This window comes from Anabrus simplex, chromosome 5, assembly GCF_040414725.1.
Source record: "Anabrus simplex isolate iqAnaSimp1 chromosome 5, ASM4041472v1, whole genome shotgun sequence".
Taxonomy (NCBI): domain Eukaryota; kingdom Metazoa; phylum Arthropoda; class Insecta; order Orthoptera; family Tettigoniidae; genus Anabrus; species Anabrus simplex.
The window spans coordinates 314,274,504-314,346,592 of record NC_090269.1 but is presented as its reverse complement, the minus strand read 5'-3'; the positions used below and the strand labels follow the sequence as shown (position 1 = coordinate 314,346,592).

Here is a 72,089-nt window from a genome sequence, read left to right as displayed (position 1 = left end):
ATTCTTACATTTTTAACAAACTTGGATAGGGTATTTGTTTTAAGAGGAAGTACAGCTAGGCAATCATCGTCTATTAACACTAATCAGATAGAAAAATGGAAGGGGTCTGACACTTCGAAAAATGAAGATTCGGCCAAAGAAAGACAAGGACCACGAAGGGAGTGTAAATGAGACACTTCCTAGGCCTCCACACGTAATACTGTTGGGGTTGGAAAAGAACAAGAGTTGACCAAGAAAGATAGGAGAGATGAAAGTGAGGGGCCTGGCACAATTAAGTGGAAGCAATATCAGGATTCAGCTAAGGGGTCTATGGTCACCAAACTACGCTTCCAGATTGAGAGCCCCTGGGGCAGGCAGGGGATACTGTGGGCGTTATTCCACCTCCCCCACTCACAGGGGGAGGGGATTCCTGGGATCAAAACAAAAAGTCCCTATAAACATATATCCTTCAATGCATAGTTACCAAGTAACTGTCAACAGCCTCTACATGGACTGAAAAACCTGCTCAAAAATATCTCGGTCCTGTCAAACAGCTAAACAGGCATTACTGATTCGCTGTTCCAGAACGTTGATGTGGTTAACCAGAGGAACATGCACCACACTTTTCATGTGTCCCACACAAATAAAAAGTCCACTGGTTTAAGGTCAGGTCACCTGGCATACCAGTGCACTGGACCTCAACAACACCCAATCCACCATCGTGGGAAAATGTTGTGCAAAATCCAATGTATATCCAAACTGAAGTGTACTGTGGCCCCATCATACATGAACGACACGCATCTATAAACTTGACCATATTCATGGCCTGTCGTGGTCCATATTGACTACTTACAGTGACAATCTCACTGCAATAAAAAAGTAGGAGATAATATGAGTCCACCTTGTCAATATTATACAAAAAAACTGTTTAATAAATATTATCTAATTGTACATGATTCGAGAAAACATCATTCTCTTCCTCATTGAAATAATAATTTCGAAAATCCAATGACTGATAAGAATGAGAAATATTAAATGTTTAACTATTATCAAAACATCGAAATCTTCTAATCAAGTCACTGGATTTTCGAATATATTATTTCGCTGAAGAAGAGAATTATGTTTTCTCGAAACGTACTATTAGATCATATGTATTAAACTTTTTTTTTTAATAGTACGGTATTGACAAGGTGGACTCGTATTATCTCCTATTTTTCATGGTAGTGAGATTGTCACTGAACCACATGGTGTAGCAAACTGCTAGGGGTAATTGTTCCATTAGTATAAGCAGAGCGTTCCTCAAGAAGATCATATAAACTGGTCCATTCAGTCGTCGAGGTTGCATGTATGGGCCAATCATGAATAATATCACACCACACATTGTGTCCAAAGTACTAGCCTATTATGATTAGCAACACGAGTGCCATGGGTATTTTCAACGGCCAAGTATGTGCTTTAAGCAAGTTTATGATGCCATCTTTTCCGGATGTGGCTGAATGCAACGCCTGTACCTCAATACCAACGCTTAGAGGATCATGTGTTCATAGGGACATTCTTCCTTGTTTTGATCCCAGGAATCACTCCGCCGACCATTGTTACAAATACCGTATTTCTCCAAATTCAAGACTTTTTTTTTTCTCAGAATCTCATATGTAAAATCAAGGGTCGTATTGCATTCGCGATCTAACGGTAAAAACACCACGGCTGCTTCCCTTCTTCACCCGCGCGCGCATAAAACTCGGTCCTCAATGTCCGCATCTTTATTAGGCCTATAGGCTATATCGCTATATTTATAGCCGCGGCAACTGGCTGTATAGTGCCTCTGTGTAAACGCCACTAATTCTCGGCAAATAGTGAAGAGAAAATTATATTCTACTTGGCGGCGGACAGACTCGCAGCGCGGGCGACCGGGCGAACGACAATACCCTGAATAGGTTTAAAAATAAAAGTCTCTGTATTAGCCTCTACAAAAAACGTTCCTCAAATCCACAGAATGCCATCAAAATATACGAGACTTCGAATTCTTAGACAGGCCATGGCTATTCAGTGGCAGAGTTAGTGTAAGGGCACACAGGAAGCGGCGCGGTGGAGGGCCGGGGCGGTATGAACAACTACGCACTAAGCTTTGGTTTGGGACTGCAAAAACAAATAGCGACTTGAAGCGAGCCGGAGCGGGGCGACGCGACGCGGGCTAACTTGGAACAGTCGAGTTTGTTTTCTTGAGGCGGGTAGACACGGGCTGCACGTTGTACCATGGACGGCGAACTACTTATTAACGAGGAATTTGCTAGACCGCCTATTTGGCAATCGAGGCACAAGCATTATCGCAACAGAGGTGCGATTGAGAAGCTTTGGGAAGCAAGGGCGCCCATACCCGGGGGCAAGGGGGTGCCGGGCCCCCCCTCTAGCTCTCAGGGAAAGGCAAAAATCTAATGTAGTCAGGTGTTTTTCTTTCAAAAAATGATTTAAAAGTCGGTATTACATAGAAGTGGTAGTACCGCCCCCACCAACAGGCAGGGGATACCCTGGGTGTTATTCCACCACAGAATACAAGTCGCCATTCATCTTCCAAAATATTAAAAATACTATTGTATGCGCACTTTTTAGTGATAGATGGACACTAGTGCTGAATTGGTCGACTTCGGTTATCTTCGAGATTCGTATTGGCAACCTTTGAAACACAAACTAAGAATCGCGTATGATCGCTGTGCAACATCTGGCGTACACTTGATGTACTCGTATTGTTGTTTACACGGCAAAGCCCAACTATAGAATTCATGCTAGGAACACGTTTCGCATCGAGAAACGTTATATAGTATTATTTATATATTGTGAGTGTGACACAGTTGTTGGCGTAAGATAATAAAGGTTTAGAAAATTCATATCGATCGATCATATTATCGATTCAATTCAGATTTCATATCCATTCAGTTGGCAGTATTACCGGAACCGGCAGTGCTCCCTCCTTACTCCTCACTCTTCTTCCTTTTGCCTCATGACTGAGGCGTCGTGACTATCATAATATTCAGCCCTCTAGCCGATGAACCATACTCCGCCATTCTTCCCTATCCAAAGCTTTCAATGTGGCTGCTCTGAGAGAACACTGTAGGGCGCCGTTCACCATGTCAATCCATCGCGTTGGTACTTGTCCTCGTTGTCTGGTTCCCTGGACTTTGCCTTCAACAATCAGCTTTTGAAGACTAACATCTCGGCACATTATATGTCCAAAGTAGCATACAATCCACTGAGAGACCTTACACAATAGACAAACTTTTATCTGAAGTTGGTTCAGGATTGATGTGTTCGTGCGATGAGCTGTCCAAGGAATCCTTAACATTTTCCTCCAGCACCACATTTCAAAGCTTCCTATCCGTTCACGATCACGTTTGAGGATGGTCCACGTCTCTGCGCCATACAAGAAGACTGAGAAGACTAGAGATTCAACGAGCTTCTTTTTTGTCTTAATGGTGATGTTGTTATCTTTCCAGATCTTCCGCAGACGGATCATTGCTACCCTTGCTATTTCAATTCTTCGCTTTATTTCATCTTTGGAACCACCAGAATTGGATAGTAAGGAGCCTAGATATACTGTGCCCTTTTCACGGCAAAAACTGCGGTGAACTCTTCCTTCTTCTGTGCGCCGACTGCTCCTGTAATAAATGACATGTAAATGATACTCACCGCTGCATGTAGATTCTTCTTCCTCAGTCGTGACCGTCCGCTATCCCCGAAGAGAGGCCACCCGTCGATCAAGGAGTGAGGAAATGAAAAGTAGGGGTAAACTAACTATAAATGACGGTACCCAAAGACTGAATTAAAATTTAAATAAAAGACTGATTTATTGAATAAAATGCAAAGTGCCAAAAGAACGTAAACTGAACTGGTGAAAAATGTAACAAAATGAAATAAATGAGACTTAGAACAATTAAAGATTGAGGATCTGCCTTACAATAACACCATTATCTGCCTTATAAACTGACTGAAGGTCCATCACATTAATTAAATTATTCCAGACTATGTTGACACTGTCTTCAAGTTGATAACGTGAATCAATTTAAAACTCTGGTCAGAAAGACCACCTTCTTGAAATACAGAATTATATTACGTGGAAAAATATCTCTCAAAAATAAATTAAAAGTAGTTGAAACACAATAAAGTAAGGAGTTATCAAATATTAAACACATGTGGCTCATTTGGGAAAACACCCAACTTTAAAATAATCATGGACTGCACTAACCAAGTGTATTACATAAGGAATAATTCGAAGAAAACAGCCATGAACATCACACTTCATTTACCACATAACCACTGTCTTATTCAAACACCTCATGATTAAACAAAATAAATTATTGAAACATAAATCTGAGTGTCATAACCACTCATCTAATTTTTTAAACTTCACTTGCATGTCTGTGATAGACTGGACTTCTTAAAAAATAATCCAAAAGATTAGGCCAAGTGCCTTACGTTAACATTTCAAAATGACAGCGATCCTTGTACATTAAAATTTCTATTGAATTTGCCGCTGACTGCATTTCATTATCAACTCATTATTTGTGGTACCACCACTAGATGGAGGCAGATGCCATCTTGTTCACCTCATTCATTGCGGCAGTTTTTATACAATTGGTTTATTAAAGATCGCTTCATTTTCTAAATAAAATGTAGTGGATTTTAAAAGGTTTGGTAATTACTAAATCTGGTATGAGCATACCCCTACTATGGTTTCGACTGTGACTTAACCGATGATCCATTAACCTAACATCTGAAATCTTATTTACATCATTAAATCTGTTAACGGAGAAACACAGCTCCGACAAAGAAAATACAGAAATCAAAACTAGCCTATCTACACCTATCTATTTACATCAAATCAAATATAAATAATTCACATACGCTTACGTCCTACAAACAAACGGTAATAAAGTACACTCAGAAAGAAAAACAAATAAGCAAAACTAGATCCCACCATCGCGGCCTACTGGAAATTAATAAGGATGGAATGCGCAAAATAAAATCAGAGTCTCCAGAAAATATACCCCGCTGCAAGTAGCAAAATATTGCGAATTTGACGGCAATCTCTAACCTCAGACGATAAATGTCTGGACATCATACTATTTAAACTTTATGGACAATAATTACAGTTATTTCATGTCATCCATGACTATCAAAAAAAAAAACACATTGACTCGTCGCTCTGCTCACATTGTACAATGGCTAGCATATTTGCTGAGCATCTACTTTCCCTGGAATTATTTAAACAAATACAGGCTTCTGCCTACAATCATAACCCATGCCGTAACACATTTAACACTCTTGGTTAAATTATTCATTTCACAATTCTATTTACTCATTAATTCTCGACGTCATCATTATTCATTATTCTCACAATACTGCCTCGCTCGTATCCGGCGGGCGAAATATCTGTCGTGCATATTACGATTTCTTACGACAGTTCATGACATGGTCCAAATATCATATTTCCATTATCAACGTAGATCATCAGGGATATTATTCATCTAGCTCGATCTCTCGATCATTCTCTGCTTCACATATCACAAAATATCAGAGCTGACTCATCAATGGCTTCCTGGCACTCACTGTTTCTTAAAGAAAAATGACGAGATTGCCTCTCAAAACACAGATGTTGAAACATGTGTAACCGCAACTACACAGAAATAAATACTCGCGTCTACCAAAAACCGTCGCAAAAATACACGGGATTGGTACTACCAGAAACGGTCACCTGAAAGATGATCCCCAACATAAACAAACTGAATGCGCATAAAAAGCAAAAATAAACATTAAAAAAAAAAACAACGAGGCGGCGTCTACAAGATCAAAACTCCAACGATCTAATAACATGATGAAAATAATTATATATAAGTCGGCATTACACTCATAGATCAAATAACATAGCTTCCTAAACTGTCAAAGTGACATACTACAAAATAATCCATGACAACACGCAAACAACATCTACCTAAACGAAATGCACAAATAACCCTAGATGAAAGTGCGACATTATTATTATTATTATTCTGGTTATTATTATTATTATTATTATTATTATTATTATTATTATTTTAAAAAAATGTGAACTATTTACAATCCTACCTAATACTCTAAGCTACATTTGATCATCGATTAGTCACGGTCCTACATATTTATTTACATTATTTATTGATGCTCATACCTGGTGATGGAGGCATGCTGGCTCACCCTCCGGACTCGGTCATGGTGAATTAGAATACCATCTTGAAGCTGCTGCGGTATTCCAAATTTCCACACACGCAAATTTGACACATTTTCGTCATGCCGTAACACACGCTTACATAAACATAAAACACTCGCATTTCTCGCACTCCAGTGAAGGTTAGACGATGCCACTGCAGACTCCTGTCGTGAAGTTGGCCGGTCGTCTCCGCTATCTACCTGAAAATCACCTGTTGGTCTGCACTCTGGTCTCTCAGCTTTTGTTTACATAGAGCTTATCGAACATTAACCCCAACGGGACATAGCTGTTTGCTCAAGGTCTACCACTGCGGCCTTCATTAAAGAAAAGTCATTCTCCTCCCTGTCTGCCTTTACTAGTCTCTCCCCGTAAACATCTCGCTTGCCAAACAGTTTATTAAGTGGTAAAAGCAAGCTAAAATAAAGTTTCAAATGTTGTGGAGAAGTTTATGTTGATAACAAATGTGAAACTACCCGTGGGTTAGAGAGGCTTTATGTAATTGTGCTGAAAACACGGACTTGTTCCTCTCGACTCGTGATGTGAGTTCATTTAAGCCAAGTGTTGAAAGTGTAGCTCTTGCCTGCATAAATAGTAAAAGTTCGTTAAAGTGTTCATTTCTGAAAAGTTACTCTCCCAAGTAAAATAATACAAGGCTTTCTAAAAATGCCTACAAGTGTCTCTAATCGCTTTCTTACCAGCCAAAAGTAAAGCTGACTAACTGAATTAGCTGTCGCACTCTGTCACACTGTCGCTCTAATTCACACTGTCAAACTGAAGTTTCGCTGAGAATACTCAAGAATCACTGCGACTACTAAAGAATCACTGAGAATCTGAAGAAACACTGAGAATTCTGAAGAATCACTGAGAATTCAACCCCCTGGTCGCTGGGTTTTGTAAAGAGTTCTCCCCCCACCTTGAAAATAGTTCTGTGGAAGGGATGTGGCGTAGTGATCTAGCCCTCGGGAGCGCTTTATCGTACATCCGTAGGTTAAAGTTTTCAAAATGTATGTGCAAAACTTCCTAATTTTTGTCTGACTTACATGTAATATTGCGCCGTGGGAAATGATCACAGGATAATCCACACGACGGCGCGCGTCACTGGTGTTATTTTCTTCCGGTGAATGGCTCCATCCCGCCATGACACTTCATTCTTCTGGGCACTATTACCCCTCCGTGTGGAGTTAAATTCTATTAATTAGGCACTTATTAACCACAGATTCGCACTGATAAATTTCCAAATATAATAAAGAAATCAGGACACTGTTTTTCACCACCACACCAGGCTTCAGATAGCGAAATACTGACTGTGGATTCCCGCTATGACAGTTTATTCAAATTTAGAATTTTGTGATTGGCTGAGACTTTCGCGCTCTTCGTAGCGTGGATGCTTCCATTTCCTCCCAAGAGTTGGCGGGTATTGTCGTTGTCCCTTTGTCCTAGCTAAGTAGGCCAGGCCTCAACGCGTGATTTTCTCGTGAAAACCAAACAGAAAGTCGCCACTCCTAGGCGGTATCATAAAATTTATTGGAAGGAGTACTCAGGGTGGTTTACAAGTTGGTCGTGCTCTAAGAAGAGTTTCGAGGATTCTACTCGCCGTCACACTGGCGCCAGAAAGTTCCTTTGTGACTGCTAGTTCACAGCCAACTGTAGTATCCCATATGCGAAATATTCAACTTTTAATTTGTAAATTAATTAGGTAAATTCGCTTATGGGTGCAATACATACTGATATACAACTTCACACCCTCCAATCTGTTTGATATGTGGACTGTTGTTGTTCTTACGATCAATAATCATGACTGTGATTTTCTGTCGATTTAGGCATAATCCAGTTTCTAGGCTTACTTCCTCTACTCTCTTGATCAGCTCTGTCAACTCCTCTTCAGATGATGCTATTAAGGCGGTGTCATCAGCAAATCTCAAGTACAAAAATCTATCACTAAAAAGTGCACGTACAATACATACCTCCAGGTCTATCCCTCCCCCCACAAACTGTCATATGGGCGCCCATAGTAGGACGAAATATGAAGAGCAATGAATACAACAAGTAAGTACCTAGCTATATTTCGTAAAACAACACAGAATACTGGTATAGTTATACATGTTGATGTTAAACTATTTTTAAAGAAATTCTTTTCACTTGAATTCAGTTCAATTCTATTCTGACTACTATATTTATGAAATAATAAAGTTAACCACACTTTTAGACACTATAGTCTCCTTTCAAAAGTCCTTGTGTTTTTAAATAGTTGGCAAATTTATCTCTGATCTCCTGTGCTCGAGATTTGTATCTGTTATTTCTCCTATGTTTGTATAGAGTTGTGGCTGGAAGTGCATTAAAACAAACTTCTCTGAACACGGGTCCTTTTCACCATCTTTGTCCCTCACAACATTGTGGAGAACACAAGCACACTTTATTATTGTTATAGCGTGGGGTACTGTTGTTTCAATGTCTTTCTGAAAAATGCACCATTTTAAGTAGAGTATGCCGAAAGCACATTCAATACACCTCCGAGCTCGTGACAATCGATAATTGAAGGTTGTTTTTGCAGGAGTCAGATCTTTACGCGCATACGGCTTCAGCAGGTACGGTACGTTTTCAATGGATATGCTTCATCTGCAATGAGAACGTTTGGTAATATTTCGGAAGTAGGAAGTCCGCAGTCTGGGGACATGTTGAAAGCGTTGTTTTCGAGGCTTGCCTATAGTGAAGAAGCAGCAAACGTACCGCCGTCAATCTGGCTACCTTTTGCGCCTACATCAATGGCTAAAAATTTGTATTCCGGATCAGACACACCTTGCAGGACTATCGTACTGAGAAAAACTTTTTGTAGTTATAGAATTTCGATCCATTCTGCAGTGCTTTCCATCAAGTGCTCCTACACAATTTGGAAAGTTCCATAAGTCCCGAAACCCCGCTCTTGATTGCTTCAATTGTTTAGTAATAGGCACGGGCATATGATCTTCCACTAGGTTTATCTATCACAATAGTAAATATGTTGGAAGATGGTCCGCCTAATCAATACTATTCATTTATTTACCTTTCACCTTAACATCTAGTACATGTTTCGAGAATATTATGCATTCTCTTCCTCAGCTAGTGGATTAAAATTCAGTATACAATAAGACCTGACTAAAATAGGGGGGCCCCCCATTAAAAATTCAAAACAATGAGTATGACAATGTAACACTTAAAAATTTGGATAGTACAAACATAGAATTAAAATCCCATTTTGTCAAGTACAAATTAAAAACACAATACAGTAATGTCTAATTAAATACAACGTCTTGTGATGATATGAATTCACAGTGTCCTTGAAGTTGCCTTGCGTAGTTCAAAAAAGTTGAGTTAGGAATGAATGAAATTGCATTAAAACTTGAAGTCCTGCCGATATCTACCGTTAATGGGTGTTAAAATGTCTATTTAAATTAAAATATTGGACACAGCGTCGTATAATGATGTGAATTTACGGTGTCCTAGGAATTGTAATACTATCTTGCGTAATTCAATTGGATTTGTACAAGAACAAATGAAGTTGCAGGTACCTGGCATGGTATGTTGCCATACAACATCAGGTGCCTTCACATCTATCTAACACATGCATGCCACACGTAATATTTACATCATCACACTGACCATTTTAACCTATTTTCAACCTGGCTGCATAATACATCTATCAACCGAAGATAATGGCAGGACTCCAAGTTTTAATGCAACTTCATTTGTTCTTGTACAAATCCAATTGAATTACGCAATATAGTATTACAATTCCTAGGACACCATAAATTCACATCATTATACGACGCTGTGTCCAATATTTTAATTTAAATAGACATCATTTTAACACCCATTAACGGTAGATATCGGCAGGACTTCAAGTTTTAATGCAATTTCATTCATTCCTAACTCAACTTTTTTGAACTATGCAAGGCAACTTCAAGGACACTGTGAATTCATATCATCACAAGACGTTGTATTTAATTAGACATTACTATATTGTGTTTTTAATTTGTACTTGACAAAATGGGATTTTAATTCTATGTTTGTACTATCCAAATTTTTAAGTGTTACATTGTCATACTCATTGTTTTGAATTTTTAATGGGGGGGCCCCCCCTATTTTAGTCAGGTCTTATTGTATACTGAATTTTAATCCACTAGCTGAGGAAGAGAATGCATAATATTCTCGAAACATGTACTAGATGTTAAGGTGAAAGGTAAATAAATGAATAGTATTGACTAGGCGGACCATCTTCCAACATATTTACTGTTACTAAGTCAATACGGATCCAATCCCGACCATCATGGTCAAGATTATTAATAATCTATCACAATAGACTTCACGGTTGAATATCCCATTCGGAAAGAATAGCCAGCGTTTTAAACGAAGCACCTGTGGCTGAATGCCTAAAACAAAATCAAATTAATGTATTAACAGCAATAGCTGTAATTTGTTATCAAAATATATGTAAAAATAATTTGGTAGATTTTACAGTAACAGGGTGGTAGCAATTGCCGTTTCCCTTAAAAATAAAATAAGTTATGAAATTAAATAAAACACTAAGTAATAAGGACCACCAATGCTGCCAGTTCTAAAGATAACATTTATACATCTCTACAACATAGTATAAAAATGGGGGTAGTGTCTGTTACTCTTTAACTGAAATCCGGGTTGACCTACTATTTTGGGTCTCCTCCCTTAACATATTACACGCTACTTTCCAAATGCATCCCCCGCGACACTCATACCAAGCTACCCCATCAGCTCTGAAAACGAGTTTGTTGCATAAATGTTTTTACTTTTTTCAGAGGATGAAGCTCGAAGTAAATGGAAGAACATGAGAGATCATTATAGAAAGGAATTGAAAAAGACGATGAAATACAAATCTGGTGATGCCGGCGATAAAACGCAACTTTCAACCTGCCCACTTTGAGTTGCTCTACTTTTTGATAGATGAGATGAATCCAAGTACAACTTCTGGAAACCTGAACCCGTCCCCTACGATTTCATCCCCGTCTGCCAGCGACATGAAATTCTATGAACTTGATGATAGCGGCGATGGCACGCAGTCACAAAAACAGGACGGTTTGGAGGAGGTAGGAGGCGAGTGTTCGACTGTTTCATCACGTTCTGAAACTCCCTCAAGTATGCCCCACCCAAGCTCAAGTTTCGGTTCTCAAAATCCCCGTAAGCGAAAAGTACGTGTGCAAGACGTCTCCAGAAAATGTTACTGGTAGAAGAGCAAAAGGTCGAACTCCTTAAAAAGGTAGTGGACAGTGTGAAGATCACTTTTTAATGAGCTTGCTTCCTCATTTTAAAGATATGTCAGCTTTAGAAAAGTTAACAATAAATAAAATTACGCAGCTTTTCATTGATGCGAAAATGGTTAAATCAGATCATGGTGGTGCTTTTGAAACATTTCATTACATCGACGAAGGACGCATACCTTCTAACTATGAGACTCCACAACAGCAGTGTTAAAATATAAAGTTGAATATCTACATGAAAACAGTTTGTGTTGTTTTACATAGGTAGTCATTTACAAATGTTTCCTGAGAGGATCTTTAATTCTGATTTCATTTGTGTTATAAAATGACGTAGCTCCAATACATTTAGTATACTTTAAAATGGATGTACTCTAACCTTTATTTACCATCTCTACCGGCTCATTTATTTCCAAATACATAAGTAATGCCAATATAATCTATATGAAACTGACTTACCTCAGACAAACTAGTCTCTCCTCTGGACCAATAGGTTTTCTCCAGTTGGTTATTTGTTTTGCCATATCGTCTTTAACTTTGCTAAGGATGTTAAAATTGACATTCTTGTGTAACGTACAAAGTGTTCCTCGTGCCTTCTTAAAACTGGAAATAAGTGATGATACTCTCCATAAACAGCTCTCCTCAAACACATTTAATTCACCCACTCCCTCCTCTGCCGACATTCCAAATTGTAAATTTTAAAAAGTTATTTGACAGAGGATACTTATACGTGCAGCTTTATACAGCGACATGTCGTCGACTACCGCCTGTACGATATCGCGTCCTGTGTGTGCAATAACCGCGCAGACGACGTGCAAGTCCCGTGCCGCGCCGCTTCCTGTGTACCATTACACTTATAAGGCGTCTACTGCAACTGACACTTAATAAAATTAACAGTTTACAGACAGCAGCCTTCATTTCGTGGTGGATCGACGTATTGTAATGACACGTGAAACAGGTATTACAGGCAAATTTTCAACAGGTTCTCGTCGATATTACATGCTAATTTTAAGTTAATGATTATTAAAAATGCGAAAATGAAGAACAATTGTGCAGCTGCAAGAAAATACGGTATAACTAAAGCCAATGTTCCGCGTTAGCGTGAAGACAAAGATACCGATAACTTAAAAATGCATAATGCACAAAAATTGTATTCAATGGTACCGGGGATGCTTTAAAGAAGTCAAAGATGAAATAGTGAGGTATGTGCGTGAAAAGCGCAAGAGTGAAACTGAGGTAAGTCAGTTTCATATAGATTATATTGGCATTACTTATGTATTTGGAAATAAATGAGCCGGTAGAGATGGTAAATAAAGGTTAGAGTACATCCATTTTAAAGTATACTAAATGTATTGGAGCTACGTCATTTTATAACACAAGTTGATCTTCAACGTCCGCGTCTTCATTATATATCGCTAAACGCTGAAGTCGACCGAAGTCGGCAAGCGAGACGTGCGTCTAGCGGCAGCCGGTTGTACCTGACTCTTAATAAAAGTATCTAACATTTTTATAGAATTGTGAACACCAGCGTAATGTTTTGGTGTAGTTTTTCCTATTCACAAAGAAAGAAAAACGACGGAACAGGAGTTTCAATACACCGGTAGGTGGCTCAAAGGTGCTCGTGTATACTTGCTGTCTAGTTATTAATGCTATTACATTTACTATTGAAGATGCCTAAGTATGTGGGAAACAGAGATAACTTCCTTCCGATGTGTATTTGTTGGCATCAGACCCCTTGTGGTGGAGCAACACCTCCTGGATAATAAGGCCTCACAACAGCGCTGTGACATCATGCTACGGAGGCGATCACAATCCAAAGAAACGCAAAGCATGGTCACACACAAACATGATTTTAATATGTTTAGCTTGTGGAATAACTTATTTACCAACAAATAAAATTTAAATTTTAAAGGACATTGAATTATATTGCTGTTATTACTGTATCTTAGAGACTCTGTCATTATAAACAACACACTGTTTTATATCACGGCAGTATTTTACAACATTAACTTACTCCAGGCTGACTTGCTAACACACAGAACTGAAATTCACAAACATATTTCAATTTAAATAGGCACTGAATAGACAGTAAATGATTTTAAAATAAAAAGAGAACGTATAAAATTAGTTTAGGCCTAACATGTAGACTGTACTACAAAAATGAGATACACTAACTTAACACTTATTTACAGACTTCCATTTTGCGAAAATAACAAATTTCTTAACTTGTATCGTCTTTTGTGCATATAATGACTATTTTTATTTTGAATTAAAGTAAGTTTATAATAGTAGTAAATTTAGAAAGACACTGAGTTAATAATATTAAGGAAGAGGAGCATAACATTCACCTGGTCTGTAGATAGGCCTAGGTCCAAATTATAACACATTGGCATTAAAGTTAATAAGATATACATCATCATATATCAAGCATGCTAGTAATGCAAAAAGACTTCAATACTTCTGCCTATTACATGAGTACTGTACATACCTATTTTGAGAAAATTACAGACTTTCTTGAAGGTAAGGTAAGGGTGTATTCTGCCCGAAGGCAGGTCCGAACCTCCGCAGAGGTGTTCCTGAGCCGGAGTTTACGTGCGGTAGGGTGGCCAGTTCCTTTCCGCTCCTCCATTCCCTTACCCCCCACCAACAGTGCATGGCAACCCATCCAACTCCTGACCACGCCCAATGTTGCTTAACTTCGGAGATCTCATGGGATCCGGTGTTTCAACACGGCTACGGCCGTTGGCACTTTCTTGAATTTGTGCAATATTTTATGGATTCATTAGTTTTGTTCCTGCAGTAGTTATTTATTAGAATAGTTGTACACTTCAAAATAATGTTGTAATACAAATATTCTGAAGTGTGCTCCCTACATTCATTCCTGTCGTCTATACATTCATCAGCTGAGAGAACAATTTGCAGGGTCACATCACTTACATAGCTCTTATGGTTATTTAAGCTAAGAAATTTTCTCTCACTTTCTGGCCTCAACATCTTTTTTTATGATGACATATGTGTGTCACTAAGTGTACAGCTGTTTCTGCAGGATATTTCAAATTGCCCCTATTGAGGCTGTCAATAACATTATGATGACTATTTCTAACAGTAACATCTTTCAAAACGAAATCTGCACAGTAATTACAATTTAATTTCTTGAGAAGAGAATGACAACAATAACCTGCTATGTATGTTAAAACACTTGCAACACCAGATGTGCTGTCAATATCTGAGTCTGTTACATTCAGCTCACCTGTAAATGTTTGAAATGAGGAAACTGCACAATAATCATGATCTAACAGTATATCTTCATCAACAATATCATTTACAACAATTTTCCTACCATTAGAAATGGGCAGTTCAATTGAATTCAAGATTCTGATTTTTTTCTCAATTTCAAACAGCTGTCTAACAGAAACATGGTATTGGCCACCTGCAAGTTGCCTGTATTCACCAAATCGTGCCTCCAATGCATCTGTCTGAAACTTTCCAGGAAGAAAATATGACCATTTCAATACTTCAGAACAAAACTCTGTTAGCTGTATAAGACAGCAAGTTGTTCGAGTAAGAGCCCTATGCGTTTGACTAGACAATTTGACACATTTCAAACCTAGATTATCCCAATGATCTAACCACTGAACAAACTTCATTAAAAAACCCTTCCGTTCATCACCAGGTTTGTTGGTGAGAGGCTGTTGAAATTTATCTTTTGAAAGGGATCTTTACATTAACAATATGCCACCAGGTAGTGACTACTTTTACAAATTCAGCTGTGCCCTCATATGATGTTAAATTGTGCTTTTCTCCTACAACTAGTAAAGCATTTACTATATGGTCATTAAACAACTGACACACATATTTCACATTTTGTCTTTCAAAACTTGAAGGCCATAGAGCTTTGACAGTCAAACCATACCCATGCTTTACAAGGTCATTCCCTTCAGCCTCAAACAAGTCCCTTATAGCTTTGAAAGATGCAATTTTAACTTTAACTTGTTAGGATTTCCAGGATTACAATACTCAGTTTTAACGATCCAGAGTACGCCCGGATTCGACAGGCAGCCCAATCTTTTTCATGGGACAACAACCTACTCTATAAGTATGTTAACGCAACCAGGACCACTAAACGGATTTATGCCCCGGCTAAATTTCGAGAAGCCATCATCTGGCATTGCCACTTTATCACAGGACATGCTGGAGTGGATAAAGTGGCCAGTGTAATTAAGGAAAAGTTCATCTGGGAGTATCTCTGGAATGATTAGAAGGACTATAAGAACTTGCGACTTATGCCAACGGATTAAACCGAACAATTATCTTATGAGGGAATATCCAAGGCCTATCATCCCAGAGAAGCCACAGGAAGTGATGGCGCTCGACCTGTACAGCCCACTTCCGAAGGCGACCAGAGGTAACGAGCACGTCTTAGTCATTGTCGACGTCTTCTCGAAATTCACCATGTTGTTGCCTATCCAGAAGGCAAACACCGAAATATTTTCAGGAGACTCTGCAGGAATGTCTTTGCTGATATGGGAAAACCTGCATTCCTGCTGACAGATCATGGAAGCCAGTTCACATCCGCAGAATTCCAGGCGGCTATAGAAGGGTTAGAAATTCGTCATATAATGAACTCCATTCGTCATCCAGAAGCCAACCCTGCTGAGCGACTGATGAGGGAAATCGCCCGATTCTGTCGGGTGTACTGCCAGGAAGAACACTGGAAATGGATTGATGTGCTTCCAGTTATGCAGAAGATAGTCAACTCCACTATCCACGAATCTACTGGAGATATTCCAATGTTGGTGCATCATGGGCATATTCCTCATCGTCCGTGGGATGGTTTTCTCCCTGCTTCGCCAGATGCAGCAATTGATCAAGAAGCAAGAATCGCTAAAGCCTTACGGAAATTGAGGCATGCTGCCGACATCAGACAATGAAGGAATAGGAACCGTAAGTTTAGACAACCCTTGCAAGTGGGAGACAAGGTGTTAATTCGGAAACCTGCGATGTCTCGTCCGGAATTAAGGGTCTATGCAAAATTTTGTCCCTTGTATTTTGGCCCTGACAGGATTGCTGAGTCTTTGGATAACGGTGCCTATAAGATTACGAGACTAGATGGCAGCCTTGAAGGCATCTACAATGCTTCCAATCTCAAAAAATACTTTGAGTTGGATGAAATCAAAAGAAAATCCTCATAGTATTTTCTTTTCCCTGAGAGGGAGGGATATGTACCGGTTACGACCTGCACATGCGTATTTTTTGATAATTAATTTCATTCAATCATCACGCAAGATATTCAGACCGAACTTGGTTTGTTTACGTTCGGAGGAATGAGCAGGCGAGCCGAGGACAGTTGTGTGTGTGACGTAGCTGCAGGGGCAAGATAGACTGCCCGCCTGACACGCCACGTGTAGCTGGCCTGACCTGGTATGTTCTGGATATGAATGTCACACCTTCGCGAACATTCGATTGAAAAAATTTCAAAACTTCTCTAATAATTATCGCAGCGACTTGAGCGATACGTCATTTTGAAGAGAATAACATAAAAATCTCAAATTGTGAATCTCAAAGAAATCTGTTGAGGGATTCGTGAGATAACCAGCCTCAAGGGATCACGTTATATGATGACGTGGGAGCCCCCAAATCAAATATAAGGAGAGCTCACTTTACCCAGATCAGACAGTCATAGCTGAGTGTTCAGCCAGACTCTCCACACTGCAGTGTTCGTCGAAGTGCTGACAGAGGCTATCTTCAAATATTTAAAGTCTTCATGTGGGACTTAAACTCTGACAGTCGTGTTGAACTTATCAATTGTGCGCATGTGAACTCTAATGTTATTCAAAGTCTTTATAATGGACATTGAGTCTATCAGTCAAGTTGAACTTATAATTTTGCGAGTGATGAAGAACAAATTATTCCGAGTCTTTATTTGAAATTTTGGTGTGTGGTAACTCTGATTATGACAAGTCATGTATTGGACTTAAGTGACAACAGTTCAGTTGAACTTATGTTCTGTGCGCTTATAGAAACTTCTCGATAACTTACTTTCGTTCTTGTAGAACTGAGTTATTACCACATTGCTTGTGTGAAACTTAATCTCCGAACCAATATTAATTTAAAGGTGACACTACTGCAATATTCTAGGAACTGTGATATTTTTTTTTTCTTTACATTTCAGTCAGCATAATTTCTTTAATAGACACGAGTATTTATGAAAGTGTTCGAACTTTCCCATGAATATTACTGCTAATGATTGCTATGATAAAAGTATAATCGTGTGCTGTGACACAAGTGTTTCACTGTGAATTCAAACTGTGTTTTTTTTTATCCAATTCAAATAGAACTGTGTATTATTCTTCTGAACAGTGTGGAAATTATTTGTGTGTGACTGACAGCAGTATCTTTGATAAGCTCTCGAACAGTCACCTATTTTATTCAATGTCAAGTGCGCCTAACAACGGACTGTGCTTTTCATTTCAACCTTATTTCTTCGTCCAAGTGTTTAGTATTATTGCATGACTGACAGCAGTGTCTGATAAACTCTAGAGCAGTCATACATTTCTTTTAATTTAGTTAGTGGAAAATCACCACGAACTGTGCCAAGTGCGTAAACAATTTTCAGTTTCATTATTTGTATTCATGAACTGTGCTTTATTTTCTTCCAATTTTGATGCTAATCGCATCTACATCTTTAGTGAACTTTGAAATTCTATCTACAAGATTAAGAGTGAATTCGACGGCATATCCCAACCATATTAAATGAAACAGTGCTGTTAAACCAAACTGTCGGGGGACTGTGTAATTCTGGACACTCGTATAAGTTATATGACGAGTAATTACCCCGCAACATCATCGGAGATCGTCCAGAACATCGAAAGTTCGAGACTCACTCATATCAAACCAACCTGGGTGTTCCGGCCTCATCTCAACGAAGTATTGGCAACTTCCAGAACGTGTTCCAGCCCCGTTCAGCCTGGTGAACTGGGAGCACGGATCATTAAAAGGCGATGTTGAAGACAGTGACTATCAACAGTAAGGTGATGTGCACTTTGATATGCATTTCCTGAATAAAAAACTATTATTCAATCTGATTAAAATTTTTCTTGTAGATAGGACCCTGCCTCCTGTACCAAGCCCTAGCTAGTAACCACCCAGTATTGCCCTGAGGACTACTTCATGCTAACATTAAAGTTAAATCATAAAGTCGGGCTCTTTTACTGGTACAGTATGTATGTATGTATGTATGTATGTATGTAGTGCTGCCTCTTTCAAGTCTTTCTCTGAGAATTTTACTTAACATTCTTCAAATATGGCTATGTTAATGATAACTTCTACAAGAAACTCTAAAACACTTGTAGAACATAGATAATATAGTGATAGACTCATAAAGCATAAATAACTTATCAAGCTTTGATACAGAGCATATAAAAAGGTATTATGAATCTTTGGTAGAAACACAGAGAAACAAAAAATATGGTACATGTTCATCAAAAATGTAATATCTTCTTGCTCTCTGCAGTGAAGACATCAAAATATGTTACCATTATCTCCTGCTGTTAATAAGAATGTATCAAATCCCACATCTGGGCAGTCTTTCTTCCTATCATTTACACATATATTTCTCTATACAAAAATGTTACCTTTTTAATCAACAAAACCTATTTTCAGTTTAAGATCCTTTATCTTAGAATCAATTCTAACATAATATTTCATTTTGATGAGTGCTTCAGTGACTGCTTTTAAATCACCTGCTCTGAAAGCATCAGCTACAGTCCTGCAACAAAAAAAAAAAAAATGTTATTGCACAACAATGCAAGTCCCCATTATGACAGCTTAATAGACTGCCAAAATTTTGGGAGTTTTAAGTCTGAAAGAGCTCAGTAAAACAATTGGCAGAATATACAGTGGGAGAGAATATTTGTAAAATCCTACATAATATTGTAAGATATGAATTAGTTTCACAATGGGAAAGCATGAAGACATTGTCACGATCGACAAGAAGAGGAACACTATAAATCCTGTTTTAAGTACACTAAAGAAAAGAATCACACATACCCACTAGTTGCTAGGAGATGATTGGGTTGCTCTTTGGTGCATGAGGATCTGGCACAAAATTTTTAGTTAATTTCTTCCTTGGTTTTAGTATTCTTGTTTTGCTTTCAAAAGATCATCAATCACCGCTGATCTGCATTTAGAGCAGTCGCCTAGGAGGCATATTCTCTACCTGCTTTTTTACCTTGTGTTTCTTATAATTGCAAAGAATTTGGAAATTTACTGAACATCATCTTTGGTAAATTATTCCAATCCCTATGCACAGACGCTAGAGTGGAGAGGAAACAGGACCTCATTAAGAAAAGTTCCAGATTTTCAAGTCCATAAATATTTAAACAGAAATAAACATATGTGCTTATAACTCTCTGAATATCTGAGTATGATTTAATAGAATCTGATGTTCTTTTAAAGAACAAAACATGTCATTCTAGTTTAATTAAGTTGTTTCTTTTTCAGGTGTAATACTGTTACCATACGTTTTCTTGCAGGTAGTTTAAACATTTATTACTCAAAATTAGTTTCAGTAGACTGAAGAACCTAATAGTTATTCTATAACTGAGTCGAAACTGAAAAGAAATGGCTTCAGATATTACCAGAAAAAAGATGTCCATTACACAACACTGTTGAGGTCTTTTTGCAGTTGCTAACATCATCCGAAAAAATCCTTATCTCCAATTCCAGTTCTTTACTCGTATCACTTATGTATGCTTTTTGTCAAACTCATTCTATTGCACTAACCAGTATTAGCAGTTAGACTGTGAAGAAAAATATTAGAACGCACCTAACTTTTATGTCTATCTTTTGAGATGGCATGCCTGGAGAATGAAGAGAGATAAGGAAACTAAATGTACTGCTTCATAAACATCATCGCATTCTGTGGAATCATTTCTAAAGTATGTTTACATTGTCACCTATCAAAATAACAGGTAATTGTGTCCAGGTTACACCTAGTTGATACAATTCTGAATTGTATTGACCAGGTGGAACCTGGACACAATTAACTTAACTGTTATAATTAAGTCAATACGGACCATTAGTGGCCATCATGGTCATGAATTTTTATTTGGATGCAAAGAAAAACCAATCAAGTATTGTACAATATTTCTTTGGAATTCAGTTTTGTGAAACCTCAATGCAATTTTGGTGAACTTCATTGCTGAGCTTCAGAAGCCATTCACTATAGTTTGGCTTCACAGCATTTATAATCCTGTTTGGTTTAAAAATCGTAATTTTGGGCCACAGAGAAAAGTAACTCAAAATCAACTCAAGAGGGGTTGGGAAAAATGGAGACATACAATCCTGGCACTGACATTTGAAGTCTTTAGAAGTGGTTCAAACATTCTGCAGCTAATTTGACTGTCACTTTCAATTTGCTGCCATTTATATGCAGGTCTCCGATTTCTTCCCTAGGTCCGTGCAGCTCTTTTTGTTGTAACTCTTTTAGACATCTCAATAAACTCAAATACTACTGAATCCTTGTATTTACTTTAAGCAAAGTAACTTGATCAATAACAGAAGCAACCAGTCTATAATGTTGTAGCCCAACAACATGGTGGACACGCGTGTCTGGTGGCTTCAATACTGGCTGCACATCTGTGAGATGTTCTATCATATATTACTCTATGCTTGTTAACTGGCATAGAAATAGAAATATATTTATTTAAAGTTAATTACAAGTAGGACCAGAGGTCCCTTTGGCTGTAACTAACTGCCACTTTAACTTAAATGTATCACCTAACATACAAAATCTAATAAAAGAATACATAAAGAGCGTAAGATACATTTTCCTACTGAGGATATAAGAATAAGATTAAAAACTAAACATGTAGGAGATTACAATAATACTCTTAACATTTCATAAACATACACTATACTAACAAAGAAGAGAAGACAAAAGAGAAACCTAAGAATTTTAAAGCCGAGGATGAATTAAGAGTAAAACTGAGCATCTAAAATGTGTCTAGTGGGTTATAGTATTTTGTACTATTTAATTAATTTGGTGAAAATTCATTTACATGGCTTAATAAGTGGAAAGGTAGCGGTATTTAAGAAATTTTTTCTGAGTTCCCACACTACTTTGCTGAATTTCATATAGTTTAAGATCGTTGTATAATTGAGAGGCTGTGACAATGAACGACTTACTGCACTTTACCGTACGATGCTGTGGAACCTGAAGGGTGTTAGCTGTAAACCTATTGTCCCGATCATGCACTTGACTCATCTAAACAAAGGACTTGGTCAAATATGATTTTAATTCTATGTTTGTACTATCCAAATTTTTAAGTGTTACATTGTCATACTCATTGTTTTGAATTTTTAATGGGGGGCCCCCCCTATTTTAGTCAGGTCTTATTGTATACTGAATTTTAATCCACTAGCTGAGGAAGAGAATGCATAATATTCTCGAAACATGTACTAGATGTTAAGGTGAAAGGTAAATAAATGAATAGTATTGACTAGGCGGACCATCTTCCAACATATTTACTATTGTGATAGAGACGTGCAAATTACTGTCGATAAACCTAGTGGAAGATCATATGCCCGTGCCTATTACTGAACAATTGAAGCAATCAAGAGCGGGGTTTCGGGACTTATGGAACTTTCCAAATTGTGTAGGAGCACTTGATGGAAAGCACTGCAGAATGGATCGAAATTCTATAACTACAAAAAGTTTTTCTCAGTACGATAGTCCTGCAAGGTGTGTCTGATCCGGAATACAAATTCTTAGCCATTGACGTAGGCGCAAAAGGTAGCCAGATTGACGGCGTAATTTCACCATCATTTTCCTCCTCCACAAGAGCTCAGTTGTTCACGACGTCACCTGGGATCTATTATGAGTTCACCTGAATTACCCAAAACACTATTCATTTCCTTCTTTCCTTCTCTTCCTAAGATTCTTTATTAATGTCCAGAAAGGTTTCCCTGCTGCTTGACCTAGCCTTTCCAGGTTATTACCAAAATCTTCCCAAGACTTCTAATTGGATTCAATAACTATTCCTTTCACTCTCTTTATTTCATCAACGTACAGTTCTCCGTCTGCATCAGCCCCCCCTTTTTTTTTTCTTCTTTACGTCGCACCGACACAGATAGGTCTTATGGCAACGAAGGGACAGGAAAAGGCTAGGAGTGGGAAGGTAGTGGCCGTGGACTTAATTAAGGTACAGCCCCAGCATTTGTCTGGTGTGAAAATGGGAAACCATGGAAAACCATTTTCAGGGCTGTCGACAGTGGGGTTCGAACCTACTATCTCCCGAATACTGGATACTGACCGCACTTAAGCGACTGCAGCTATCGAGCTCGGTGCATCAGCCCTTGTTTGAAGCCATTTCTGATACATATTTTAAAGCTGCTCTCACTTGATCATTCCACCAAGATGTTTGCTTTTTCCCATCTTTACACACAGTTGACCGAGGGCATTCCCTTGCTGTTATAATGGATGCAGAAATTTTCTCACAGAACTGGAGGGTGTATCATAGAGATAGGATAGGAATGGTAGGAGGGGGAGTATTCATTGTGGTGAAAGAAGAATTTGCAAGCTACGAAAAAGTTAAAGATGAGACACATGAAATACTAGGTGTAAGGCTCATTTCTAAAGATAACAGGCAACTTAATGTCTTTGGAGTGTACAGACCGGGAAAGGGTAGCGCAGACGCTGATTCAGAATTATTTGATAAGTTAATCAGCTATGTGGGAAACGATAAGGAAAGGAACGTGATCATAGCGAGTGATCTCAATTTACCAAATGTCAATTGGGATGGTAATGCGAATAACAGGAAGCATGACCAACAAATGGCAAATAAGTTAATACGGGAAGGGCACCTGTTTCAGAAAGTGATGGAACCAACTAGAGAGAAGAATATTCTGGATGTGGTGCTGGTAAAACCAGATGAGCTCTATAGAGAAACCGAAGTAATAGATGGTATTAGTAATCACGAAGCTGTTTTTGTGGTATTAAAAATAAATATGAAAGAAAGGAAGAGATTAAAATTAGGACTGTTAGGCAGTACCATATGGCTGATAAAACAACAGGCATGAGGGAGTTTTTAATAAGTAACTATGATCAGTGGAAAACAGTAAATAAAAAGGTAAACAGACTCTGGGATGGGTTTAAAGCAATTGTTGAGGAATGTGAAAAACGGTTTGTACCTTTAAAGGTGGTAAGGAATGGTAAAGATCCACTATATTATAACAGGGAAGTAAAGAGACTAAGAAGGAGGTGCAAGTTGGAAAGAAATAGAGTTAGAAATGGCCGTGGAAGTAAGGAGAAATTGAAGGAACTTGCTAGGAAATTGAATCTAGCAAAGAAGTCAGCTAAGGATAACATGATGGCAAGCATAATTGGTGGCCACACTAATTTTAGTGAAAAATGGAAGAGTATGTATAGGTACTTTAAGGCAGAAACAGGTTCCAAGGAGGACATTCCAGGAATCATTAATGAACAAGGGGAGTGTGTATGCGAGGATCTTCAAAAGGCAGACGTATTCAGTCAGCAGTATGTAAAGATTGTTGGTTACAAGGATAATGTCCAGATAGAGTAGGTGACTAATACTAAAGAAGTATTAAAATTTACCTATGACAGCAATGACATTTACAGTAAGATACAAAATTTGAAAACTAGAAAAGCAGCTGGAATTGATAAGGTTTTGGGGGATATACTAAAGACAATGGTTTGGGATATAGTACCATATCTGAAGTACTTGTTTGATTATTGTTTGCATGAAGGAACTTTATCAAATGAATGGAGAGTTGCTATAGTAGCCCCTGTATATAAAGGAGAGGGTGATAGACACAGCTGAAAATTACAGGCCAGTCAGTTTGACATGCATTGCATCTAAGCTTTGGGAAAGCATTCTTTCTTATTATATAAGACATGTTTGCAAAATTAATAACTGGTTTGATAGAAGGCAGTTTGAGTTCAGGAAAGGTTGTTCCACTGAAGCCCAACTTGTAGGATTCCAGCAAGATATCGCAGATATCCTGGATTCAGGAGATCAATTGGACTGTATCGCGATTGACCTGTCTAAGGCATTTGATAGGGTAGATCATGGGAGACTACTGGCAAAAATGAGTGCAATTGGACTTGACAAAGAGTGACTGAATGGGTGGCTCTGTTTCTAGAAAATAGAACTCAGAGAATTAGAGTAGGTGAAGCTTTATCTGTCCCTGTAAAAATTAAGAGGGGAATTCCTCAAGGCAGTATTATTGGACCTTTATGTTTTCTTATATATATATATCAATGATATGTGTAAAGAAGTGGAATCAGAGATAAGACTTTTTGCTGATGATATTATTCTGTACAGAGTAATAAATAAGTTACAAGATTGTGAGCAACTGCAAAATGACCTCGATAATGTTGTGAGATTGACAGTAGGCAATGGTATGTTGATAAACGAGGATAAAAGTCAGGTTGTGAGTTTTACAAATAGGAAAAGTCCTCTCAGTTTTAATTACTGCGTTGATGGGGTTAAAGTTCCCTTTGAGGATCATTGTAAATACCTAGGTATTAATATAAGGAAAGATCTTCATTGGGGTAATCACATAAATATATTGTAAATAAAGGGTACAGATCTCTGCACATGGTTATGAGGGTATTTAGGGGTTGTAGTAAGGATGTTAAGGAGAGGGTAAATAAGTCTCTGGTAAGACCCCAACTAGAGTATGGTTCCAGTGTATGGGACCCTCACCAGGATTACTTGATTCAAGAACTGGAAAAAATCCAAAGAAAAGCAGTTTGATTTGTTCTGGGCGATTTCCGACAAAAGAGTGGCGTTACAAAAATGTTGCAAAGTTTGGGCTGAGAAGAATTGGGAGAAAGAAAACGAGCTGCTCGACTAAACGTTGCCAGCGTTTCGCCCCCGTGTGCTAGCAGGAATGAGTTCGCTGGATAATTTATAATGTCCAATAACGGACCATTTATATTGCTATGTTCTGAGCTGTCAGTGGAGAGATGGCGTGGGATGACATCAGTAGACGAATAAGTTTGAGTGGTGTCTTTAAAAGTAGGAAAGATCACAATATGAAGATAAAGTTGGAATTCAAGGGGACAAATTTGGGCAAATAATCATTTATAGGAAGGGGAGTTAGGGATTGGAATAACTTACCAAGGGAGATGTTCAATAAATTTCTAATTTCTTTGCAATCATTTAAGAAAAGGCTAGGAAAACAACAGGTAGGGAATATGCCACCAGGGCGACTGCCCTAAATGCAAATCAGTAGTGACTGATTGATACACCCCACTAACACTGATGGCTCCCCGTAGAAATCCATTTCATTCGCCAAGTTGTTTCCAAGGAGTCCCTTGCCTGTCAAATGGGGGTGGGACTCCGTTACTCCCATAGGTCCATGGCTAGCTTAAAATGTTCTGAGCTCGGTTTATTCTGTGAAGCAGGATGCTACTCTTACTTACACATAGCCCAAGTGAGGATCTCTCCTCTAACGGGTTAGGGACCACCAGTGGGTAGTTTAGTCCTAGCTGCCCAAGCACAAGGAGGGCCATGATTCAGAATATGTCTGAGATGTCCACTCCCTTTCCATAGCAACTGGTATCCCGACATGGTCACTTACTAGGCCACTCAGCTGTTGCCCATGGTTCACAAACTTGGATATGACTACAGTAATCCCCCACACCATGAACTATGGATGTAGTAGTTAAATAAGAATTAAAAGGTTAGCATTGGGAAGGATAGAATGGACGGCTGCATCAAATCAGTCCATGGAATGATGACTCAAACAACAGTTCTACTGTATGTTGGGTATTCAGCCCGAAGGCTGGTGTGATCCTCCATACCTCCGCCAACAGCTGCCATAAACAGCCTACGCGTCACTGAAGAGGCACACTAGGGAAATTAGGAGTGAGGTAGTTTCCCATTGCTTTCCTCGCCGAGCCAGAAGTTGCCGTTGCATATCAGTCTGCCAAGCCCACTGAAATGCATGCATCAACTGGCTCTATGAGCGATATTTTCACAGCATTCATAACAGGGTCTGGCTGCATAAGGAATGGTATTACTAGCATCACTCATACCTCAGTCACTTTCATATTGTCAAAGCCAAGGATGAGACTGAGACAGGGGAATGGAGGTAACAAATTTATTCTAGCCCACAGCAGAAGACATAGTGCACTGTAAACACTACACCTCGCCAGCAAAGGTATGTATGTTACATAGTACACTCAATTGTAGACTACCACTAGCGGCAAACAACTGGCATGTACCTATGACAGAACTGTCAGGAATTTATAACAGAACAGCAGTCCGGCTCCATGGCTAAATGGTTAGCGTGGTCACAGGGGTCCCGGATTCGATTCCCGGCAGGGTCAGGAATTTTAACCACAATTGGTTAATTTTGCTGGCACGGGGGCTGCAAGATATATTTTGAAGACCAAATGCAAAAAATAAATGGTATAAGACATTTGCTGAAGAGGCAGTCTAGTTACACTTCATACTTCACTACCGGGTATGGACTTTTAGGAAAGAGAAAAATGTGCAAAAACGAAGTAAAACAATAACCAAAGTACCCAAGAGGTGATTCTTCTTTTAGGCTTTGCTAGGGACCCACCAACTAGCTCCTAGACATAATCACACTTACACCGACATAGAAAAATGAAAACTGACACTATGTAATTCTCCGAAATGCAACCAATTCCTGTGTTCCTATTGACTGGAGGACAGTTTCTATTGTCTCTGATACAGCCTGCATCATGTGTGGTCCACTGTTGCCACATTCCACAAAAATAACAAAAACAAATTATGAAAGTGACATGTCATGACGTGTCAGATGTAACTGCAGTATCTGCAATATGACTACGGTATATTAAGTACCCAAGGCATATTCTCTCATGTTCTTGTCACCAGTCAACACTGTCACAGGGATACTGGAGGCTATGCGTCACATGTTAGAATGAATCCTCTAATTTTGCAGTCCCTTAGTAAGTTATTCAAGTGCGAGTTAAAGGTGAAAAGAGAGTATTTTAAAAGAATTACCAGCTTGCCTGTTTCCTTCTCTGGAAACAAATTATCCAATTATCAGAACAGTTCCAGAATAATTAAAGGCTAAAAAATTGACAAGCAATGTTTAGGGCAATCTGGAGAGAAAACTTTCATTAAACTAATTCCAATAGCATATAAATGTGGCCTTTAATCAGCAAAGTGTAGATAAAACTCTGCATATTAATGAGCCAAGAATTTTTGATAATATGCACCTTCCCCTTGGTCGTGCCTGTACTCTAAAATTTTGAAACTTTCAACCTATCACTTTGTCTATCTATTAACGTCACTCGCTCAATGTGGACAGTCAATCCAATTTTTAGGTTAACTGGTTGTTTTACATAACTGGTCTTCTCTAGATAAAATCTTATATTCTATTGCGGCTAGACAGTCTGGGACAAGTTGTACACAACTGAATTACAAAGCTTCTTGTTCTCACAGTAAGATGACATTTTAAACAGGACTTCCTAACACTTCAAAACACAACAGGCCATAAAGTCTTTATAATGTAAACAACAAACCTAGTCAACTCTTCGAGTACAGCCTTATTTTCTGCATCCAAGGAAGCAATTTCAGAATATGTCTTTGCCTGGTCAACTTCTTCATTTTTTTCCATAATCTCCATCAGGAATTTCGGATCTGACTGCACATTTCCCTCATCCAAATGAATGCCTTCCAGTTTTAGCATATATAATCCCCTACTTAGAGGGTGCAAAAGTGTTGTGTATGCTTTGTTTACCAGTGCAGAGTAGTCTGCTGAATACTGTCTTTCCTCCTAAAATCAGAAAATAGTAGGTTGTTGATTAATAAGCACAGGAAGAATAAGGTACTAAGGGAAGTAAGATCTGGTAAGCACAGGTCATACTAGCCTCCATACTGTTAGCAAATCGATCAGGATGGAGAATATTTTGCAGCTTATGATAATGAGTGGTAAGATCCCTTTGCTCCAGTTCAAAAGAAGGCTTTAAATTAAATATGTCAAAGTAATTGCTATTTATATCAGGCTTTTGTAAAACATTACAACGACTACAAAATATCTCCGTTCCACTCCTCATGGCCGCACATTTCCAACAATGAAGGGCACTACTAAAGTTTCTGTGTCCTTTGCGTAGTAATTCACAAGTTTCAACATGAAAAGGTAGAGAAAAATTCCTGTGTGGGTAACATTTAACCGTTAGACCCAATGCAAAGTTGTGAAAATATTTATGTTTGGAAAGAAACAGTCTACTCAAGTAACGGGCCATCAACTCATCCCCTACTCAAATGATAAATCCCTGATTAATTCAATCTTCACGGTCTTCCCCTCGATGATAAATAAACATAAAAACGAACAGGCCAGCTATAGTATAGTTATTGTATAGCTTCTACCAAAGAGAATGGCGAGGATAGGTCTACGCCTAAGTAATTCTACCAAGAGTACACAGTACAGTATGTTCTTGAATTTGATTTGGGCTCGGTATTTCACCCAGACACTATACTTTATTATATTCGTACTAGTTCTACACTCGCACACAATTCCGATAAAGTAAGACACCAATGCAGTTCGCAATTTTCTCTGATTGAGAAGTACTTGAAGATTGAGTAAAGTAGTTCGTGCAGTGGACGCACAAAATGGTTTCAAAGTACTTGAAGTAGTTCATTAGAAGACGTAGCATCTAGACAAATGAGAGTGATTAAATTATGTACACAATACTAGGAGACATAGGAGAATCACAGGGACACAAGGTATACTAATCTTCACGCTAGAGTGGCCGATCTCAGCGACTTCTACGGGTAGGCATTGTTGGATGCGTTCGAGAACGGTTGGCTGTTGAGAGAGCTCTTGCATTATTGTAGTGATAACGTAGTGAAAACCTATTGAAATAGCTTAATTTTGTGTATATCTGATTCATTTAATGCTGTTTATATAGTGGAGTCGAGGGCTTGTTGGTAGAAATTGGGAGTAGTAATAATTATTTAAATTTTGTAACAAGTAATTCAGTTGGTCTTCAGTAAATTACGTTTTCTAGGTTAAGTAGGCTAGCTAGGTGCACCTTGTTTCGAATTTAGGTTTAGGTAATACTTTAGGTAACAATATTAACTTTAAAAATATTTGTAAATACCGGTATCTGTAGGTTCGTTGGTTGTACTTACAAAGGCAGATTATCATAAGGAATAGTACCGTAACTTCTGCAGCAACTTCTCCGGTATTTCGTATAGATATACGTTCAAACTTTCGCGAAGGTAATAATTTACTACATTAAAAAACACGATACACCTGTAAACTTCCATTTAAAAAGAAGTTAAAGAGATTACACTGTAATAGTTAACAGTCGTATTGTTATTGATTATTGTCGCTCCTCATATTCAAATATTGCATTGTTGGCTACAGTCGTGAACAAAGGGTATAGTGTGGTCAAGTAAATATAAATAAAAATCAGCTGACCTTGAATTCCATTCATTTGTACTTCTGAGTAGGTAGTTAGTATCCGTAATTTATATTTCGCTCCCTCGATCTTTCAGTATTTATGAGCGGTTAGCTAATAATAATAAAGTTCATATATCCCAGTAATTGCAGTTCAAGTCCCTGGAGTAATAGTAGTAGTAGTTTTGACAGAAATATTTGAGAAATTATTGTAGACAACTACGTATTTTTCAGTAGACCTAATTATGGACACTTTTTTCTTTTTTCTCCGTCCCGTGGAGTAGGGAAAATAATAGTAATCCACCAGCTGTAATAATCACATAACCACATTTCAGTAGAATTGTAGTGAAGATAAGGTATAATATATTAGATAGTATCTTTCCAGTTATATTCGTGTTTTTCTTCGTGTACGGCAATCCTTCTGATACTTAAGCATTTAACCAAACGCAGTATAGTGTAGTGTAGATACATTGTAGTATAGATACAGTACGGTACATTTAGATAGTGCCGTATCTTGCCTGCTATATTCGTGTGTTATCTTTCGTGTGTATCTATTAGACCCTAATACTAATAATAATTTGTCTAAGCATTTAGCTCCGTTGGTAATCTTTGAGTATAGTAGTTCTTGCAAATTTCATTTCTGTTGTGCTTAGTAGTGACATACGGTACGGTACCGGTATCGTAATTAGGATACGTCTGAAAGTAGTTTAAAAATTACTGTAGTGCACTGTACAGTAGTATACGAGTAATATCCTATTAGAATTTAGTGTGCTTATTTTATTATTGTAAAATATTTGTGTAGTACTGGTGTAGTAGAGGTGTCCGTAGAAACTCTTACTAAAATATTGTTGAAATTAGGATAGGCTTAATTGCAGTTTGGAATTGTGTAGTTCTTGTGTATTACTTTCGATATTCAGTAATTAACAGCAGTTTTTATCCTGTTAAGGGTTGTAGGATAAAAAAATAGAGCACGACTAAGTAGTATTGTAGTGTAGTCGTATATTAATTACCTTATTGTTGTGTACTATCCCAGACAATATATCCCTCCGTTCATATATATATTTTTTTGCAAATAAGTTACTTTATTTTTTAATTTATAATTTTCCCCCCGTAAAGAATGGCTAAGGAGCGCGAGTGTATTAATTGTGGGTGTGGTGAGGCATTGAGGGGTATGAGGGAGGAGTTGGAAAGTTTGAGGGAGATAATTAGGATTCTCACAGAAGACAGGAAGGAAGATAGGACTCCCTCAAACAATGTACAGGTTACAGTAGGTGTACAAGAGGGAGGGGAAGGAAAGGGAGGAGTTGTAGAAGACAGGTGGTCTAATGTTCTAAGGGGAAGGAGATTGCAGGCCAAGGGCTCTATTCAGGATCAGAATTCAGGACAGGTGTCTGTGCGAAATCGGTACGAGTCACTCCAGGTAGAACAACAGAGGGAAGATGAGGGACAGGGAACTGTTGCTGAGATGCATGGAAGTAGGAGGAAGGGAAAAGGTAGGAAAGGGAAATGTATAGTAGAGGATAGGAAAAGACAGGTGGAACAGGGTCATGGGAAGGAGAAAAGGGAGGAGGAAGTAGCTTCTGCAGCTATCAGGAAAGATGGGGCTGACCAGGAGGGGAGGGGATCAAATGAGGTGGGTAGGGTTGAGGCTCTGGTCATGGGGGATTCCATCGTTAGACACGTGGGGAAAGTGTGTGGAGGAAAGGGAACCAGGGAAGAACGTTATCCAGGAATTAGGTTGAGGCAGATGTTGAGGAAAGTAGAAGAGAGGGAGGAGGGGAAGTAGAAGGTGGTAGTGTTTCACGTTGGTACCAACAACGTAAGGCAAGCTGATATAAGTACCAACATAGTTGGAGATGTGTGGGATCTGGTAAATGCAGCACGGGTGAAGTTTAAGAAAGCGGAGATTGTTATTAGTGGAATACTGTGTAGGAGGGATACTGACTGGAGGGTGATTGGGGATTTAAATGAGACTATGGAGTGGGTATGTGGGAAACTGGGAGTGAATTTTCTAGATCCTAATGGGTGGGTAGGAGATAGGGATCTGCGCTCGGATGGCCTTCATTTAAACCGCAGTGGTACGTATAAGTTAGGAAATTTGTTTGGAAGGGTAATAGGGAGGTACATTCAGGGAAACGGGATGGCCTAGGGAGCGGTGATAAGGGAACAGGGAACTGGAAAACAAGTAGGGATGACATAAAATTGTTAGTGCTGAACTGTAGAAGTATTGTAAAGAAAGGAATAGAATTAAGTAATTTAATAGATATATATTTACCAGATATTGTAATAGGAGTTGAATCATGGCTGAGAAATAATATAATGGATGCAGAAATTTTCTCACGGCACTGGAGTGTGTATCGTAGAGATAGGATAGGAAAGGTGGGAGGGGGAGTTTTCATTCTGGTGAAAGAAGAATTTGTAAGCTACGAAAAAGTAAAGATGAGACACATGAAATTCTAGGTGTAAGGCTCATTTCTAAAGATAATAGGCAACTTGATATATTTGGAGTGTACAGATCGGGAAAGGGTAGCACTGATGCGGATTCGGAATTATTTGATAGGATAGTCAGCTATGTGGGAAACGACATGGAAAGTAATGTGATTGTAGCGGGAGATCTGAATTTGCCAGATGTAAATTGGGAAGGAAATGCGAACGACAGGAAGCATGACCAACAAATGGCAAATAAGTTAATATGGGAAGGACAGCTGATTCAGAAAGTGATGGAAGCAACCAGAGGGAAAAATATCCTGGATGTGGTGCTGATAAAACCAGACGAGCTCTATAGGGAAACTGAAGTAATAGATGGTATTAGTGATCATGAAGCTGTTTTTGTGGTAGTTAAAAATAAATGCGATAGAAAGGAAGGTCTTAAAAGTAGGACTGTTAGGCAGTACCATATGGCTGATAAAGCAGCTATGAGGCAGTTTCTAAAAAGTAACTATGATCGGTGGAAAACGGTAAATAAAAATGTAAACAGACTCTGGGATGGGTTTAAAGAAATTGTTGAGGAATTCGAAAACAGGTTTGTACCTTTAAGGGTGGTAAGGAATGGTAAAGACCCACCTTATTATAATAGAGAAATAAAGAGACTAAGAAGGAGGTGCAGACTGGAAAGAAATAGAGTTAGAAATGGCTGTGGAAGTAAGGAGAAATTGAAGGAACTTACTAGAAAATTGAATCTAGCAAAGAAGGCAGCTAAGAATAACATGATGGCAAGCATAATTGGCAGTCATACAAATTTTAGTGAAAAATGGAAGGGTGTGTATAGGTATTTTAAGGCAGAAACAGGTTCCAAGAAGGACATTCCAGGAATAATTAATGAACAAGGGGAGTGTGTATGTGAGGATCTTCAAAAGGCAGAAGTATTCAGTCAGCAGTATGTCAAGATTGTTGGTTACAAGGATAATGTCGAGATAGAGGAAGAGACTAAGGCCAAAGAAGTAATAAAGTTTACATATGATAACAATGACATTTACAATAAGATACAAAAGTTGAAAACTAGAAAAGCGGCTGGAATTGATCAGATTTCTGGGATATACTAAAGACAATGGTTTGGAATGTAGTACCATATCTGAAGTACTTATTTGATTATTGTTTGGTCGAAGGAGCTATACCAGATGAATGGAGAGTTGCTATTGTAGCCCCTGTGTATAAAGGAAAGGGTGATAGACAGAAAGCTGAAAATTACAGGCCAGTAAGTTTGACATGCATTGTATGTAAGCTTTGGGAAGGCATTCTTTCTGATTATATTAGACATGTTTGTGAAATTAATAACTGGTTCGATAGAAGGCAATTCGGTTTTAGGAAAGGTTATTCCACTGAAGCTCAACTTGTAGGATTCCAGCAAGATATAGCAGATATCTTGGATTCTGGAGGTCAAATGGACTGTATCGCGATTGACCTGTCTAAAGCATTTGATAGGGTGGATCATGGGAGACTACTGGCAAAAGTGAGTGCAATTGGACTAGATAAAAGAGTGACTGAATGGGTTGCTATATTTCTAGAAAATAGATCTCAGAGAGTTAGAGTAGGTGAAGCTTTGTCTGACCCTGTAATAGTTGAGAGGGGAGTTCCTCAGCGCAGTGTTATCGGACCTTTATGTTTTCTTATATATATAAATGATATGAGTAAAGGAGTGGAATCGGAGGTAAGGCTTTTTGCGGATGATGTTATTCTCTATAGAGTGATAAATAAGTTACAAGATTGTGAGCAACTGCAACGTGAACTCGAAAATGGTATGTTGATAAACGGGGCTAAAAGTCAGGTTGTGAGTTTCACAAATAGGAAAAGTCCTCTCAATTTTAATTACTGCGTTGATGGGGTGAAAGTTCCTTTTGGGGATCATTGTAAGTATCTAGGTGTTAATATAAGGAAAGATCTTCACTGGGGTAATCACATAAATGGGATTGTAAATAAAGGGTGCCGATCTCTACACATGGTTATGAGGGTGTTTAGGGGTTGTAGTAAGGATGTAAAGGAGAGTGCATATAAGTCTCTGGTAAGACCCCAACTAGAGTATGGTTCCAGTGTATGGGACCCTCACCAGGATTACCTGATTCAAGAACTGGAAAAAATCCAAAGAAAAGCAGCTCGATTTGTTCTGGGTGATTTCCGACAAAAGAGTAGCGTTACAAAAATGTTGCAATGTTTGGGTTGGGAAGAATTGAGAGAAAGAAGAAGAGCTGCTCGACTAAGTGGTATGTTCAGAGCTGTCAGCGGAGAGATGGCGTGGAATGACATTAGTAGACGAATAGGTTTGAATGGCGTTTATAAAAGTAGGAAAGATCACAATATGAAGATAAAGCTGGAATTCAAGAGGACAAACTGGGGCAAATATTCATTTATAGGAAGGGGAGTTAGGGATTGGAATAACTTACCAAGGGAGATGTTCAATAAATTTCCAATTTCTTTGAAATCATTTCGGAAAAGGCTAGGAAAGCAACAGATAGGGAATCTGCCACCTGGGCGACTGCCCTAAATGCAGATCAGTATTGATTAAATTGATTAAATACAAAACATACAACACCGGGTCAACATATGAGGGATAAGTAGGAGAGGGCAGTGGAACTACGGAGGGGTGAATATATGTAAGAGTGTGGGACTATGGACAGAGGGAAATTAATATCTGATCAACGTATTTTGGGGATTTAGAGATTGTAAACAAAAAATTGAGAAGGCTGACAGTGTGATGATATGTCGTCAATGAAAATGTACACGCGATCGGTGAAGGGGGACAGATGACAATATACGGTAGCCATGTGGCTTGGTTTAAAATCAGGCGGTAGGGACGACGTGAGTCAAATGAGAATATTATGAAATAAGTAAGTGATGTTAATGTATTGTGGTAATGAGGGATTATAGTTGTAAATTAGAGTGATCTAAGAACTGATTTAATATATTGATGATTGTGTGAGAGGGCTTGTATACCAGACATGCAATGGACGTGATGAGAGGAAAATTGAAATGCATTAAACTTGAGTACAGGGAGCGTCTAGAGGAGTTATACAACGGACATTGAAAAAAGAGATGATTGATATCGGCATCTGCGGATCCACAATGACATAGGGGATGCTGTTGTAAATTAAAGCGAAATTTATATAGTGGCGTAAGAGCATGATTAAAGCGAAGGCGTAAGATATTGATAATATGCCGACGAGTGTAGGTTGCGTGTTGGTACCAGAAAGTAGTGTGTAATAGTGGTTGTAGACTATGATAGAAATTGCCCTTCTGACGTGCAGATGTTGTCCATATGTGTTGCCATGATTGTTTTTGTGGTGATTTTAAGAGAGATATGAAATCTGTGGCGGGAATAGAAAATGTAGCGGGGTTTGTAGATAATAGTGAAGCCTCTTTCGCTAATCGATCAGCCTGTTCATTGCCTGGTATGTTTATATGTGCCGGTATCCAAATGAGTGTAACTTGGACACCTAAGTGGTTTAAAGTAAATAGGATGTTCTTTACGTTATATACATACCAATTCAGCGTAAACTTGGTAGATTTTAGTGTTTGGAGCACGGAGAGAGAGTCAGTAAATATATTAGCAGATTGTATGGATGAATTTTTTATGTACAGTAACGTTTGTCGTATTGCAAGGAGTTCGGCAGAAAAAATAGAGAAGTGTGATGATAAATGAAACAATTCAGCATACTGAGTTTGTTCGTAGTAAAAAGCAGCTCCAACGCCACAAGAATTTTTGGATCCATCGGTATAAAAGTTGGTACATGCATTAGTGGGTGAGACACGAACTTTTTTAGAATATAGAGGAAAATATGAAAGCCGGTAAGGGAGCATAGCAAAGGATGATTCTTTAGAAAAAATAATAGTAGGAGTATATTGAATCACGTCATATGACACAGAATAGTATGGTAACACCTGACTACGAATAATATTAGGTTTAAATGGGGAGACAGACTCTAATGCCCAAATTAAGGCAGGGGCTCGGCAATTTTGTGTGAGAGGGGATGGAAATGATTGAGCGAGTAGTTGTAGTTTTGGGAGAAGGTTATTGGAGATCACTAGAAGTCGTTTGAGAAGATACTTAGATGCTAGAAATCTGCGTCGAAGGAGAAGAGGAGTGTCACCAGTTTCTACTAATAACGCATTAGTAGGAGTGGTAGATAATGCACCAAAACAGACTCGTAGCGCTTGATTTTGTGTCGTATTGAGGGATTGAAGGGAGGATGGTGAAGCAAGATCAATGATTTGTGCACAGTAGTCGAAACGAGCACGGATGGTGGAGCAGTATCCTAATTTTGCTGTAACAGGATCAGCTCCCCAGGAACGATGTGTAATAGCTTTTAATAGGTTAATATATGTGGCAGTACTGTTTCGTAGGTGTTGTATATGGTGGGAGAAGTGTAATTTACGATCAAGTATAATGCCGAGATATTTATGGTGCGAACGTATGGGAATTTCATATCTATCGAACAGTAAAGGCTCTGGATTATAAACACGCTTGGTAGTAAAAATTACCGCAGAGCATTTTCCAGGAGATAAGGATAACCCATGAGTGTGTAACCAAGACTGGACTTTAAGCAGGAGCTGTGTTATGCATTTGCGGGCAACATCTATATCTTTATGGGAAAAATAGAGGACTATGTCGTTAGCATACGTAAGAATTCTGGCAGATTGGAGGGCAAGTTGCTCAAGGTCGGATAAATGTAAAGCAAAGAGTATTCCACTGAATATATCACCTTGAGGGATGCCGACATTAGCCTGACGAGGGGATTGTGTAGAGAGGGGAGGTTTGAAGATGAGAGTGCGATATATTAACAGATGACGTAGAAGAGTTATGAAAGTAGTCGGGATTCCTTTTTGTAATAACACATATCATAATATATTCAGGGGGACTGAATCAAAGGCACCTTGTATGTCTAGGAAGACAGCAATAGTGTGCTGTTTCCTCGATTTAGCTAATAATATGTCAATAGTAAGCATATTGATCGCATCCTGAGCATTTCGACCTTTACAGTAAGCATACTGATACTTGGAAAGAAGGGAATAATACTCTAAGTACCACAGAAAACTTTGGAGCATGATTTTGAGAAATAGTTTGCGTAGACAAGATGGCAATATTACTCCCCTTATATTGTGAGGGGTGGTCATTGGAAGACGAGGCTTTGGAACGGGGACTAGGAGAAAAGTGTTCCATTCCGGAGGAGGAGTCGTAGTGGTTAATACAAAATTAAAGTACTGAACAAGCACTTGTAGGGCTTTGATCGGCAATTGTTGTAACATAGCATAAGAGATATAATCAGGACCAGGGGTGGACGATTTGCAGGAGTTAAGAATGGCCGTGAGCTCTGGGAGAGTGATAGGACGAGAAAGGACTGAAGACGGACTAGTGGAATCAGACATAGCTGGGGTATAAGGTGGAAGTACATAATCTGGACTGAGGGACGTTAGAAATTGATTCAGAATATTCGATGTGATTTGAGGGCGTGGGACATGAGTGGAAGCCCGAGTGAGAGCACGGATAGCATTCCATAAGTGAGATGCAGAAATAAGGGTATGGAAAGAGGATATAAAAGTTTTCCAGGCTTGTCGGCGTTTTTGATTGAATACACGTCTGATATGAGCAATATGATGTTTGAGGTGAAAGTAGTGTGAAGGGGTTAAAGTTTGACGATATATTTTGAAGAGTCTCTTGCGTTTAAGGATTAATTGGTGACATTCAGTGTCCCACCACTTTAATTTAGAGGTACTAGTTGTCATGGAGTTTGATGGTGCTTTAAAAGGATGGTAGAGGTCCAGATACTGTGTTATTATTTTGAGAATTGATTGATAGGATACTTCTGTTACAGGGGATGTCTCTAATGAAGGACTTAAAGCACGAAGCATTGAAATGTTTCATGGAACGAATTTGAGCGGTATAATGGTGGTTAAGAGGGTTTTTAGTAATATACCCATGTCCATAAGTAATGAGGACAGGAAAGTGATCATTTGTATGAGTGTCACTTAGTACTCGCCACGTGATCATAGAGGCGATAGTGTTGCGGCAAAGGGATAAATCCACTGCGCTAGGCAACGAACCAGGAGGAGTGAGCCTGGTAGGGGAACCATCATTAAGAATCAAGAGATTATGTTGAGTTACGGCATGTAAGACTGTGTGCCTTTAGAGGTGTCGAGCGGGGCTCCCCACTGAGTATGATGTATATTGACATCTCCCAAAAGAAGGAGTTCGGTATCAGATGGAAAATGATTAAAAAATTTGAACCACTGGGCAAAGGAGATGTAATTATCAGGAAGATTATATAAGTTTATAACATATGTGTTATTATATATAAGGCCGAGGGAATAGGTATTTGGTATTATGTATTGTAGATGTAATGGAGTGTACGATAACGAATTATGTATCATAAGTGCGACACCATCAAATCAACAGTACAGTACTTCTTCTTCATCTACTCCTTAAGGGTTTCGGACCAGGGTTGCCACCGGGCAAAACATTTTCCTACAAAATTTTCCCGTGAAAATGCACTAGATTATGGAAAAAAGTACTAAATCATTTTTTTACAATGGAATAGGATTATTTATTAAGGCAGTATAGAAAAAAGCATTCTTATCAAAAGTAGGCCTACACTTTTATAAAATGAGAAAATCGTTATTATCATAAGTTACCGGTTTTGATATCTATGATGAGATGCAGCTACTCCTAGATAAAGCAAAGCCTCCTAGATAATATATATCTAGGAGGGGTTGGATGCAGCAATGTTGCAGTTTCAATACCCACAATCCTAACACTTCCAGTTGCAAGCTGATTACGAGATGAGAGTCATTTATTTATGTTTAGAATGTGAACACTATGAAAATTCTCACGGATTTCTATTCAACATTTACACACACACACACAAACACACACGCACACACATATTTTGTATTCATACACTACCCAAAAGTTGGCTGTCTTTTAGAGTATATTAACATGAATTTCACATGTTGCTCTTCTCTTAATCCTTGGAAAATATTGTCAAAGCAGTAAACTGTTTGGAAATGTGAAAATTTTGGGCAGACCAGTGCATTAGAAGGAGCCCATTCTACACGCTACAGAATACCGTAGTAGTTTGTTTCTCAATCTGGCCTTATTAACAGAAAAAGCAGGGGAAAACCTGTTCTGTTTCAGCGGGAGAATGTGGTAAAGAGAGCAATGCCTTCACAAAATTCGTCAAATTTGAAAGGATGTAGTCGCCTACAGGATTTTTAGTTCTATTGAAGAGTTCCAAATTTCCATAAATTCTTAGTTTTTTCAGCGATTCTGTGGACTTATTTGTTAAGAAGGAAGCAACACTTTCCAGTGTCGACTCAGTTAAATGTAACTTAAAAGCCATTCAGTCTGTCGAACACACAAGTTCAATATAAATAGGGACTATTGTATAAAAGTGTGTTTTTTGCAGGTATGTTATAGTGTAATATTTATATTGATTATGTTCGGCAAACAGAAAAGCTTTTTTAAGTTTCTGTGGACTTTGCTACCCACCATTTTCTAATCTAACTTCATAAGCACTGCATGTAATTACATTAGGGAAATATTTAGCTACTGGGATTATACTCATGAAATTTCTATCTCTTTCGCAATTTTCTATTTCGACATGGAGATATTTCATAAAAGAAGATCACTAAAATCTACCTCCTCAAAACCTTGTTTACAGAATTCAACATAACAACTGAAACTTCTTATCAATTTCCTTATTGTTCTACTGCAGTAGAAGAGGGTCTACTCTACCTCCGTAAAAGTACTAGTTTAAGGAGCCCAAAAAATATTTTAAGAAAGAGAAGAAGTAGAAGAAGAAAGGGAGGAGAAGGTACTAGTTTTCCATACAAAGAACTAACGTACTAAAAATGTCCAAGTACTAGATATAGAACTAAGGTACTAACTGTGGCAACCCTGTTTTGGGCTCTATTACTGTTACCCAGTCACAAAACTTCTTTTTTCTTCTACTAAAGGTGGCGTGCACCATCTTGGAGTAAATTACTACGGAAGTAGCGTTTACTAAAGAAGTCCATACTACAGAAGTAAATTACTACGGGAGTTATTTACTCCGGAAGTAACGTCGGAGAGTTGAAGTACAATTTATTCTTTTAGTTACTACTACAGAAGTAGCGTTCGTTACCCGCGCAGTAGTGCTGTGTTCGTGTATCTTCTTTAAAGAAATCCAAATAGATAAGGTTACGTGCGATAGGAAACGGGGGGAAAACGTAAGCAAAAAAGATAAATACTTGTTGATAGAGATAACGACGATCTATGCAAAGGATATAAGGTGTAAGAAACACAACATAAAGATGCTGGATAAGAAAGGAAATTCATGGAAAGTCGTGACGAAAGAATTCAATGCTTCGAGTGACGTAAAACGCAGTGAAAAGCAAGTTAAGATTCTGTAGAAGGACTTAAAAGCAAAGCAGAAAGTCATGGACACGCGGGAAAAATTAAAACTGATGGCGGTTTCTTCATACAGATGGCCTACATCCACAGCGAAATGTTCCCATTTTCACACCAGGCAAATGCTGGGTCTGTAGGCCCTACCTTAAGGCCACGGTCGCTTCCCAATCCCTAGGCCTTTCCTGCCCTATCGTTGCCATAAGACCTATCTGTGCCGGTGCGACATTAAGCAAATTTTAAAAAAAACCTCTTCCGATTTCTGAAAAGTTCACCGTTGTCACCGAGAGGGCAATAAATGGGAATATGCGCGCAGTCACAGTCAGTTGCACCCACGACGTGTGGAAACCTGCCAACGTGAACAATATCCTTTTATTTTCCGAACGATCATCATCATTTGCTGGCGTACCTCCCTCTTAGCCTCAACTACTGCTTTAACTACGCGATGAAAGATACGGCTAGCAGTTGTGCGGTAAACGTTAATTAGATCACCGGCAACTGTACCGTACTGAAATGTTCCGGTACGAAACACTCGTAGGGCACACAGCAACTGTAATTTTAGAGATACAACAAAATTAAGACAAGAATTCAGCTGTAAGTGATCTCCAAGTAGATTTAGAAGGAAAGTAAAGGATTCCTTCCTAAGACCAAAAACGTTCCTGAAACTCGCCGTGTTCACATTACACGGCTATCGCCTTTCACGCACTGTAGGCCTACACACTATTACATTTCCGATCGTTTACTGCGTCGAGATCGTCAATATAATCTAAGTAATCCATAAACACGTTTGAAACGTCTTTCCTCTCATATACGGCACTTAGCTTACTCCATGCACGACGTGAGAGTAAATTCTAACCTATATTCGTACGTTATTTACTTCTTTAGTAATATACTACAAGATGGTGCTCTTCAACATTTTACTCTTGTAGTAATTTAGTCCAGGAGTATCTGAGAGGACTAAAATACTTCGGAAGTAATTTACTCTCGTATGGAAGTCGCCGAATGCTGACTTCAAGAGTACTTTACTACGGAAGTAGAACTTACTCTTGGTTGGTGCACACCACCCTAGGTCTTCTTCTTGAAAGGTTAATGGGTTTTGAGTTTTTACCCAGTCACAATAAAATATAATGTAGCACAATTAACACTATCTCAAATAAAAACACAACTTGCACTCAAAACATCCGATCAATTTGTCTGTTTTGGATGTGCCAGATTTGTTATCTTACATCACACACAAGAAGTGAGACTAACGAGCGGCATCCTGAATGAAGCACGTCTGTAACTAGCAGGACCAGACAACTTGACTTTTTGAAATGAAAATTAATTTGCGCCAGTACTCAATCACCATACAGGGAAATAAACACACACAGATATTGTAACGGTTCACTAAGCCGGAAACGATCGTGATCAAATATACAGGGGTATATATACAGGCATAGAAAGGAAATCCGAACAAACCTACAAAATACACACAGAGGAATAACACTAGGACACAATGTGCAAAGCTTCACGCCAGAGTGGCTCGTATCGGAGACTTACAGTACTACGAAACATATATGACCGGATCAACATACAAAAGAGTTGCGAGGAAAGAATGGAAGGAAAATAGTGTTACAAAACAGCTAGGAAGCGGACTACGACACGATAAGGCGTGGAATGTGGTACCAGATCAGAAAATGTACATGTGGAACGCGAAATGTTACCGCACACGAAGAGGTGACGATCAACTGCTAAACAAATGCACTAAGATAGATGAACCGAAAAGGGAGTGAAAAGAAGGGGTGACGGGCAGATTAATATACAGGGCATTGGAATATTAAATGATTTGCATCTGCATCAGAGGAACCACATACGCACAATGAATGTGTAAGCAAATTGAATCTGTATTTATTCTGAGGGGTTAGAGCATGGTTAAAACGAAGAGGTATTATACTGATAATGTGACGACGTGTGTAAGTAGCGAGTATATACCAAGGTGGTGGTGGTGGTGATTATTGTTTTAAGAGGAAGTACAACTAGGCAACCATCCTATATAACACTACTCAGAGGGAAAGTGGAAGGGGTCGGACATTTCGCAAAATGAAGATATCGGCCAAAAGAAAGCAAGGGCTACGAAGGGCGTGAAAATGAAAGACTCCCTAGCCCTCGCAAACCTAGCGTCGGGGTCGGAAAAGAACAAGAGTTGACCAAGAGAGATCGGATAGGATAGATGAAAGTGAGGAGCCTAGCACAAGTAAGTGGAAGTAATGCCAGGACTCAGCTAAGGGCTCCGTGGTCGCAACCCACGCTCCAAGGTTCAGAGCCCCTGAGGCCAAGGTTTAGACGTTATTGTGGGTTGTAGTCTATAGTAAAAAGATCCCTTAGACACGGCAGATTTATTCCATAGGTCTTGCCAACGACAATTCATTTTCTTGTTTGAGCAGGGGATAAAAATCGGAGGCAGGAACAGCAATTTGGAGCGGAGGTGAATATGAGAGAGCTGAACCCGTAGCTAACTTGTCTGCTTGTTCATTTCCTGGTATACCTTTATGGGCAGGAATCCATACTACTGTGAGAGTAACTCCTAATTGATATAAATCATATAAAAGGTGTTTGACATTATATAAATACCAGTTGAGGGTATATTTAGAGGACCTTAAAGACTGTAACCCACTGAGAGAATCAGTATATTTGGTGGCAGATTTAATGGAACAGGTTTTTATATATAATAAAGCTTGACGGATAGCAAAAAGCACGGCGGAAAAATTAAAAATGGGATGATAAACGATATGACTCGACATGATTAGTAGTCTGAAGATAAAAAGCAGCACCAAAACCACAAGAGTTTTTGCTCTATCAGTATAAAAATTATACCTTGTATTAGGAAGGGAGATTCGGAGCTTTTTGGAGTAAAAGTTATGGAGTGTAAGCCGATAAGGTAACACGTTAAAACAAGACGCTCGTGATGTAATGATTGGAGGGACATAATGAAGCCCATCATAAGAAACAGTGTAATATGGAGCTATGGGGTTTCTAATAAGTGACGACTGAAATGTATGTAAAGTCTGATGTGCCTGCAATAATGCAGGACTACTACTCCTCGTAGTGGATTGACGAAAATATGTAGACAAAAGTTGTACCTTTGGAATCAACGGGTTATTTACAACAATAACTCGCTTCAGAAAATACTTTGAGGTGAGAAGCTGTCGGCGTAGATGAAACGGATGCTCTCCAGCTTCAGCTAAGAGGGGATTCGTGGGAGTGGTTGCTAATGCCCCAAAAGAGGTACGGATTGCCTGGTGCTGTAGAGTATTAAGAGAGTGCAGAGATGACATGGATGCAATATCAAGGACATGGGCACTATAATCAAGTCTCGCTCGAAATATAGCAATATATAGCAACTTAGCTGTAGAGGGGGCAGCGCCCCAAGATCTACATATGACAGACATCAATATTTTAAGATACGCAGCAGAGCAGTGTCGTAAGTTAGTGATACCGTATGCTGTTTAAACGTTAATTTGCGGTCGATCAGTACACCAAGGTACTTATGACGTGCGTATAGGAACTTCATATTGGTCAAACACTATAGGGTCGCCATTGAATTGTCTTTTATGAGTAAATATCATGCAGAACACTTGGAGGGGGAAAGAGTTAACCCATGTAAAGTAAGCCAGGTATGAACAAGACCCATCAGTTGGGATAAACTTTGCCTGCAAGTGTCAATATCTGCATGAGAACAATAAGCAATATCGTCTCGTATGCGTGTAGTCGGGCATTTTGAGTAACCAGAAATTCAAGGTCACTCATATATAGGGCAAATAAGAGGCCGCTTAGTACATCACACTAGGAAACTCCGACTGATGTCTGACGTTGAATCTGGGCAGGATGCGAAGGTGTAAGAATTAGGTAAGAGATGCAAGAAATGAGATGGGAAAACTTTCCGAGCAAGGATGTTCCATAACAAATGAAGTGGGACAGATTCGAAGGCGCCCCTTATGTCCAAAAGGACTGCAATAGCACTGTGCTTGTGGGACTTAGCGAGTAAGGTATCAACGAGCAACGTTGGGCTGGTCTCCTAACAGCTGATGCAGCTGAAACAGTACTTGATTGATACTGTTTGTAATTAGTGCGGTAAGTCTGAAGATGAATAGCGGTCATGAGATTTTTTCTGGATGCCGAAATTCAACCTGCCGCGATGAAGATGCGACAGCATCCTGAGCACTTCTACCTTTAAAATATGCATACTGGTATTTCGGCATGAGCGAATAATACTAAAGAGTCCATACAAGACCTTGTAACAATATTTTTAAAAAGGTTTTTCTTAAGCAGGAACCAAGAACAATGCCACGAAAATGATTATGATCTGTAGAATGGAAGCGTGGTTTGAGAATCGGGAGTGAAAAGAAGTCATTCCATTCTGTGGGAGGGATAATAGTGCGCAATACATCATTACATTTAATACCACATGATGAGCGCGCAGACACAATACTTTCAACATATCATAAGAGATAAAATCAGGTCCAGGAGAGGAAGTAAGACTGAGTTGAAGTACAGATTCTAATTCTTTACTCTCAAGAGGTTGCAATAATACAGAAAAGTGAGGAGAAGAGGAAGATGGGCGGGGGGTAAAATCTGGCACAGCATAACCGGGGGTGAGCGAAGTAAGGAAATCTGAAAAATATTCGGTGCTATGACGGTAAGAGGAATGTGAAATATGACCATTCAACGAAGAAATAAACAATTACCAAGCATACCGTCGCTTATTAGTAAAAATCTGTCGAGCGTGAACTATATAACTCTTAGCCGAAAGAAGTGACATGGAGCGAAAGTTTTCCTGTATATTCGGAACAATCGTCTTCTCTTAAGAACGAGCTGGTGACATTAGTAGTCCCACCACCGTAAACGATGCTGGTGATTTATAGATAGGTAATGAGCTGATTTGAAAGGGTGACAAATATCAAGATAATTGTATAGGATGTTTATAATGAATGATAATTTAACTCACCAACAGGAAGAGTCTCTAATTGTTGTATAATGAATGAAGTAAAACATTTACTATCAAAGTGACGTAATTAACGAGTACGGCCAGGGGAGACAGGGAGTGGGGTAACAGGAAAGGGCCGATCGATACGATACGTAATGAGATTGGGGTAATGATCGCTATTATACGTATCTGCGAATGTACGCCAAGTAGTGGCAGAGGCATGGTTGGATCGACATAATGATAAATCAACAGCACTCGCTGGTGAACCAGGAGGTGTTAAACGAGACGGGGAGCCATCGTTGAGAATAACTAAATCATGATTGTGCGCAGCACGTAGTAAGTGGGAGCCTTGAGCGGTATCGACACTGCACCCCCTTTGAGTATGGTGTAGATTGAAATCTCCAAGGATAAGGCGTTTGTGGGCATGTGACAACTGATGAAAAAAGTGCAACCATTGGACGTGCGTGATATAAATATCAGGCGGACAATACAGATTGACAATATATGTTTGATGATAAATAATTCCGAAAACGTAAGTATTGGGAAAGTGGTATTGAATGGGCAAGAGGGTATACGGAAGCATGGAGTGTATAAACAGGGCAACACCGTTATCATTACCTTCGTGTCGTTCTATATTAAAATCCATTAAAAGGAAATCAGGGCTATTATTTGCGGAGTCGTTTCCTTTAACAAAATCTTTAATTCATATTGTTTATGGAGGAGGCTTCTAAAATTCCATTGAAGGATGGGACCCATCACAGGTAAACATGGTATTTACACTATCACGAATTTGACATAACGCATGCATCACGTTGGGCTGGTCTCCTAACAGCTGATGCAGCTGAAACAGTAATTGATAGATACTGTTTGTAATTAGTGCGGTAAGTCTGAAGAGGAATAGCGGTCATGAGATTTTTTTTGGATGCCGAAATTCAGCCTGTCGTGATGAAGATGCGATAGGCTGCACATCAGATGTAGTGGACTATGAGAAAAGTACCTGGGGATCCTTTGGCAAAGTTGGTGGGTGAATGATTTGAAAATAACCAGACATGCCATAGCCAGATGTTGGAATGGGGTGTTGCTCTTTCACAATAACCTGGGTAAATTTCCTCTTTCGAGGCGTTTCCACGGGTGAAGGGATGCTACGTATGGGAAGTGGGGGAAATTGATGCACATTATCATAGACATTAACCCTTTCAGTCACAATTTATCATTTCTGAACATAAAATTTTGAAATTTGGTACATGAACTAAACAAGATATTTGGAATTTTTTCTGATGATTAAAACATCAATCGGATTATCCTGAACAGAGATATAGACCGTCCACTGTAGTGGACAAAGTGACTGGCAGAAAGAGATTGTCTAAAAAAATAGTCAATTTATGTCTGTAATGCCCTCATAAAACATCATTGGAGAATAATATTATCAAAATATTGTATTTGTAAAGTATTTATTATAGGGCCAATAACAATGAACATCTCAATAATGAATACACTCAAACAATTCATAGTCAGTCTAGGCAGTTACTTTGTATGAAACAGTCGAAATCAGTTTCTGTCTCTTGCAATGCACAGGTGCAATCTACACTTAGCACACTTAGCAAAGTTAGCTGTGTTCTGCACTGCATGCAAGTTCGTATTTTCAACTATTTCCTCAAGTAAATTCTAATTGCAATACTTTTCAAAGTAAGAAGTAGAACTGGGCAACTGGTATGTGTTACACACTGGAGGTTGGTAGAAACTTATGGGAGGTGAAACATGGGTCCCAGGACGCCAAGATATATCCTTCTTCTGTGTCAGTTCCTGATCAATAAAGTATGTCTTTGATAATTCATCAATTGTCATGCATGGTCTAAGAATACACACATTCAATGCTAGTCACCATGTCCACTGTGGTTGACGATTTTTTTTACAAATGCTACGTGAAAATCAGTTATGCCAACCCATGAATGCCAATATTTTATGACTAATAGAAACACTCCCAAACAGAAAAAATACCAACCTACATTCTCAGTTATCTGAACAACTGTGTGAATGTGTGAACACAGCATAGATTGGTAACTCGGGCAACCACTGCCAGGTAACATATTATTGATATTACCAGCAGTTACAAATTTAGTCAGTAGATGAATCAGACTATCTATGTCATAGAATGCCATGTCCACCTCAGTGTACACTATGACCTCTACTTTTCCAAACTTTTAGAAAGTCATTAAACCATCGGAAAGAAATCGTCCACTACAGTGGACAAATAGACTGAAAGGGTTAAATTCTGGAGGATGGAGAAAAGAAAAATGTTCCAAACACATAAGTTTCAGTTTGTTCTTTACGAACGGGCACGCAGAGGAACCGGTTGAATGTTCCCCTGGCAATGTGTACACTTGCGGACATTTTCTAGACAATCAATTGTGTTTTGGTGTAGAGAGCAGTTACGACAGCGTGAGTACGTGGATTGACAATTCTTTTGAGCATGTGCATAGCGTTGACATTTGGCACATATAATGGAAAAAATAAATGGGAACACTTCTAAGTATGCTTGATAAATAGAAACAAACTTAGGCAATTGTTGGGAGCGAAAGACAATATTAATGGAGCCGGTGGGCACATAAGTAACCTCACCCTCGTGAATTCTCCTTCGCGTTAGGCGTTGAACTGATTTTACTTTGATTGGACTCTTAATAATACGAAGAATATCAGCTTCCGAAAAATCTTTGTCGACACCATGAATAATGCCAACCCTAAAGATATTCGAACTGGGGATATAGGCTGTTAATTTCTGGGTAGCCAGAAAAGGATGCCGCAAGTAACCATTTGCCTGAAGATCTCCATTGGGGTAATCACATAAATGGGATTGTAAATAAAGGGTACAGATCTCTGCACATGGTTTTGAGGGTGTTTAGTGGTTGTAGTAAGGATGTAAAGGAGAGTGCAAATAAGTCTCTGGTAAGACCCCAACTAGAGTATGGTTCCAGTATATGGGACCCTCACCAGGATTACCTGATTCAAGAACTGGAAAAAATCCAAAGAAAAGCAGCTCGATTTGTTCTGGGTGATTTCCGACAAAAGAGTAGCGTTACAAAAATGTTGCAATGTTTGGGTTGGGAAGAATTGAGAGAAAGAAGAAGAGCTGCTCGACTAAGTGGTATGTTCCGAGCTGTCAGCGGAGAGATGGCGTGGAATGACATTAGTAGACGAATAAGTTTGAATGGCGTTTATAAAAGTAGGAAAGATCACAATATGAAGATAAAGTTGGAATTCAAGAGGACAAACTGGGGCAAATATTCATTTACAGGAAGGGGAGTTAGGGATTGGAATAACTTACCAAGGGAGATGTTCAATAAATTTCCAGTTTCTTTGAAATCATTTCGGAAAAGGCTAGGAAAGCAACAGGTAGGGAATCTGTCACCTGGGCGACTGCCCTAAATGCAGATCAGTATTGATTGATTGATTGATTGATTGATTGATTGATTGATTGATTGATTGATTGATTGATTGATTGATTGATTGATTGATTGATTGATTGATTGATTGATTGATTGATTGATTGATTGATTGATTGGGCATTGGCAAATTCAACTTCGATGCGGTTACGCCCTTTAGGCACATGTATATCACTTTCATAAAACATGCAGCCGAGGGCCATAGGGTGAATATTGCCCATATTATTTTATCCATTCGCAGCAACGAATACAATATATGGACCAGGATGGTTTACTGGGTCAATATCTACAGGTGGAGGGGGTGGAGGATGAGAACCGGTAGACTGCTTGTTAGTATATGGAAGTGGCAAAGAATCGCCTGGAATAGACCAATCTGACAAGGCAGACCAACAATTTCTTCAGGATGGACATTCATATTTGACGCAGGGTCCGGCGCCTCATCACCATCACTGCCTTCATGCATGGTAACACTTAACTACGCAATATATGTCGAATGGCACACGATATACAAGCACGACAGATCGCGGAAACTCGGACACACTACACCGCTTGCTCGATGCAACTGCCAAGCACGGCTGTCAACACATCACTGAGTCATGATACTTAAAACAAGAAATATAGACAATCTACGGACACTCGAAAATCGCAAGTCACGGCCAGTTAGATACGAAACCTGATTGGCGTTCTCTACAATGACGGAAATGGATGACCAAAACACAGACAAATAGATACAGATTGGCAATGAGCAGCAGGATTCTGAAGCAGAAATCGTGCGGCCGCGGCCATCTTAGGTCACTAAACTACCCCGATGCATTAATGTAAAATAGTAGCCGAAATGGGAATATTGGACAGGAGATAATTACAATAATGAAAAGCACATCAAAATAACAACAACACTGATTGATTAAAGCTATTAGGTCCTTCATTTTACTGTTAAAAAACTCTGGTATATCAATTTAAAAATGCTTAAAAATAGCCAACTTGTTTTAGACCGATCAATGGTCAACTTTTACAGGACGATTCACACGTATTTTCAAGTTTCTTTGTTGTCCCGTTTCTGAACAGAGTCGGATCTGAAGTGAGTTGTTATGACCGGAGGCCTTTCCTGACGTCAACTTGAAAAGAGGAGTTAATGAGTGAAATGAATGACGTGATATATGACAGTAGGAAGTGAGAGGTAAAAATACGATGCCGGCACATAGCCTTATATTGTCGAAAAGCACCTAGGCATCTGCTCAAGGCTTAACGTATCCATCCGACAGACGAATCGCATTCGACGGCGTCACATGCCCTCATTCCATATGAGCTCTACGGAGAGGTTTGGAACGTAATCCAGGCTTTTGGCACGCAATCGAGTGTTTAAAAATTGTATACCACCAACTCCTCTGCCTTGCCGGCCAACATTCTGATAGTGAATTTTTTCGACCAATGGGACTCGAACCGTTTATCCACAGTTCGGACTATTTAGACTCAACACTACCAGGCGGGTTCTCACATGTATTTTCAGATAGAGTAATGAAACTACACTAATAAGGCGATAAACGTGCGTGTCCTTTGAGTTTAAATCTAAAGCATGTTTCATGTTTCATACCACTGAGCTGTGACCATTAGGTATGTTCCCTATCATGACTGAGCTAAAACGATTACGGTACATGTATTGTCTCTGAAATAGATCTCAGTAAGTTTGCACACATTAACAACATCTTTCGGAGGAACATGCAGATTACCTCCAATCTTGAAAGAAATGAATGGATAAGGATTTTCTAATTATAATGATGTTATTTATTTTGAGTACCACTACCTATTTTTACGTTTTTTAGTCGTCGAGGTGCCGGAAATTTGTCCAACAGTTCTTTTACATGCCAAGTTGGGGTCAGAAGGCCAGCGCCTTAACCGTCTGAGCCACTTAGCCCAGCTAAGGATTTTCTTTTCGTAGAACATCTTAACCACATTTCCTGAGATATATTCAAAAATATTCTGAGATAATAAACTAACATCTATTTCGATTGATGCAAGCTTACCAAACCTTCCACTCTAATTTTAACAGTAATTCTGACATCCTTACAATATATCTTTAAAGAATAGAAGAGATTGAGACTCTGATTATTCAATTAATAACACTACCGAAACAAAAAATTAACTTACAACCAAATGTTGTATTATTATTATTATTATTATTATTATTATTATTATTATTATTATTATTATTATTATTATTATTATTATTATTATTATTATTATTATTATTATTATTATTATTATTATTATTATTATTATTCCCCAGCCGAACGCCATCCCGGCTCCATGGCTGATTGGTTAGCGTGTTGGCATTCGGTCAAAGGGGTCCTAGGTTCGATTCTCGGCAGGGTCGCGAATTTTAAACATAATTGTTTAATTTCGCTGCCATGAGGGCTGGGTGTATGTGTCGTTTTCATCATTTCATCCTCATTACTACGCACAGGTCGCCTACGGGCCTCATATCGAGCGACCTGCATCTGGCGAGCCGAACTTGTCCTCGAACACTCCAGGCACTAAAAGCCATACGCCAATTCTTTTTTGCCGAACTCCGTTATAAAGGGCCTAACACCGACAAATATACGCCAGAAGGAAGTGAATTAGGCACCTTTAATAGTAAATCTAATTGCATTAATAAGTAGGCAACAGGCGTAGGCAACATGAGCACAGGAATTCAAGAGGACAAATTGCGGCAAATATTCATTTATAGGAAGACGACACACTTGGCAAGAAAATTGACATTGGGAAAATAAAGGCTGAGGCTACTCAAAAACGAAATATCGAGAACTTGATAGAGAAGGAAAATTTAGATGAAGCAGCTCTCTCCCTAGAAAGACTCCTTAAGGTAGCGGTATTACCGCGATCTGAAAGGAAAGGAAAACCCTGGTTTGACAAAGAGTGTTACTTACAAAGAAAACAAACGATAGAGTCACTCCACAAGGCTAAGAATATAAAAACTACAGAAGTACTCGAGGAATATAGAGCCAAAAGAACGGTGTACAAAAAGCTCTTGAAAAAGAAAATAAGTGACAACATCGAAAGAGAAAAACAGAAAATTATAGAGGAAGCCAAGAGGGATCATATAAAGCACTACGCCCCAAAGAAAGAAGATTCCAGCCAAACATACCGATGGAAACTTGGGAGGAGCATCTGCGCAAGGTCATCTTGCTCGAAGGAAACCAGGCCTCAGTTCAGACAGTGAGAGGTCTGTCATGAGCCCCAGCCTTTGAGAACAGAAGAAGTAAGTTGGGCCATCAGTAAAGCTAAGCAAAACAGGGCTCCAGGTACAGATGGTATTAGGAATGAGCATATCCAAAAGACAGTGACAGAAAGTATATCTATATGGACTGCACTGCTTAATAAGTGTCTAGAACAAGGCAGAATACCAACACACTGGAAGAAATCCACAATAAAGCCTTTATACAAAGGTAAAGGAGACACAGACGACCCTAAATCCTACAGAGGAGCAGTGGCGGCCGGTCAATACGTGCTACCGGGCTCCAGCACGTAGCTTGGAACTGTACGGAATTATTTATGTACAGTACAATTATCCTTGTGCCTTTTCTTTGTTTTGAGTATGGTATGAATTTGTGTTTGGTGAAAATCAGGACAAGATCTGTTGAACACCTAGCTCTCTTCTCCCGAGAAACTTAGTCCGTGCTCATCTGAAATGAGCTCTGGCCTGTAACCTGAAGGAAGCAATACGCAGGCGCAGCCAAGCTTGCAACACACCCCGTAGCCGGTGGACTATACCAAGACCGACTCCAATCCTCAGACCGTAATATAAGAAAAACATGGCGGCCGAAGTAGCCGAATTGCTGGTATTGGCTAACACGAAAATATCACGTGCATTTTATATAAACGGCCGTAATTTAATATGATAAATGTAACATCGTAAGGAAAATCACTTTTACACGTATGAAATCGCTTCGCCAACAAGTACGCATCACATATAATCAACTAGAATCACATATATTCTACTAGAAAAGAGACCAACAAGCTGATTATTTAGACATTTCAATTCGTCAAATAACGTTTTCTCTTAGATTTCACTTCGCTGGATAAATGAAAATACGTGATAAAACTGTTAAAATGATATTTCTAACATCATTTTGAATGTTTCAAAATAAATTAAGGTGAAAAATTCCTCGATTTATTCGCTCTCATGAGAACTGTGAAACACAAACGTAATTTGTTGCCTGAGTTTTGAAGTGGTAGATAATTTCTTAAATTCACCACGCAATGAATGGGAATTACACCCGAAATCATAATGTTATTCGTTTTACGTCCTACTAACTACATTTTTTACGGGTTTCGGAAACGTCGAAATGCCGAAATTTAGTCCTGCAATAGTTCCTTTACGTGCCAGTAAATCTACCGACACGAGGCTGACGTATTTGAGCACCATCAAATACCACCGGACTGAGTCAGGATCGAATCCAGCAACGTGGGATCAGAAGGCCAGCTCCTTAACCGTCTGAGTCACTCAGATCATTGCTAGTTTTTTGCTAATTGCTTTACGTCGCACCGACACAGATACGTCTTATGGCGACGATGGGACAGGAAAGGTCTAGGAGTGGGAAGGAAGCGGCCGTGGCCTTAATTGAGGTACAGCCCCAGCATTTGCTTGGTGTGAAAATGGGAAACCACGGAAAACCATTTTCAGGGCTGCCGACAGTGGGGTTCGAACCTACTATCTCCCGAATACTGGACACTGGCGCACTTAAGCGACTGCAGCTTTCGAGCTCGGTGTCACTCAGATCAAGTACACCCGAAATGATTATGTTAACATGATGTTAATATAATGTTGACATATGGCATAACAGCACTTCACGCAATGATAGTAACCTTAGTAATGAAACGTTCAGACACTAAAGATATAGCCTAATAGGTTTTTACCCATTAAATAACATGAGTGGAGAAACTCTATTGACTAAACATTGATATTTAACCACATGCACGAGCTTCAGTTCGCCACAGTCTGCTTGATAACTGATAGCCACAGCATGAATCGGAAGGTGTTGGTAGTGTAAAACCCTACGTTACAAACCCAACTAATCCCTCTAAGTCACTATTTCTTTTGTGTAACAGTATACAGATTGCTCCATCTGTCACACTTATAAGTTTTGTTATACTCCAAGATCCAGCCAAACATTTCCGCAGGCAAAGCACAGATTATTGTAAAATACACTTGCATCTAAATCACTAGACACTTTGAAGCACATAGACACTGACGGAATAACACAATATCAATTATATTCTATCTAAGTTAATATTTTTCGAGGAACACGAATAGTTTGGAAGTAGAGAACTAGATTTCCTAACCTCAGACCTATTCTCAAAATGATGTATGCACGCTACGGTTCTGCCATGGACTTCAAAATAATCACGATGTATATTCCTAATCGATTTCTCTTCTAATGTTCTATTTCGTAGGAAACTTAAGAATAGTTGTATGAGAGGCATTGCCATAGTTATACTAAAAACTGGTCCTCCTAGTGCACTCATGTTTTTTAATGAGTACAAATACGATCAAAACAAGCACATTCTCACATTACTGCGTATAATTACAGATCCTATGTACCCACCGACTCATATAAATACACTCGCACACTTATATTCTACAAAGAAACTAACATTTATCGTCAAATTTAATAAAATTACACCGACTACATACGATAACAACAAACCAAAACAAACCCACATTTCCAACAATTTCGGCTACTCGATTCGCCATCTTTGAACGATCGAGAGTAGCATTAAGGTCTGAGGATTGGAGTCGGTCTTGACTATACCATAAACCGGGCTCAACTTTCACTGATCCCGTCAATAGTTACTTTTTCTCCCGCAAGGGGGGTAGAACTGCACGATGTTTCCTGCTACCCTGATGTTGAACGTGGTAAGTGGTTAGCGATTCTGCCACTAGAGATTAGTATCGCCTGGGATTGAAAGCAACGTCAGTCTCGAAAGTAAAGTGTAAGTGGAGGCAATCTATCGCAATGATAATGTTGTTATTAAGGAAACCAACCAATGCTTATTATTAAGATTCCTTTTGGAATCAAAAATAAGGAATTCGTTGGTGAGTCAAAGAATATTTGACTGGCCCTAAATGTTTTCCTGCATTACAATGTAATTTTGTTCTTGTTTGTTCTGAGTTATAAATTGTGAGAAAAGCTTTATTATTATTATTATTATTATTATTATTATTATTATTATTATTATTATTATTATTATTATTATTATTATTATTATTATGATTATTATTATTATTATTATTATTATTATTATTATTATTATTGTTATTATTATTATTATTATTATTATTATTATTATTATTAACAGGTTTGAAGTATGTTGGTCATCATGGCAATATGCAGACTTAAAGAAAGCTTATTCAGTCGTTTTCTTGTAGCACGTAGGCTGATTTTTTCACGAGCCGCCACTGCAGAGGAGTAGCCTTAGAGTCCACAGGCCTAAAATTGCTAACAAGAGTCCTGACCAAGGGAATAGAGGGAATGATAGATCCATTGCTACCCGACGAACAGTTCGGGTTCAGAAAAGGAAGGTCCACTATCATGGCTATGGAAAATCTGCCAGGACACATCAAATCTACGTTGGAAACACCAGGAGGAAATCTCTACGTGATATTTGCAGACTACTCGAAGGCTTTCGATTTAGTGAACAGGGAGATCCTAGTCAAGAAGCTGGAAAATTGACCGGAAGATCTAATATGACGACGCTTATATCAAATATACTAGCGGAAAATTATGTGCAAATGGACGATGGGATAGGTGTATCAGAGTGGATACCACAGAAAATAGGGGTCCTCCAAGGTGATCCACTGAGTCCAATCTTGTTTAACGCCTTCACATGCGATGTAGGGGTAAAGATAAAGAGAAAGTACCAATGCGAAAATGTATATCTACGCGGATGACATGGCGATCGCTTCAGAGAACATCGATGAACTGCAACGAGCTATGGACCTACTCGTGGAATGGGCAGAAGAAAATGAAATCTGGATAAACGAGGACAAAACAGAAATGATGATTTTTCAGGAAGGGCGGTAAATTCACGGAGGCTGATCAAATAATGTGTAGAGGATCGCGTCTAAGAAGACTAAATCATTTCAAATATCTAGGGCTAACTCTGCAAACAAGTGGGCATTGCTTCCGAATACACATCAGATCCAGGATGGTTGCTGCGATCAGAGCAATGAACGACATAGGGAATATTACCCTTATTGCAGTAGAGACAGCTATGCAGCTATTTAAGGCAAAGGTAATACCGGTGCTGACATATGGTCCGAACTCATAGGAGAGTACCTTACTTATAAACAACTGGAGGAACTGGAGAAAATCAAAGCTCGCTACCTCAAAAGGGTCCTGGGAGTATCAAAGTCAACCCGATAGCGGTTGGTATATGAGCTAACGAGGGAAACGTACTTGATAGAGGACCTTCGGAACGAGCTGATACTGCCAGTTAATGCGGCATACGAGAAGCTTCTACAAGATCTGAAAGCCAAGAAAATGGAAATTTGGGATTCATTCTACACTACCGAAGCCATGATGGACAGAAGGTGGATGGGCACAAATTACCAGCTGCGCCACATCGCTACAAGAATGGCGGTCCATGGTTTCCATTTTAAGTTGTGCTCAGAGAAGAAATTCCATGACCCAAGTGATCAGTGTGTGTGCAAGCTCTGTGGTCAAATCTGCGGGCGATATCATATACAGGAATGCTCCGAGGGAAAGTGCTCAATTAGTGAATTTGTGAAAGCCTGATAGTGATAGTGATTTCCGCCCGAACTAAGCAGGTATGGATGTATATATATGACTGTATTCTTGTTTTATGGCCAGTGGCTGCATTAAAACATTATTAATAACTTACCAAGGCAGATGTTCAATAAATTTCCAATTTCTATGAAATCATTTAAAAAAAAGCTAGGAAACAACAGATAGGGAGTCTGCCACCTGGGCGACTGCCCTAAATGCAGATCAGTATTGATTGATTGATTGATTGATTGATTGATTGATTGATTGATTGATTGATTGATTGATTGATTGATTGATTGATTGATTGATTGATTGATTGATTGATTGATTGATTGATTGATTGATTGATTGATTGATTGATTGATTGACATACCGATGTATTGAAACTCCTATTCCTTCCTTATTCTTTCTTCGTAAATAGGAAAAACCACACTCGAACACTACGCGGGTATTCACCATTCTGCCACACAGTAGTCTGCCGAAGCATTAACGTGAAATGTGCATAAAAACAGCATAAAACAAAACTGCACATAACACAGTAACATGCATCCTTACAGTGGTTCTGTAGTGATGAAAGAAGCCGGTGGCCTCAAGTTTCCGGCTTCACTAGCACCAATGTTACGAGATAGGGCGCTGCCAGTCTATTTAATATATGTCTGTGGACCAAACCAGATTTGGGACGTGTGAGAAGGTAATGAAAGAAGAAGAGGAGATCACACTTACCTGTGGCGGCTTTTGCAAGAGAAAGCATCATAAGGATTGCACAGGCCTAACTCTAGAAGAATTCGAAATACTTAAAAGAAGAAACAGAAAACTATGTTGGTTAAGTGACAACTGTAAGAAAAATATCACAAAAGAAGAGTAAATCGAGAATAAAATCTCAGGAAATGAAACACTTAAGAACTTGGATGAAAAGATAGAAAGTATAATAGACCTGTTAACAAATAAATTAGACTCTATAACTGAAAGAAATGTAAACGCAGCGTTCTACTAGAAAACGAAACAATCTCCAGTAAATAGAAACGATAAAGGAAAAATCCCACCGATAAGCAGCCAAATTAGCCAAAATATCTATCCAACTGCGAATGAGAAAGAGGGAAATGACGAACGAGAAGATAATAAATTGGAAAACGTGAACCAAACACCGATAGAGAGCGCATGGAGAACTATCCCACCAAGCAGGAAAATACTGAATCATAGTGAAGACATCATTGGAGAGAAGCAGGACGATAATGACGTACAGGAAGCGGAAAAATGACTTGGCTGGATGTAGGACGACTAATGAACAATACAACAACAGATGCATTACGAAACTTCCTTAAGTAAAATGGAATCGAAGACAATATTCAATCAATCAATCAATCAATCAATCAATCAATACTGATCTGCATTTAGGGCAGTCGCCCAGGTGGCAGATTCCCTATCTGCTGCTTTCCTAGCCTTTTCCGAAATGATTTCAAAGAAATTGTAAATTTATTAAACATCTCCCTTCGTAAGTTATTCCAATCCCTAACTCCCCTTCCTATAAATGAATATTTGCCCCAGTTTGTCCTCTTGAATTCCAACTTTATCTTCATATTGTGATCTTTCCTACTTTTATAAACGCCATTCAAACTTATTCGTCTACTAATGTCATTCCAAGCCATCTCTCCGCTGACAGCTCAGAACATACCACTTAGTCGAGCAGCTCTTCTTCTTTCTCTCAATTCTTCCCAACCCAAACATTGCAACATTTTTGTAACGCTACTCTTTTGTCGGAAATCACTCAGAACAAATCGAGCTGCTTTTCTTTGGATTTTTTCCAGTTCTTGAATCAGGTAATCCTGGTGAGGGTCCCATACACTGGAACTATACTCTAGTTAGGGTCTTACCAGAGACTTATATGCCCTCTCCTTTACATCCTTACTACAACCACTAAACACCCTCATAACCATGTGCAGAGATCGGTACCCTTTATTTACAATCCCATTTATGTGATTACCCCAATGAAGATCTTTCCTTATATTAACACCTAGATACTTACAATGATCCCCAAAAGGAACTTTCACCCCATCAACGCAGTAATTAAAACTGAGAGGACTTTTCCTATTTGTGAAACTCACAACCTGACTTTTAGCCCCGTTTATCAACATACCATTGCCTGCTGTCCATCTCACAACATTTTCGAGGTCACGTTGCAGTTGCTCACAATCTTGTAACTTATTTATCACTCTATAGAGAATAACATCATCCGCAAAAAGCCTTACCTCCGATTCCACTCCTTTACTCATATCATTTATATATATAAGAAAACATAAAGGTCCGATAACACTGCCCTGAGGAACTCCCCTCTCAACTATTCACTGCGAGGAACTTCAATCGCCAGGTAACAACAAAGCCTTCAAGATAGGCTTCCCTTTTACACACATTAACAAAACGGAATAACCAGATTTCTGGTCAAAGAGAATATTAGTCAGGAAATTTCGCTTTCGGAGAACCCGACAAGATGAAAAATGAAATGGCGTATGGATTTTAGTGCCGGGAGTGTCCAAGGACATGTTCTGCTCGCCAGGTGCAGGTCTTTCGATTTGACTCCCTTAGGCGACCTGCGCGTCGTGATGAGGATGAAATGATGTTGGAGACGACACACACACCCAGCCCTCGTGCCAGCGAAATTAACCAATGATGGTTAAAATTCCCGACCCTGCCGGAAATCGAATCCGGGACCCCTGTGGCCAAAGGCCAGCACGCTAACCATTTAGCCATCGAACCGGATATCCGACAAGATGATGGCGTGGAACTAAATGCATCTCCATTCTATTATGGAATATAGAAGGCTTACAACTAGCAATGTCGTATATCGCCACAGACTCTACAACAAAATTTGATGTCATAATCACCACAGAAACATTTCTCACCAAACAAGGTAATTTTTTTGATTGATAAATAGGGTTCCAGGGAGCAAGAGCTCTGTCAAGAGGAACAATATATAGATAGTCACAACAATGGCGGATTAACGCATAAGGTCTAAAAGTGAAAGAGTAATAATAGTGGTTTTACATATACTTTAAGTATCACAATTTACCTAATGGATAGGATTATATTAAGTGGATTATCATCAGAGTAACCATACAGGAGGAACAACTTTTTGACTTTTAAGATTTGGAAATGAAAATATCAGAGAAATAACTGTTACACATTTATAGTGCCTAACAGGTATTCTTAAGCTTATTACGAAATGGCACGGTTTTAGAGATGATTGCTATGTTGTCAGGAATGCTGTTATATTCAGATATTAGTAAGTGTTGCACTCCCTTAGTGCCAAACCTTGTTGTATAATTTTGATGAACATGTAATTTATTTTTTTGCCTTGTCTTATATGAATGGATGTCAGTGACTTTAGGAAATTCAGAGTTGGTGAACATTTTGTTATGCAAGACTTTATGAATAAGAAGTGATGCGTGTAATGAGATTAATTTCTTAAGAGGTAATATATTTGTTTCAGAGTACATTTTATTTCGAGAATATAGTTGATGAAATCCATACATAAATCTAATAACCGTCTTTTGTAAGACCTCCAAAGTATTTAAGTTATTTTGGGTTGCTTTGCCCCAAATGAAACACAAGTAAGAAAGTCGAGATTGTATCATTGTAAAATAAATTAGACGAAGAGTGTCAATTGTTAGTAGGTACTTAATCTTGCCAATGATACCAACCAAGACAGAGATTTTATTTTTTACGTTTAATATATCCAGGAGAGGGCACTATCAATTATTAGTCCAAGATATTTAACTTCTTTAAACCATTTCAACTTCGTAGTGCCAAATAATATATTTGTAGTTGCATTTTGGTCATTTTGTGATTTATCGAACATCATACAGACAGTTTTTGAGTAATTGGCTGTTAGAAGATTTTTTCTCATCCATTCATCTAAGATATAACAGTCATGCTGGATATCTGCAACTATTTCATCTTCAGAATTTGATGAATAGAACAATGAAGTATCATCTGCCAAAAGTGACATTTTACCCTTAAAAGAACACAGGGCTATGTCATTAATATATATAAGGGATACTGCGCTTTTCATTCTTTCGCCCAGCTCACAGCAGGAAGCCTTCGGGGGGAACCTCCATTTTCATCAAGTCTCATCGAGGTCCAGTTAAGAAAATAATTAAGGTAGAAAATATGGTCATTGTCAAAGCAAAAGAAGTCACCATCGTAGGGTTGAACATAAACCCGCAAGCAGATAACGAAACAGCTGTGGAAAAAGTAATGGAAACCGTCCTAGCTGATGATTTAAATGAAAGGATCGACAAGCCAAATATTAAAACAGAACTACGCATGGAAATACTAGAGGGTGAAGGCTACACTCTCATAAATAAACTACATCTGAAAGCCTACTTTGCGCCTAACGGTACAAGCTCAATAGAACTTGTCTTTGTACGAGGAGAAGGTAAGAACATAATAAGTCAAGAATGTCTATGGTCTTCAGAACTGGCTCCTATCAGGAAACACATTCCAATGGCGAGAAAAATTGAAATTGTGCAATTGCAACCTAAAGATATCTCATTCACCTCTCAGCATCCAGGAAACTAAATAAGGTTGAACTAGCTCAGAGAAAAACAAAATAACGGAAGCAATATCACTAATAGAACAGATCCAATTAAATCAATCGGTAGCCCTTTCCACAAAAGCTCTCCAAGGCTGTAGAATACCTGCCAGGAGTAGGAAAGCACGGCCTTGGTTTGACAAGGAATGCTATATAAAACGGAAAGGGACGCATGCAGCACTAAACATTGCAAGAGCCTCAATGCAAAAATGGGTCCTCTCACAATATGCAAAACAGAGGATGTCGTATAAACAGTTACTAAAAAAAGAAGAAAACAAACTTCATAGAGGAAGACGCAATGCGACAAGCTGAAATCGCAAAAGAAAGCCCCTTCACAGTCCTTAGAAAGATAAATCCCTCATTCATGAGGAAAATCCAAATGGATACACGGGAAAACCACTTTGAAGACATTCTTAATCTACAACATAAGGACTATGCATACGATCCTCCCACAACAGAAACCTTAGAACTTCTAAACCCAGTTGCTATAGAAGAAATAGAACAGGTCATAACATTAGCTAAAAATGGAAAGGCCCAAGGACCAGACGGCATTTATGCTGAGCACATAAATGAATCCTTTCCTCTAACGGATAAGTACTGGTTAGTGTTGTTTAACAGCTGCATGACAATTGGGAAAATCTCAGAGGCATGGAGAACATCAACATTAAAAGTGCTATTTAAAGGTAAAGCTGAAGTGAATAGCCCTGATTCCTATCCAAGGCATTGCTCTAGAAAATGTAAGCCTCAAAATGCTTTCAAATATCTAAACAAAACGGCTTGTGGAGAAAATAGATGAACAAATTCCAGAAAACAAGTTCGGATTTAGAAAGGAAAAAAGCACCCTCCACGCCATTTACTATCTGATAAAACAGGCTCAAGATACTCTACGACATCCTGAGAAAAATATCATGTGGTCTTGATAGATTACAAGAAAGCTTTCGATTACGTAGACCGAGAAAAGCTCCTCCATAAGCTCAGTCAAATGACTGGAGATACAAACCACATTACAAGAGTCATTATGGATATAATGAGTCAATGATGAGTCACAACTACGTACAAATAGACGATGGAGTTACATCATAAAAAAAACTGACCAAGACCAAGGAAATCCAATGAGCCCGACACTCTTCAATGTCATGACAGCTGATATTACAAAAATAACCAAAAAACACCACAGCCACTCTGATAATGTATGCAGATGATATGGCAATAGGATCAGCGGACATAAAAGAGTTACAAGAAGTACTACAAAATTTAGAAAAGTTGGCAGAAGTAAATGGGTTACAAATAAATATCAAGAAAACGAAACAGATGACCTTCAGGAAAGGCGAGAGGATAACACCAAAAGACAACTAGAAACTACATGATAAACCAACAGAAATCGTTCCAAAATTCAAGTACCTTGGGGTAACACTCCAAACAATTTTAACCACATTCAGAATTCTCGTGCAAGAAAAAGCAGCCGCTGCATATATAACATAAAACATCTCCTACTACCTTCAACAAAAACTGCAATGACACTTTTCTGAACTGTAACAACGCTCATAGCAACCTATGGTATTACTGTGACTTGGAATACTCTTACAGTTGGAGATTTATCAACTTTAGAAAAAGTAAAGGCCCGTTTCATGAAGAAGGCACTAAGTATAGCTATAACAGCACCATCCAGGTTAACATACATTCTGATGAGAGATAGCTTCTTTATAGTGGATATTAGACTACAAATGTCTCTTCCAAATACAATAGCATATGGTAAAACGCTCCAAATACTACAAGACAAAAGGTGACATTTGGGATGACTTCATAACGGATGCGGTAATGAAAGAAGAATGGAAAGAAGCCAACTACCAACTGCGACACACCATCACCCGCTTTGGAGTACACGGCTTTCACCACAAGATGTGTGCCACCAAGAGATTTTACCATCCAAGTGAAGACTGTATTTGTCAGTTTTGCAACGATCAATGTAATCTATATCATGCTAGTGAATGCAGGGAAAGACAAATATCACTATCTAAGCTGTGTACTAAATAACTTAGAGCCTGTACTGACGTAATTAATTTTAATGGCTATTTGCTGCAATAAATATTCATTCCTTCAAAACTTATTTAAATAATTATTCACTTATAAAGCATTGTTCCATAACTCACACGCAATGTAGTACTTGCGCACATTGAAAATTATGAATACACTTGCTTTACACTTTCGGTTATGGTATTGGATTGAAATTTTTAGACTAGTCTTGGTATTAGGTTATGTTCAGCATAGCCACAAAGCTACAATAACCAACCATTACATCATGAGACCTCAGGAAAGCGTCAATAAAATTACCCCAAAATTATGAGAATTATTTCCCTCTTATAACAGCTATAGTTGGACCCAAGAGAGTTGTGGCAAATACTTCATCTTCTTCGTTTTTATTTGGACTCTGCTCTGTGCACTACGTGAACTGTGTGCACTATGTGCTTGATGTAAGTATTACTAATCAAAAATACTGTTCAAAGTGGATAGAATAGAGTGGTACTGAGAAACGGAAGTGCGAACAATTTTATTGGGAGAGGTTGTTTATGTAGGATCGTTAGGAATATCCTAGTCTTCTACCGTACTGTTAGGAACAAGTACAGATTTGCTATAGTACATGTATTCAGCACAGGGACACTGTGTTCTACATATTCACGCCAATGTTATCTATCACGGCGTCTTACTACCAAACATGACCAGATCACAAATATTGGATTCAGGATCGTCCATAGATATTGCACTATTTTAAAAGTTTGTCAGTAACTCTGCGAGGTGAACTGTCGGATTATATACTAAACAAGAAACATTTAGAGGAAAGTGATAAGCTAGTGATATTAAGTTGGAGATGAAATGTTGATGTGTATATTTTTCACATTAAAATTATACCGGTACCGTATGTGATTTATAATGCCGATATAATTACCACAATTACACAAGTTGTTATCCTTAATCTTTAAACGATCCAGATGTTCCGGTGTACAGGCATGATTCAAGCGAAGTCTGACTGTAGTAGTTATATATGACGTCTGGTGTAATGACCTTTTGCGAACCGTGGTTAGTAGCAATTGTATTTTCGATGTTCTATAAATGTTGACCTTTATATTTTCCTGATTGGCGCCATTGTTCATTCCACTTTTCACGAATAATTTTTTTACACATTGTCCATACGTCATTTTTTTGGATTGCGATATAGTATCGTAGGCCCTGTCCATTAGCTGCCTCGTTTGCTAGTTTATTGGCCATGATATTGCCCTCTATTCCAGAATACCGCGGAATCAACGTGGACAATACGGACGATTTAGTATAGTTTAATCATACAGTAGTTTCCTTAGGTTTTCAGCACACCAATTTTCCTCATTTGTCGTGTTTTCTAATGCCTTAATAACACCGAGAGAATCGATATATATGAGTGTTTTTGGATATATGAATATTTAACATATATTAATGCTTGACGAACTGCAAGTACTGTATTTCAGCTGTGTATATAGATGCCATATTGGGTAATATTAATTGTTTGGATAATTGCAGTTGAGTGGAGTAAAGAAGCGGCTCCGACATCAGATGTGGCATGAGGTTTTGACCCGTCAGTATAAAATGGGACATATTGTTGGCATTTATCTAAAGTCATTTTTAATGACCTATTTGTTATCGTTGAATTTTGTACGTATAATATTGGGTATCTGTATATTCGCAGGAAACATTATGGAGTACTTAGGGTGAGTTAGCGTTTGTACTATATTAGGTCGTAAAATATATTGAACATAGGAACGTCGGATATTTTTCTTGTAATACACGCCCATTTCCATAATATTCCGGTAATAACTTCACCTTGGGTAGGATCAGGTGTTGATATCTGGCCATTTTCTTGAGAAGATATTTAGTAGATATATATGTGCGTCTTAAATGTAACGGGAGTTCAGTAACATCAGCTAGTAAAGCATTTGTGGAAGTCGAGATCATGGTATCTGTAAGCATTCAAATAGGTTTATACTGTACATTGTTTACATTATCATTATAGACTGTTATGCCTTTCAGCGTTCAATCTGCAAGCCTCTGTAAATTTACTAAACATCGCCAAAATCTTCGATTTGCAGTTAGTGTTGTGGCCTCATTTAGTTCTATGCCTCTTATCTTTAAATCGTTAGAAACTGAGTCTAACCATCGTCGTATTGATCTACCTCTACTTCTCTTACCCTCCATAACAGAGTCCATTATCCTCCTAGGTAACCTATCCTCATCCATACGCCTCACATGATCCCACCACCCTAGCCGATTTATGCGTACAGCTTCATCCATCGAGTTCATTCCTAAATTAGCTTTTATATCCTCATTCCATTGCACATCCTTTCAAGTTCCAAGATATTAGACTGCGCGCTTTCGGCACAATCTGCCATTAAGACCAAGTCGTCAGCATAGGCCAGACTGCTTCCTACATTTCCACCTAACTGAATCCCTCCCTGCCATTTTATACCTTTCAGCAGATGATCCATGTAAACTATGAACAGCAAAGGTGAAAGATTACAGCCTTGTCTAACCCATGTAAGTACCCTGAACCAAGAACTCATTGTACCACCAATTCTCACTAAAGCCCAATTGTCAACATAAATGCCTTTGATTGATTTTAATAATCTACCTTTAATTCCATAGCCCCCCAGTATAGCGAACATCTTTTCCATCGGTACCCTGTCATGTGCTTTCTCTAGATCTACGAAACATAAACACAACTGCCTATTCCTCTCGTAGCATTTTTCAATTACCTGGCGCATACTGAAAATCTGATATTGAGAGCCTCACTGTGGTCTGAAACCCCTCTGGTATTCATCCAACTTCCTCTCAACCACTGATCACACCCTCCCTTCCAAGATGCCTGTGAATACTTAGCCTGGTATACTAACCAATGAGATACCTCGATAGTTGTTGAAATCCTTCCTGTTCCCTTGCTTATAGATAAGTGCAGTTACTGCTATTGTCCAATCTGAAGGTACCGAACCAACACTCCATGCTAATTTTACTACTCCATGATGCCGTTTCATCCCTGCCTTCCCACTATACTTCACCATTTCTGGTCTAATTTTATCTATTCCTGCTGCTTTATGGCAATGGAGTTTATTTACCATCCTTTCCACTTCCTCAAGCGTAATTTTACCAACATAATTTTTTTCCTCCCCATGAGCTTGGCTTTCGCAACACAACCAGGATGATTTCCTTTTACATTGACAAGATGATCAAAATATTCCCTTCACCTCTCCAGTGATTCCCTGGGATCTATTATGAGCTCACCTTAATTACTCAAAACACTGTTCATTTCCTTTTTCCCTCCCTTCCAGATTCTTTATTACTGTCCAGAAAAGTTTCCCTGCTGCTTGACCTAGCCTTTCCAGGTTATTATCAAAATCTTCCCACGACTCTTTTTGGATTCAACAACTATTTGTTTTGCTCTGTTTCCTTTATCTACGTACAAAGCCCTGTCTGCCTCCGCCCTTGTTTGGAGCCTTTTCTATAAGCCTTCTTTTTACGTTTACAAGCTGCTCTCACTTCATCATTCCACCAAGATTTTCGCCTTTTCCCATCTTTACACACAGTTGTTCCTAGGCATTCCCTTGCTGTTTCTACTACAGAATCCCTGTATGCCACCCATTCACTTTCTATTTCTGTCTAATTTCCTCGTCCTGGAGATTTTCTACCTTACTCGTTTGCAGACAGATTTTACTTTCTCTACCCTAGGCCTAGAGATACTTAGTTCACTACAGATCAGATAGTGGTCGGTGTCATCGAAAAATCCCCGGAAATCTCGTACATTCCTAACAGATTTCCTGAATTCGAAGTCGGTTAAGATGTAGTCTATTATGGATCTGGTACCCCTAGTCCCCCATGTGTAGCGGTGAATAGCCTTATGCTTGAATAATGTATTCGTAACTGCTAACCCAATACTAGCACAGAAGTCCATCAAACGCTTCCCATTCCCATTACCTTCCATATCTTTCCCACATTTATCCTTGCTGTTGACCCTCAGCACGATGTCACTCAATGCTTCATAAAACTTGTCAACTTCATCCTCATCTGCACCCTCACATGGTGAATACACGAAGATAATTCTAGGCCTGATTCCTCCAACGAACAAATCTACCCACATCATTCGCTCATTTACGTGCCTAACAGAAACTCAGAAACTATGTTGCGTGCAATGGTATTCCTGATAAAGAGCCCTACCCCAGACTCTGTCCTTCCCTTTCTAACACCCGTCAAGTACACTTTATAATCTCCTATCTCTTCCTCGTTATCTCCCCTTACCCGAATATCACTTACTCCTAGCACATCCAGATGCATCCTCTTTGCTGACTCAGCCAGTTCTACCTTCTTTCTTCCATAAGCCCCATTAATATTGATAGCTCCCCATTGATTTCCATTTCGTTTCCCAAGTTGTTTCCAAGGAGTCCCTTGCCTGTCAAATGAGAGTGGGACTCCGTTACTCCTAGGTCCTAAGCTTGCTTAAAACGTTCTGAGCTTGGTAAATTCATGAAGCAGGATGCTACCCTACTAGCATATAGTCCAAGTGAGGATCTCTCCTCTAACGGGTTATGGACCACCGGTGAATTGTATAGTCCTAGCCACCTGAGCAAAAGGAGGGCCATGACTCAGAATATGTCCGAGATGCCCACTCCTAGTCCATAGCAACTGGTATCCAGACTCTCAGGACCACTTACTAGGCCACTCAGCCGTTTCCCATGGTTCACGAACTAGGACATGACTATAGTAACCTACACCATGAACCAGTCTTTGTCCAGTCTCTTTTTTGATCCACAGAGGCCGTATCTATAAACTGACTACCACAGTCCAAAACAAACCTTATAATGTTTTTATAAACAGTTAAAAGAATATATGGGTCAGCTCCTCATGTTTCCTTCGTTAAAGATCTTTATACTTGTATTTTTGTTCTTTTTTCGACATATAGCTGAAATATGATTTTTCCAAGGCAGTTTATTATCGATTTCTACCCCAAGATACTGAACGGTTTGTTTAAAAATGATTTCATGTTTGCTCCATCTAATGAGTGATTGATCATATATACGTTTGTTTTAAATATTAGAATTGAACTTTTAGCCGGTGCTACCTCTAAACCATTTTGTTTAGTCAATAGTTGAAGGACATCTAACGTCTCCTCTATAGCAATCCGACATTCCTTTATGGTATTTTGAATTCAGTACATTACTTTATCATCTGCATATTGAATTATCCGAGCTGTTTTGAGAATTTATTTTTCGAGAACTGCAGTAAACAAAATACACATAATCGGACACAAAATGTCACCTTGTGGCAGTCTAACAGGTGCGTTACGGAAATAGCTTAGGTTGGGGAGTTGTTTGAGACATACTGGACGATTCTTATAGAATTGCCTTATTGTATTAATGAATGTAGAAGGGAAATACATATTCCATAGTTTATGGAGTAAGATAGAAATATTCACCTTGTCATAAGCACCTTTAATATCTAAAAACCAGAAATAGCGTGCTGACATCTAGATTTCGCCAACAGCATATCGACTAATAAAATATTTAAAGCATTTATCGTGCTGCGATATTTAAGGAAAGAGAATTGGTACTTCGGTAGAATTTCACAATATCCTACAGCCCACATTATTCTCGTTAATAATTTTTTTTGAAGCAGTTACCTAATATAAGATTTAAACAAATTCCTCTACAACTATTAGGATCATGTTTTGGTTTTCCAGGTTTCTTTATATGGACTAATACAAAATAATTCCAATCCATAGGTATATTTCCAAATTCTAATATATGGTCAAATTTATTAACTAGGATATTTTTAGCTTTGGGTGGTAAGCATTTAATCATATTATATTACAGTATATAGATATACCATACCTGGGGAAGTACTTTTTCTTATTATATAATGCAATATCGAATTCTGATGGGATTACTGGTCGCATCAATGTTTGAAATTTATTTGTAATGCCAGTTCGTGAATATTGAAGAGAAAAGATACTACATAATCAGGAGTTAAACTTTAATAAAATTTAAGGAGAGTTGTAATATATCGTATTTAAGTTCGAGCTGCTTAACTTTCGAAAGGCGTACCAGAGAAGTGGGGTTTCCCTACTTAATGAATTTGTAAACTCTTTCCAACTCTTTTACTTAAATATTTATTGGATTTTTCTGGCTATGTTCTTGTATTGAATATAAGTTTCTATTTTTCCTTTATGTTGAATTCCTTTAAAGCATTCTCTTCGACGCTGTACTCATTTCTAACATTCATCATTCCAACAACGAATGGTATGCGAATATTCCGACTTGTATTTAAGGTCAAATTGGTGGTTCGTATCTAAATACAGCTTTATAATATTTATGAATTTCGTATATCGATCATTATCCTCTTTTTGACTAAAATAGACAATTTGTCATGAATATACCTTGGATATAAGGAATTATCAATAAGTTTTATTTGTCTCACACTAATCAGAAGTGTATGTGGCTTTCGGTCTCCATTGGAGGTGATATTAATGAAAATAGAAAAATGATCACTCTGGTGTGTATCATTTCCTGTTTGCCACAATATTTGATGTGCCAAATCAATAGTTGCTATAGTGAGATCTACCGCTCTAGAATTAGTATTAGACGCAAAGATCCGCGTTGGTGAACCATCATCCAATATTGTAAGAGGGGACTTATTTATGATGTTCTCGATATCCCGGCCTATTTTGCAACAATGAACATTTCCCCAAGTTGGATCTGGGCATTGTAATATCCGCCAATAATAGTGAACGTTTTGAATTGTTAAGAGAAATTTTTCTATTGTTCAAGGGTAGGACTAATTTTAGGATGACAATATAAGGAAACTCTTGTTAAATGATTTGATTTAATTTCAATTGTTTGGACATTGCGAATCTCATAAATTAACTCTCTGACTTGGAAATCTATAATATTTTTAATGACGATTTGGTTCATTATGAACTGTATTTTTTTTAGATAATTCTTGAACATTCCCCTCCAACTGATTGCTTACATTAGAAGATTCTACCGGCATAGAAACAGAAGCCTCATTAACATAGTACCCAGAACGGACTTGTTCTGTACTGTTGTACCTATTTATACAGGATATATTCACAGAATTGGAAAGTAAATGAGATCTGATTTCCGGAATAGATTGTGTTTCTCGTTGAGGGCCCCTTATCAAATGGAGGTAGTTACTTTTATCGATTGCTGGTCTACAGGGTTGTCTCGGTGGCCTATGGATAATCAGTCAATCAATCAATCAATACTGATTTGCATTTAGGGCAGTCGCCCAGGTGGCAGAATCCTATCTGTTGTTTTCCCAGACATTTCATAAATGATTTCAAGGAAATTGGAAATGTATTTAACATCTCCATTGGTAACTTATTCCAATTCCTGACACCCCTTCCTATAAATAAATATTTGCCCCAATGTGTCCTCTTGAATTCCAACTTTATCTTCATATTGTAACTTTCCTACTTATAAAGACGCCACTCAAATATTTTCGTCTAATAATGTCATTCCACGCCATCTCTCTGCTGACAGATCGAAACATACCACTTAGTCGAGCTGCTCGCCTTCTTTCTCCTAATTCTTCCCAGCCCAAAACTTCGCAAAATTTTTGTAACGCTACTCTTTTGTCGGAAATCACCCAGAACAAATTGAGCTGCTTTTCTTTGGATTTTTCCAGTTCTTGACTCAGGCAATCCTGGTGAGGGTCCCATACACTGGAACCATACTCTAGTTGGGTTCTTTCCAGAGATATATATGCCTTCTCCTTTACATCATTTCTACAAGCCCTAAACATCCTCATAACCATGTGCAGAGATCTGTACCCTTTATATACAATCCCATTTATGTGATTACTCCAATGAAGATCTTTCCTCATATTAACACCTAGATACCTACAATTATCCCCGAAAGAAACTTCCACCCCATCAACGCAGTAATTAAAACTGAGAGGACTTTTTCTATTTGTGAAACTCACAACCTGACTTTTAACCCCGTTGATTATCATACCATTGCCCACCGTCCATCTCACAACACCATCGAGGTCACCCTGCAACCGCTCACAATCTTGTAACTTATTTATTACTCTATACAGAATAACATCATCTGCGAAAAGCCTTAGCTCTGATTCCAATATTATATATATAAGACAACATAAAGGTCCAATAATATTGCCTTGAAGAATTCCCCTCTGAATTATTACAGGGTCACAAAAACTTCGCCTACTCTAATTCTCTGAGATCTATTTTCTAGAAATATAGCAACCCATTGAATCACTCCTTTGTTTAGTTCAATTGCGCTCAATTTGGCAGTAGTCTCCCATGAACCACCCTATCAAATGCTTTAGACAGGTTAATAGCAATACAGTCCATTTGACCTCTTGAATCCAAGATATGTGCTATATCTTGCTGGAACCCTACAAGTTGAGCTCCAATGGGATAACCTCTCCTAAAACCGAACTGCCTTCTATCGAACCAGTTATTGATTTCACA

The 72,089-nt window shown here is 38.7% G+C and overlaps 1 protein-coding gene across 1 annotated transcript; it reads right to left on the bottom strand.

The window, feature by feature from the left end:
• Positions 1-13,309: 13,309 nt before the first annotated feature.
• Hsc20 (iron-sulfur cluster co-chaperone protein HscB-like protein, mitochondrial) lies at positions 13,310-28,938 on the bottom strand. The gene is made up of 3 exons (XM_067147538.2): positions 28,376-28,938; positions 28,028-28,281; positions 13,310-19,246 (listed from the first exon to the last, which is right to left on the bottom strand). The coding sequence occupies exons 1-3, from the start codon at positions 28,748-28,750 to the stop codon at positions 19,117-19,119; spliced, it is 759 nt and encodes a 252-aa protein (XP_067003639.2). The 5' UTR covers positions 28,751-28,938; the 3' UTR covers positions 13,310-19,116.
• Positions 28,939-72,089: the final 43,151 nt, after the last annotated feature.

Coding starts and splice junctions, on each gene's coding strand:
- Hsc20 (XM_067147538.2), bottom strand. CDS start 28,750: ATGGCCCGTTACTTGAGTAGACTGTTTCTTTCCAAACATAAATATTTT. Junction 28,282..28,375: donor GATTTGCTAACAGTATGGAG/GCTAGTATGACC, acceptor TTCTGATTTTAG/GAGGAAAGACAGTATTCAGC. Junction 19,247..28,027: donor GTACTCGAAGAGTTGACTAG/GTTTGTTGTTTA, acceptor TTTTTGTTGCAG/GACTGTAGCTGATGCTTTCA.